This window comes from Phyllobates terribilis, unplaced genomic scaffold (assembly GCF_046119375.1).
Source record: "Phyllobates terribilis strain yellow unplaced genomic scaffold, ASM4611937v1 Scaffold_7__3_contigs__length_470593459, whole genome shotgun sequence".
NCBI lineage: Eukaryota > Metazoa > Chordata > Amphibia > Anura > Dendrobatidae > Phyllobates > Phyllobates terribilis.
Genome location: NW_027362767.1, coordinates 153832693 through 153904781, shown reverse-complemented (window position 1 = coordinate 153904781; position 72089 = coordinate 153832693). Strand labels below are relative to the sequence as shown.

The 72089-nt window shown below is 43.7% G+C and overlaps 1 protein-coding gene across 2 annotated transcripts; it reads left to right on the top strand.

Moving 5' to 3' along the window:
- Positions 1–34566: 34566 nt before the first annotated feature.
- On the top strand, positions 34567–66908 carry INSRR (insulin receptor related receptor). 2 transcript variants are annotated; one of them, XM_073639454.1, is made up of 22 exons: positions 34567–34874; positions 38785–39327; positions 47492–47804; positions 48230–48372; positions 48599–48743; positions 48985–49199; positions 49388–49511; positions 50340–50578; positions 51633–51800; positions 53147–53327; positions 54546–54587; positions 56595–56869; positions 57006–57142; positions 57677–57845; positions 58756–58864; positions 61486–61556; positions 62206–62435; positions 62601–62711; positions 62801–62960; positions 63478–63607; positions 63838–63972; positions 64140–66908. In XM_073639454.1, the coding sequence occupies exons 1-22, from the start codon at positions 34781–34783 to the stop codon at positions 64483–64485; spliced, it is 4080 nt and encodes a 1359-aa protein (XP_073495555.1). In that variant the 5' UTR covers positions 34567–34780; the 3' UTR covers positions 64486–66908. The 2 variants fall into 2 exon arrangements, with proteins under 2 accessions (XP_073495555.1, XP_073495554.1); XM_073639453.1 differs by having other exon boundaries at positions 62783–62960.
- Positions 66909–72089: the final 5181 nt, after the last annotated feature.

Here is a 72089-nt window from a genome sequence, read left to right as displayed (position 1 = left end):
TACAGGACAGTATACACTATGACATACAGTACAGTACAGTATATACATATACAGGACAGTATACACTATGGCATACAGGTACAGTACAGTATATACATATACAGGACAGTATACACTATGACATACAGGTACAGTATTTACATATACAGGACAGTATACACTATGATATACAGGTACAGTACAGTATATACATATACAGGACAGTATACACTATGACATACAGGTACAGTACAGTATATACATATATAGGACAGTATACACTATGACATACAGTACAGTACAGTATATACATATGCAGGACAGTATACACTATGATATACAGGTACAGTACATTATATACATATACAGGACAGTATACACTATGATATACAGGTACAGTACAGTATATACATATACAGGACAGTATACACTATGACATACAGTACAGTACAGTATATACATATATAGGACAGTATACACTATGACATACAGTACAGTACAGTATATACATATACAGGACAGTATACACTATGACATACAGGTACAGTACAGTATATACATATACAGGACAGTATACACTATCACATACAGGTACAGTACAGTATATACATAAACAGGAAAGTATACACTATGACATACAGGTACAGTACAGTATATACATATACAAGACAGGATACACTATGACATACAGGTACAGTACATTATATACATATACAGGACAGTATACACTATGACATGCAGTACAGAATATACATATACAGGACAGTATACACTATGACATACAGTACAGTATATACATATGCAGGACAGTATACACTATGACATACAGTACAGTATATACATATGCAGGACAGTATACACTATGACATACAGTACAGTATATACATATGCAGGACAGTATAAACTATGACATACAGGTACAGTACAGTATATACATATACAGGACAGTATACACTATGATATACAGGTACAGTACATTATATACATATACAGGACAGTATACACTATGACATACAGGTACAGTACAGTATATACATACAGTACAGACCAAAAGTTTGGACACACCTTCTCATTTAAAGATTTTTCTGTATCTTCATGACTTTGAAAATTGTACATTCACACTGAAGGCATCAAAACTATGAATTAACACATGTGGAATTATATACTTAACAAAAAAGTGTGAAACAACTGAAAATATGTCTTATATTCTAGGTTCTTCAAAGTAGCCACCTTTTGCTTTGATGACTGCTTTGCACACTCTTGGCATTCTCTTGATGAGCTTCAAGAGGTAGTCACCGGAAATGGTTTTCACTTCACAGGTGTGTCCTGTCAGGTTTAATAAGTTGGATTTCTTGCCTTATAAATGGCGTTGGGACCATCAGTTGTGTTGTGCAGAAGTCAGGTGGATACACAGCTGATAGTCCTACTAAATAGACTGTTAGAATTTGTATTATGCCAAGAAAAAAGCAGCTAAGTAAAGAAAAATGAGTGGCCATCATTACTTTAAGAAATGAAGGTCAGTCAGTCCGAAAAATTGGGAAAACTTCGAAAGTGTCCCCAAGTGCAGTTGCAAAAACCATCAAGTGCTGCAAAGAAACTGGCTCACATGAGGACCGCTCCAGGAAAGGAAGACCAAGAGTCACCTCTGCTTCTGAGGATAAGTTTATCTGAGTCACCAGCCTCAGAAATCGCAGGTTAACAGCAGCTCAGATTAGAGACCAGGTCAACGCCACACAGAGTTCTATCAGCAGACACATCTCTACAACAACTGTTAAGAGGAGACTTTGTGCAGCAGGCCTTCATGGTAAAATAGCTGCTAGGAAACCACTGCTAAGGACAGGCAACAAGCAGAAGAGACTTGTTTGGGCTAAAGAACACAAGGAATGGACATTAGACCAGTGGAAATCTGTGCTTTGGTCTGATGAGTCCAAATTTGAGATCTTTGGTTCCAACCACCGTGTCTTTGTGCGACGCAGAAAAGGTGAACGGATGGACTCTACATGCCTGGTTCCCACCGTGAAGCATGGAGGAGGAGGTGTGATGGTGTGGGGGGGGCTTTGCTGGTGACACTGTTGGGGATTTATTAAAAATTGAAGGTATACTGAACCAGCATGACTACCACAGCATCTTGCAGCGGCATGCTATTCCATCCGGTTTGCGTTTAGTTGGACCATCATTTATTTTTCAACAGGACAATGACCCCAAACACACCTCCAGGCTGTGTAAGGGCTATTTGACCAAGAAATAGAGTGATAGGGTGCTACGCCAAATGACCTGGCCTCCACAGTCACCAGACCTGAACCCAATCGAGATGGTTTGGGGTGAGCTGGACCGCAGAGTGAAGGCAAAAGGGCCAACAAGTGCTAAGCATCTCTGGGAACTCCTTCAAGATTGTTGGAAGACCATTTCCGGTGACTACCTCTTGAAGCTCATCAAGAGATTGCCAAGAGTGTGCAAAGCAGTCATCAAAGCAAAAGGTGGCTACTTTGAAGAACCTAGAATATAAGACATATTTTCAGTTGTTTCACACTTTTTTGTTAAGTATATAATTCCACATGTGGTAATTCATAGTTTTGATGCCTTCAGTGTGAATGTACAGTTTTCATAGTTATGAAAATACAGAAAAATCTTTAAATGAGAAGGTGTGTCCAAACTTTTGGTCTGTACTGTATATAGGACAGTATAAACTATGATATACAGGTACAGTACATTATATACATATACAGGACAGTATACACTATGACATACAGGTACAGTACAGTATATACATATACAGGACAGTATACACTATGACATACAGGTACAGTACAGTATATACACATACAGGACACTATACACTATGATATACAGGTACAGTACAGTATATACATATATAGGACAGTATAAACTATTATATACAGGTACAGTACATTATATACATATACAGGACAGTATACACTATGATATACAGGTACAGTACAGTATATGCATATACAGGACAGTATACACTATAACATACAGTACAGAATATACATATACAGGAGAGTATACACTATGATATACAGGTACAGTACAGAATATACATATACAGGACAGTATACACTATGACATACAGTACAGTATATACATATACAGGACAGTATACACTATGGCATACAGGTACAGTACAGTATATACATATACAGGAGAGTATACACTATGATATACAGGTACAGTACAGTATATACATATGCAGGACAGTATACACTATGACATACAGGTACAGTACAGTATATACATATATAGGACAGTATAAACTATGATATACAGTACAGTACAGTATATACATATACAGGACAGTATAAACTATGATATACAGTACAGTACATTATATACATATACAGGACATTATACACTATGACATACAGGTACAGTACAGTATATACATATACAGGACAGTGTACACTATGACATACAGGTACAGTACAGTATACACATATACAGGACAGTATACACTATGACATACAGGTACAGTACAGTATATACATATACAGGAGAGTATACACTATGATATACAGGTACAGTACAGTATATACATATACAGGACAGTATACACTATGACATACAGGTACAGTACAGTATATACATATACAGGACAGTGTACACTATGACATACAGGTACAGTACAGTATATACATATACAGGACATTATACACTATGACATACAGGTACAGTACAGTATATACATATACAGGACAGTATACACTATGACATACAGGTACAGTACAGTATATACATATACAGGACATTATACACTATGACATACAGGTACAGTACAATATATACATATACAGGACAGTATACACTATGATATACAGGTACGGTACAGTATATACATATGCAGGACAGTATACACTATGACATACAGGTACGGTACAGTATATACATATGCAGGACAGTATACACTATGATATACAGGTACGGTACAGTATATACATATACAGGACAGTATACACTATGACATACAGTACAGTACAGTATACACATATACAGGACAGTATACACTATGACATACAGGTACAGTACAGTATATACATATACAGGACAGTATACACTATGACATACAGGTACAGTACAGTATATACATATACAGGACAGTATACACTATGGCATACAGGTACAGTACAGTATATACATATACAGGACAGTATACACTATGATATACAGGTACGGTACAGTATATACATATGCAGGACAGTATACACTATGATATACAGGTACGGTACAGTATATACATATACAGGACAGTATACACTATGACATACAGTACAGTACAGTATACACATATACAGGACAGTATACACTATGACATACAGGTACAGTACAGTATATACATATACAGGACAGTATACACTATGACATACAGGTACAGTACAGTATATACATATACAGGACAGTATACACTATGGCATACAGGTACAGTACAGTATATACATATACAGGACAGTATACACTATGACATACAGTACAGTACAGTATATACATATACAGGACAGTATACACTATGACATACAGGTACAGTACAGTATATACATATACAGGACAGTATACACTATGACATACAGTACAGTACAGTATATACATATACAGGACAGTATACACTATGACATACAGGTACAGTACAGTCTATACATATACAGGACAGTATACACTATGACATACAGTACAGCACAGTATATACATATACAGGACAGTATACACTATGACATACAGTACAGTACAGTATATACATATACAGGACAGTATACACTATGACATACAGGTACAGTACAGTATATACATATACAGGACAGTATACACTATAACATACAGTACAGAATATACATATACAGACCCAGAACCAAAATGACTGTGTATTAAATATGAAATTTAAAGTGTCACTAAATTGTGAATCCTCCACCCTCACCCACTAATTTGGTTCCCCTATCTCTTGGTTCCCCAGTCTCCCGAGTGCCAGTAGGGGCAGCACCTAGTGCCTTCTAGCCCCCTCTGGTGGAGAAGTGTGGTGTTGGATGTGGAGGTTAGGCCCTGACCATCACACTGTTCTTACCTCAGAGGAGGAACACCACACCCCATTAGAGAAGTGCAGCATCCCTGTGGCGGTCGAACCCTCAGGGGCGCCACATATACACTATGGCATACAGTACAGTATATACATATACAGGACAGTATACACTATGACATACAGGTACAGTACAGTATATACATATACAGGACAGTATACACTATGACATACAGGTACAGTACAGTATATACATATACAGGACAGTATACACTATGACATACAGGTACAGTACAGTATATACATATACAGGACAGTATACACTATGACATACAGGTACAGTACAGTATATACATATACAGGGCAGTATACACTATGACATACAGGTACAGTACAGTATATACATATACAGGACAGTATACACTATGACATACAGGTACAGTACAGTATACACATATACAGGACAGTATACACTATGACATACAGTACAGTACAGTATACACATATACAGGACAGTATACACTATGACATACAGGTACAGTACAGTATACACATATACAGGACAGTATACACTATGACATACAGGTACAGTACAGTATATACATATACAGGACAGTATACACTATGACATACAGGTACAGGACAGTATATACATATACAGGACAGTATACACTATGGCATACAGGTACAGTACAGTATATACATATATAGGACAGTATACACTATGGCATACAAGTACAGCATATACATATACAGGACAGTATACACTATGACATACAGTACAGTACAGTATATACATATACAGGACAGTATACACTATGGCATACAGGTACAGTACAGTATATACATATACAGGACAGTATACACTATGGCATACAGTACAGTACAGTATATACATATATAGGACAGTATACACTATGACATACAGTACAGTACAGTATATACATATACAGGAAAGTATACACTATGACATACAGGTACAGTACAGTATATACATATACAAGACAGGATACACTATGACATACAGGTACGGTATATACATATACAGGACAGTATACACTATGGCATACAGGTACAGTACAGTATATACATATATAGGACAGTATACACTATGACATACAGGTACGGTATATACATATACAGGACAGTATACACTATGGCATACAGGTACAGTACAATATATACATATACAGGACAGTATACACTATGACATACAGTACAGTACAGTATATACATATACAAGACAGGATACACTATGACATACAGGTACGGTATATATATATACAGGACAGTATACACTATGGCATACAGGTACAGTACAGTATATACATATATAGGACAGTATACACTATGACATACAGTACAGTACAGTATATACATATACAGGACAGTATACACTATGACATACAGTACAGTACAGTATATACATATATAGGACAGTATACACTATGACATACAGTACAGTACAGTATATACATATACAGGAAAGTATACACTATGACATACAGGTACAGTACAGTATATACATATACAAGACAGGATACACTATGACATACAGGTACGGTATATACATATACAGGACAGTATACACTATGGCATACAGGTACAGTACAGTATATACATATATAGGACAGTATACACTATGACATACAGGTACGGTATATACATATACAGGACAGTATACACTATGGCATACAGGTACAGTACAGTATATACATATATAGGACAGTATACACTATGGCATACAGGTACAGTACAATATATACATATACAGGACAGTATACACTATGACATACAGGTACAGTACAGTATATACATATATAGGACAGTATACACTATGACAAACAGTACAGTACAGTATATACATATGCAGGACAGTATACACTATGACATACAGTACAGTATATACATAAACAGGAAAGTATACACTATGACATACAGTACAGTATATACATATACAGTACAGTATACACTATGACATACAGGTACAGTACAGTATATACATGTACAGGGCAGTATACACTATGATATACAGGTACAGTACAATATATACATATACAGGACAGTATACACTATGACATACAGTACAGTATATACATATACAGGACAGTATACACTATGACAAACAGTACAGTACAGTATATACATATACAGGACATTATACACTATGACATACAGGTACAATACAGTATATACATATACAGGACAGTATACACTATGACATACAGTACAGTATATACATATATAGGACAGTATACACTATGACATACAGGTACAGTACAGTATATACATATACAGGACAGTATACACTATGACATACAGTACAGTATATACATATACAGTACAGTATACACTATGACATACAGGTACAGTACAGTATATACATGTACAGGACAGTATACACTATGACATACAGGTACAGTACATTATATACATATACAGGACAGTATATACTATGACATACAGGTACAGTACAGTATATACACATACAGGACAGTATACACTATGATATACAGATACAGTACAGTATATACATATATAGGACAGTATAAACTATGATATACAGGTACAGTACATTATATACATATACAGGACAGTATACACTATGACATACAGTACAGTATATACATATACAGGACAGTATACACTATGACATACAGGTACAGTATATACATTACAGACCAAAAGTTTGGACACACCTTCTCATTTAAAGATTTTTCTGTATTTTCATGACTATGAAAATTGTACATTCACACCGAAGGCATCAAAGCTATGAATTAACACATGTGGAATTATATACTTAACAAAAAAGTGTAAAACAACTGAAAATATGTCTTATATTCTAGGTTCTTCACAGTAGCCACCTTTTGTTTTGATGACTGCTTTGCACACTCTTGGCAATCTCTTGATGAGCTTCAAGAGGTAGTCACCGGAAATGGTGTTCACTTCACAGGTGTGCCCTGTCAGGTTTAATAAGTGGGATTTCTTGCCTTATAAATGGGGTTGGGACCATCAGTTGTGTTGTGCAGCAGTCTGGTGGATACACAGCTGATAGTCCTACTGAATAGACTGTTAGAATTTGTATTATGGCAAGAAAAAAGCAGCTAAATAAAGAAAAAGAAGTGGCCATCATTACTTTAACAAATGAAGGTCAGTCAGTGCGAAAATATGGGAAAACTTTGAAAGTGTCCCCAAGTGCAGTTGCAAAAACCAACAAGTGCTACAAAGAAACTGGCTCACATGAGGACCGCCCCAGGAAAGGAAGACCAAGAGTCACCTCTGCTTCTGAGGATAAGTTTATCTGAGTCACCAGCCTCAGAAATCACAGGTTTACAGCAGCTCAGATTAGAGACCAGGTCAATGCCACACAGAGTTCTAGCAGCAGACACATCTCTTCAACAACTCAAAGGGCTTTCGGTAAACTTAAACAAGAAGGCAGCGAGGAAGCGCTAATATCTTATAGGGAAAAAAACAAAATCTGTAAGAAACAAATAAGAATAGCAAAAGAGGAGACAGAGAGACTAATTGCCAAGGAAAGTAAAACGAATCCCAAACTGTAAAAGGATTAAAACTGATGGAGTTGGCCCATTGAAAAATAACCTGGGTAAAATCCTAGAGGGCGATGAGGGTAAAGCAAACCTACTCAATAGCTTCTTCTCCACTGTTTTCACAAAAGAAAACAATTTATCGGAGGAAATGCAGAGTGATAAAGTAAACCCTCCGCTAAATATCACCCACCTAACCCAGGAGGAAGTTCAGAAACGCCTAAATAATATCAAAATAGACAAGTCACCAGGCCCAGATGACATACACCCCCGGGTACTAAAAGAATTAAGTAATGTGATAGACAGACCGCTGTGTCTTATATTCAAGCACTCTTTATGGACAGGGACTGTCCCACTAGACTGACGCCAAGCAAATGTGGTACCAATATTCAAAAAGGGGTCTAAAAGTGACCCTGGGAACTATAGACCAGTCAGCTTAACGTCTGTTGTGGGTAAATTGTTTGAAGGATTTCTTAGAGATGCTATTGTAGAATATCTTAATGATAATAACTGTCTAACTCCATATCAACATGGATTCATGAGGGATCGCTCCTGATGGCCTTCTACGAGGAGGTGAGCTCACAGCTGGACCGGGGAGAGTCAGTGGATGTTGTATACCTTGACTTCTCCAAAGCGTTTGATACCGTGCCACACAAAAGGTTGGTATATAAAATGAGAATGCTTGGTCTGGGGGATAATGTGTGCAAGTGGGTAAATAGCTGGCTGAGTGATAGAAAGCAGAGGGTGGTTATCAATGGAGTAAGCTCAGGGGGTGTCAGGGTTACTAGCGGGGGGCCTCAAGGGTCTGTCTTGGGCCCTATATTATTTAATATATTTATTAATGATCTAGTGGAAGGGTTGCATAGTAAAATAGCAATATTTGCAGATGATGCTAAACTTTGTAAAGTAGTTAATACAGATGAGGATAGGGCACAGCTACAGGAGGATTTAGATAAATTGGGGAGTTGGGCCAAAAAATGGCAAATGGGGTTCAATGCCGATAAATGTAAGGTCATGCACATGGGAAAGAAAAACAGCAGTCACCCATACATATTAAATGGGAAACCGTTGGGGAAATCTGACATGGAGAAGGACCTGGGCGTCTTGGTTAATAGCAAATTAAATTGGAGTGCCCAGTGTCAGGCAGCAGCTGCGAAGGCAAATAGAGTCATGGCATGCATCAGAAGAGGAATAGGGGCATATGGTGAGAACATTGTTCTTCCTCTGTATAAAGCGCTGGTAAGGCCGCACTTAGAATATTGTGCACAGTTCTGGGCTCCGGTGCTCAGGAAAGACATATTGGAGCTAGAGAGGGTACAAAGGAGGGCGACTAAGGTAATAAAGGGAATGGAGGGACTAGAATACACAGAGAGGTTGTCAAAATTAGGCCTATTTACGTTGGAAAAGAGAAGGCTTAGGGGAGACCTCATAAACATGTATAAATACATCAGGGGACAGTACAGAGATCTCTCCCATGACCTGTTTATACCAAGGATGGTGACAAAGACGAGGGGGCACACTATGCGTCTGGAGTAAAGGAGGTTCCTGCACCAGCATAGAAGGGGATTCTTTACGGTCAGAGCCGTGAGACTCTGGAACTCTCTGGGAGAGGAAGTGGTGATGTCCAACTCACTTAATGAGTTCAAGAGAGGCCTGGACGCCTTTCTTGAGAACAATAAAATTACATCTTATGCTTAATGATAGTTAATTAATCCAGGGATTTAATCTGACTGCCAGATTGGAGTCGGGAAGTGAATTTTCCCTCAATGATGTAAATTGGCCTATACCGCATGGTTTTTTGTTGCCTTCCCCTGGATCAACGCTGCGGAATAGCTGCAGTGCACAAGAAATAGGCTGAACTGGATGGACGCTTGTCTTTTTTCGGCCTTATAAACTATGTAACTATGTAACTGTTAAGAGGAGACTTTGTGCAGCAGGCCTTCATGGTAAAATAGCTGCTAGGAAACCACTGCTAAGGACAGGCAACAAGCAGAAGAGACTTGTTTGGGCTAAAGAACACAAGGAATGGACATTAGACCAGTGGAAATCTGTGCTTTGGTCTGATGAGTCCAAATTTGAGATCTTTGGTTCCAACCACCGTGTCTTTATGCGATGCAGAAAAGGTGAACGGATGGACTCTACATGCCTGGTTCCCACCGTGAAGCATAGAGGAGGAGGTGTGATGGTGTGGGGGTGCTTTGCTGGGGACACTGTTGGGGATTTATTCAAAATTGAAGGCATACTGAACCAGCATGGCTACCACAGCATCTTGCAGCAGCATGCTATTCCATCCGGTTTGTGTTTAGATGGACCATCATTTATTTTTCAACAGGACAATGACCCCAAACACACCTCCAGGCTGTGTAAGGGCTATTTGACCAAGAGGGAGAGTGATGGGGTGCTACGCCAGATGACCTGGCCTCCACAGTCACCAGACCTGAACCCAATCGAGATGGTTTGGGGTGAGCTGGACCGCAGAGTGAAGGCAAAAGGGCCAACAAGTGCTAAGCATCTCTGGGAACTCCTTCAAGATTGTTGGAAGACCATTTCCGGTGACTACCTCTTGAAGCTCATCAAGAGAATGCCAAGAGTGTGCAAAGCAGTCATCAAAGCAAAAGGTGGCTACTGTGAAGAACCTAGAATATAAGACATATTTTCAGTTGTTTCACACTTTTTTGTTAAGTATATAATTCCACATGTGTTAATTCATAGTTTTGATGCCTTCAGTGTGAATGTACAATTTTCATAGTCATGAAAATACAGAATAATCTCTAAATGAGAAGGTGTGTCCAAACTTTTGGTCTGTACTGTACATAGGGCAGTATACACTATGATATACAGGTACAGTACATTATATACATATACAGGACAGTATACACTATGACATACAGTACAGTACAGTATATACATATACAGGACAGTATACACTATGATATACAGGTACAGTACAGTATACACATATACAGGACAGTATACACTATGACATACAGTACAGTATATACATATACAGGACAGTATACACTATGATATACAGGTACAGTACAGTATATACATGTACAGGGCAGTATACACTATGACATACAGTACAGTATATACATATACAGGACAGTATACACTATGATATACAGGTACAGTACAGTATATACATATATAGGACAGTATAAACTATGATATACAGGTACAGTACAGTATATACATATATAGGACAGTATACACTATGACATACAGGTACAGGACAGTATACACTATCACATAGAGGTACAGTACAGTATATACAAAAACAGGACAGTATACACTATGACATACAGTACAGTATATACATATACAGGACAGTATACACTATGACATACAGTACAGTATATACATATACAGGACAGTATACACTATGATATACAGGTACAGTACAGTATATACATGTACAGGGCAGTATACACTATGACATACAGTACAGTACAGTATATACATATACAGGACAGTATACACTATGACATACAGGTACAGTACAGTATATACATATATAGGACAGTATAAACTATGATATACAGGTACAGTACAGTATATACATATACAGGACAGTATACACTATGACATACAGGTACAGTACAGTATATACACATACAGGACAGTATACACTATGATATACAGGTACAGTACAGTATATACATATACAGGACAGTATACACTATGACATACAGTACAGTACAGTATATACATATACAGGACAGTATACACTATGGCATACAGGTAGAGTACAGTATATACATATACAGGACAGTATACACTATGATATACAGGTACAGTACAGTATATACATATACAGGACAGTATACACTATGGCATACAGGTACAGTATACACATATACAGGACAGCATACACTATGACGTACAGGTACAGTATATACATAGGACAGTATACACTATGACATACAGTACAGTACAGTATATACATATACAGGAGAGTATACACTATGACATACAGGTACACTACAGTATATACATATACAGGACAGTGTACACTATGACATACAGGTACAGTATATACATATACAGGACAGTATACACTATGACATACAGGTACAGTACAGTATATACATATACAGGACAGTATATACTATGACATACAGGTACAGTACAGTATATACATATACAGGACAGTATACACTATGGCATACAGTACAGTATATACATATACAGGACAGTATACACTATGACATACAGGTACAGTACAGTATATACATATACAGGACAGTATATACTATGACATACAGGTACAGTACAGTATATACATATACAGGACAGTATACACTATGACATACAGGTACAGTACAGTATATACATATACAGGACATTATACACTATGACATACAGTACAGTACAGTATATACATATGCAGGACAGTATACACTATGACATACAGTACAGTACAGTATATACATATACAGGACAGTATACACTATGACATACAGGTACAGTATATACATATGCAGGACAGTATACACTATGGCATACAGGTAAAGTACAGTATATACATATACAGGACAGTATACACTATGACATACAGGTACAGTATATACACATATGCAGGACAGTATACACTATGACATACAGGTACAGTACAGTATATACATATACAGGACAGTATACACTATGACATACAGGTACAGTACAATATATGCATATACAGGACAGTATACACTATGACATACAGGTACAGTATATACATATACAGGACAGTATACACTATGACATACAGTACAGTACAGTATATACATATACAGGACAGTATACACTATGACATACAGGTACAGTATATACATATACAGGACAGTATACACGATGACATACAGTACAGTACAGTATATACATATACAGGACAGTATACACTATGACATACAGTACAGTACAGTATATACATATATAGGACAGTATACACTATGACATACAGTACAGTATATACATATACAGGACAGTATACACTATGACATACAGGTACAGTACAGTATATACATATACAGGACAGTATACACTATGACATACAGTACAGTACAGTATATACATATATAGGACAGTATACACTATGACATACAGTATAGTACAGTATATACATATGCAGGACAGTATACACTATGACATACAGTACAGTACAGTATATACATAGGACAGTATACACTATGACATACAGTACAGTACAGTATATACATATACAGGAGAGTATACACTATGACATACAGGTACACTACAGTATATACATATACAGGACAGTGTACACTATGACATACAGGTACAGTACAGTATATACATATACAGGACAGTATATACTATGACATACAGGTACAGTACAGTATATACATATACAGGACAGTATACACTATGGCATACAGTACAGTATATACATATACAGGACAGTATACACTATGACATACAGGTACAGTACAGTATATACATATACAGGACAGTATATACTATGACATACAGGTACAGTACAGTATATACATATACAGGACAGTATACACTATGACATACAGGTACAGTACAGTATATACATATACAGGACATTATACACTATGACATACAGTACAGTACAGTATATACATATGCAGGACAGTATACACTATGACATACAGTACAGTACAGTATATACATATACAGGACAGTATACACTATGACATACAGGTACAGTATATACATATGCAGGACAGTATACACTATGACATACAGTACAGTACAGTATATACATATGCAGGACAGTATACACTATGACATACAGTACAGTACAGTATATACATATACAGGACAGTATACACTATGACATACAGGTACAATACAGTATATACATATACAGGACAGTATACACTATGACATACAGGTACAGTATATACATATACAGGACAGTATACACTATGACATACAGTACAGTACAGTATATACATATACAGGACAGTATACACTATGACATACAGGTACAGTACAGTATATACATATACAGGACAGTATACACTATGACATACAGGTACAGTACAATATATGCATATACAGGACAGTATACACTATGACATACAGGTACAGTATATACATATACAGGACAGTATACACTATGACATACAACCAGGCAATGTGAACTGAGGTCTAAGATGGTAGACATGCAAGGAATAGGAGCATGTTCACACTAGCAAAAAAGAAACAAAACCTACAAAAGACAAAAATATATCTCATACCCTACCATCATTATATATAAATGTAAAGCAAAGTTGCATAATAAATATAGGGTACTTAGTGAACTATTTTTGATCAAAAAAAGTATACAAGCCGTCCCACCAGCGGCAAGGTGACCCTAAATTGGGACGGTACCTATACTGCCTATATTAAAAACCTTACTGTATATCAAAGTTGAAGCAATGCATATAAAAGGGTAGACAAATAGGACCGGGTCCCAACTCCAGACCACCCAGGCCCGTGGTAAGCTACATATATACCAGTCAGCTCAACAATGGGGATGCCACACCCTTAAATTGCACAGAATGCAAACAAGACAAAAAACCAGGCAATGTGAACTGAGGTCTAAGATGGTAGACATGCAAGGAATAGGAGCATGTTCACACTAGCAAAAAAGAAACAAAACCTACAAAAGACAAAAATATATCTCATACCCTACCATCATTATATATAAATGTAAAGCAAAGTTGCATAATAAATATAGGGTACTTAGTGAACTATTTTTGATCAAAAAAAGTATACAAGCCGTCCCACCAGCGGCAAGGTGACCCTAAATTGGGACGGTACCTATACTGCCTATATTAAAAACCTTACTGTATATCAAAGTTGAAGCAATGCATATAAAAGGGTAGACAAATAGGACCGGGTCCCAACTCCAGACCACCCAGGCCCGTGGTAAGCTACATATATACCAGTCAGCTCAACAATGGGGATGCCACACCCTTAAATTGCACAGAATGCAAACAAGACAAAAAACCAGGCAATGTGAACTGAGGTCTAAGATGGTAGACATGCAAGGAATAGGAGCATGTTCACACTAGCAAAAAAGAAACAAAACCTACAAAAGACAAAAATATATCTCATACCCTACCATCATTATATATAAATGTAAAGCAAAGTTGCATAATAAATATAGGGTACTTAGTGAACTATTTTTGATCAAAAAAAGTATACAAGCCGTCCCACCAGCGGCAAGGTGACCCTAAATTGGGACGTACATACAGTACAGTACAGTATATACATATACAGGACAGTATACACGATGACATACAGTACAGTACAGTATATACATATGCAGGACAGTATACACTATGACATACAGTACAGTACAGTATATACATATATAGGACAGTATACACTATGACATACAGTACAGTATATACATATACAGGACAGTATACACTATGACATACAGGTACAGTACAGTATATACATATACAGGACAGTATACACTATGACATACAGTACAGTACAGTATATACATATATAGGACAGTATACACTATGACATACAGTATAGTACAGTATATACATATGCAGGACAGTATACACTATGACATACAGTACAGTACAGTATATACATATATAGGACAGTATACACTATGAAATACAGTACAGTGTATACATATACAGGACAGTATACACTATGACATACAGTACAGTAAAGTATATACATATACAGGACAGTATACACTATGACATACAGTACAGTATATACATATATAGGACAGTATACACTATGACATACAGTACAGTACAGTATATACATATGCAGGACAGTATAAACTATGATATACAGGTACAGTACAGTATATACATATACAGGACAGTATACACTATGATATACGGGTACAGTACAATATATACATATATAGGACAGTATACACTATGACATACAGGTACAGTACAGTATATACATATATAGGACAGTATACACTATGATATACAGGTACAGTACAGTATATACATATATAGGACAGTATACACTATGACATACAGTACAGTATATACATATACAGTACAGTATACACTATAACATACAGGTACAGTACATTATATACATATACAGGACAGTATACACTATGATATACAGGTACAGTATATACATATATAGGACAGTATAAACTATGATATACAGGTACAGTACATTATATACATATACAGGACAGTATACACTATGACATACAGGTACAGTACAGTATATACATATACAGGACAGTATACACTATGACATACAGTACAGTACAGTATATACATATACAGGACAGTATACACTATGACATACAGTACAGTACAGTATATACATATACAGGACAGTATACACTATGACATACAGTACAGTACAGTATATACATATACAGGACAGTATACACTATGACATAGAGGTACAGTACAGTATATACATATACAGGACAGTATACACTATGACATACAGGTATAATACAGTATATACATATACAGGACAGTATACACTATGACATACAGGTACAGTACAGTATATACATATATAGGACAGTATACACTATGACATACAGGTACAGTACAGTATATACATATACAGGACAGTATACACTATGACATACAGGTACAGTACAGTATATACATATACAGGACAGTATACACTATGACATACAGTACAGTACAGTATATACATATACAGGACAGTATACACTATGACATACAGTACAGTACAGTTTATACATATACAGGACAGTATACACTATGACATACAGGTACAATACAGTATATACATATACAGGACAGTATACACTATGACATACAGGTACAGTACAGTATATACATATACAGGACAGTATACACTATGACATACAGTACAGTACAGTATATACATATACAGGACAGTATACACTATGACATACAGGTACAGTACAGTATATACATATACAGGACAGTATACACTATGACATACAGTACAGCACAGTATATACATATACAGGACAGTATACACTATGACATACAGGTACAGTACAGTATATACATATACAGGACAGTATACACTATGACATACAGTACAGTACAGTATATACATATACAGGACAGTATACACTATGACATACAGGTACAGTACAGTATATACATATACAGGACAGTATACACTATGGCATACAGGTACAGTACAGTATATACATATACAGGACAGTATACACTATGACATACAGTACAGTACAGTATATACATATACAGGACAGTATACACTATGACATACAGTACAGTACAGTATATACATACACAGGACAGTATACACTATGACATACAGGTACAATACAGTATATACATATACAGGACAGTATACACTTTGACATACAGGTACAGTACAGTATATACATATACAGGACAGTATACACTATGACATACAGTACAGTACAGTATATACATACACAGGACAGTATACACTATGACATACAGGTACAATACAGTATATACATATACAGGACAGTATACACTATGACATACAGGTACAGTACAGTATATACATATACAGGACAGTATACACTATGACATACAGGTACAGTACAGTATATACATATACAGGACAGTATACACTATGACATACAGTACAGTACAGTATATACATACACAGGACAGTATACACTATGACATACAGGTACAGTACAGTATATACATATACAGGACAGTATACACTATGACATACAGGTACAGTACAGTATATACATATACAGGACAGTATACACTATGACATACAGTACAGTACAGTATATACATACACAGGACAGTATACACTATGACATACAGGTACAGTACAGTATATACATATACAGGACAGTATACACTATGACATACAGGTACAGTACAGTATATACATATACAGGACAGTATACACTATGGCATGCAGGTACAGTATACACATATACAGGACAGTATACACTATGACGTACAGGTACAGTATATACATAGGAAAGTATAGACCATGACAAACTGGTACAGTATATACATAGGACAGTATACACTATGACATACAGTACAGTACAGTATATACATATACAGGACAGTATACACTATGACATACAGTACAGTACAGTATATACATATACAGGACAGTATAAACTATTACATACAGTACAGTATATACATAAACAGGACAGTATACACTATGACATACAGGTACAGTACAGTATATACATATACAGGACAGTGTACACTATGACATACAGGTACAGTACAGTATATACATATACAGGACAGTGTACACTATGACATACAGGTACAGTACAGTATATACATGTACAGGGCAGTATACACTATGACATACAGGTACAGTACAGTATACACATATACAGGACAGTATACACTATGACATACAGGTACAGTACAGTATATACATATACAGGACAGTATACACTATGACATACAGGTACAGTATATACACATATGCAGGACAGTATACACTATGACATACAGGTACAGTACAGTACAGTATATACATATACAGGACAGTATACACTATGACATACAGTACAGTACAGTATATACATATACAGGACAGTATACACTATGACATACAGGTATAGTACAGTATATACATGTACAGGACAGTATACACTATGACATACAGGTACAGTACATTATATATATACAGGACAGTATACCCTATGACATACAGGTACAGTATATACACATATGCAGGACATTTTACACTATGACATACAGGTACAGTACATTATATACATATACAGGACAGTATACACTATGACATACAGGTACAGTATATACACATATGCAGGACAGTATACACTATGACATACAGGTACAGTACATTATATACATATATAGGACAGTATACACTATGACATACAGGTACAGTACAGTATATACATATGCAGGACAGTATACACTATGACATACAGGTACAGTATATACACATATGCAGGACAGTATACACTATGACATACAGGTACAGTACAGTATATACATATGCAGGACAGTATACACTATGACATACAGGTACAGTACAGTATACACATATACAGGACAGTATACACTATGATATACAGGTACAGTACATTATATACATATACAGGACAGTATACACTATGACATACAGGTACAGTACAGTATATACATATACAGGACAGTATACACTATGACATACAGGTACAGTATATACACATATGCAGGACAGTATACACTATGACATACAGGTACAGTATATACACATATGCAGGACAGTATACACTATGACATACAGGTACAGTACAGTATATACATATGCAGGACAGTATACACTATGACATACAGGTACAGTACAGTATACACATATACAGGACAGTATACACTATGACATACAGGTACAGTGTATACACATATGCAGGACAGTATACACTATGACATACAGGTACAGTACAGTATATACATATGCAGGACAGTATACACTATGACATACAGGTACAGTATATACACATATGCAGGACAGTATACACTATGACATACAGGTACAGTACAGTATATACATATGCAGGACAGTATACACTATGACATACAGTACAGTACAGTATATACATATACAGGACAGTATACACTATGACATACAGGTACAGTACAGTATATGCATATACAGGACAGTATACACTATGACATACAGGTACAGTACAGTATATGCATATATAGGACAGTATACACTATGACATACAGGTACAGTACAGTATATACATATACAGGACAGTATACACTATGACATACAGTACAGTATATACATATACAGGACAGTATACACTATGACATACAGGTACAGTACAGTATATACATGTACAGGGCAGTATACACTATGACATACAGGTACAGTACATTATATACATATGCAGGACAGTATACACTATGACATACAGGTACAGTACAGTATATACATATACAATACAGTATACACTATGACATACAGTACAGTACAGTATTCGGTGGTTCGGTTGCCACAGAGGTACTGCATCTCACCCAGAGGTGTGGTGTCTCACTCTCAGGTAAGGAAGGAGTACAGCTCGGGACCCTAACTCCTGCATCCAACACATTCCACTTCAGTGGGGGCAGGACGAGATTGCTCCTAAGGGAGAGCACAGTCCCTGGTCCCTAGCTGAAGGGTGGAACTATGTAGAAGGTGTGGGTGGAGGAAGTAGGTTAGGGGAGCACATGAAAAGAAGTAATATAAAAGAGGGAACCATCTTGGGAAGAGAGTTCAGTCAGACAGAACAGTCTACAGTGAGAGGAGTGGAGCAGGGCTCTGCAGGAGCTCTGCTCAGGAGGAGGGCCTGAGGAGAGGCCCAAGACTGAAGGAGAAGGAGAGGAGCAGGAAGGGCTCCAGGAACAAGGAAGGGATCCCAGGGGTACGGGCAGTGCTGGAGGCCACCCGTATGCCCGAATCTACCAGGAGGTGAAGGGGTCAGGCCACACAAAGGGGACCAGTCCCTCAACTAGCAGAGTACTTTATGTCTCAACTAGAAACCGGAGGCTGCAGTATTTCAAGTCCTGCAGCCAACAGTCCATATCACTCTCACCAAGAAGGTAGCCATAGAGGACCCAGGGGACGGAACAGACGTCGCCCGACAAGGCCCGCGGGTACCGGATTGGGACACTAGGTGTGAGGTGCAGGGAGACGGCCAGAGAGAGAGAACACACAGAAGGGGGTCCTGCTAAGTACTCTGGAGATATCTGAGGGTTGACTGAACCCCTCCCTGAGTAAGCGCAGCACGATGAGGGAAGTTACACTGGTAACTGTAACTTGGACTGCAACAACCGTGAGTAAAAACCCTGAAGACTGCACCCCACTGTCTCTGTGATTATTATCTGCGCCATCACCCCTGCACTACAACGCCCAGCATCACCTATAAAATCTACCACATTCCCTGCCCTGGAGCTAAGCTCTACCTGTGGAGAGCTGAACCAACTCTGCTGCATCAACATCAGCTCCAGGGGATCTGCATAGCAGCGGCGGCTCCATATAGCCGCATACCACAGGTGGCGTCAAGAACATTTTATAAAAACTATAAATCCCCTGTAAATATTCCCCTTTTGAATGACCTCCCTGGGTCACGGACCGGGTCACCGCCACTGTGACACCTCCCCAAGCAACGACCGGCCCAGCACCGAGTACCCCACGGCCCAGGGGGCGCGTCATCTTCATATACAGGACAGTATACACTATGACATACAAGTACAGTACAATATACAGTCATGGCCAAAAGTTTTGAGAATGACACCAAAATTATATTTTCCCATGATCTGCTGGCCTCTGGTTTTTATTAGTGTTTGTGTGGTGTTTATATCACATACAGAAATATAATTGCAATCATATTGTGAGTGCCAATAGGTTATATTGACAGTTAGAATGAGTTAATGCAGCAAGTCAATATTTGCAGTGTTGCCCCTTCTTCTTCAAGACCTCTGTAATTCTCCCTGGCATGCTCTCAATCAACTTTTGGACCAAATCCTGACTGATAGCAATCCATTCTTGCATAATCAATGCTTGCATTTTGCCAGAATTTGTTGTTTTTTGTTTGTCCACCCGTCTCTTGATGATTGACCACAAGTTCTCAATGGGATTAAGATCTGGGGCGTTTCCAGGCCATGGACCCAAAATCTCTATGTTTTGTTCCATGAGCCATTTAGTTATCACCTTTGCTTTATGGCAAGGTGCTCCATCATGCTGGAAAAGGCATTGTTGGGCGCCAAAGTGCTCTTGGACAGTTGGGAGAAGTTGCTCTTGGAGGACATTCTGGTACCATTCTTTATTCATGGCTGTGTTTTTAGGCAAGACTGTGAGTGAGCCGATTCCCTTGGCTGAGAAGCAACCCCACACATGAATGGTTTCAGGATGCTTTACAGTTGGCATGAGACAAGACTGGTGGTAGCGCTCACCTCTTCTTCTCTGAATAAGCTGTTTTCCAGATGTCCCATACAATCGAAAAGGGGATTCATCAGAGAAAATGACTTTGCCCCAGTCCTCAGCAGTCCACTCCCTGTACCTTTTGCAGAATATCAGTCGGTCCCTGATGTTTTTTCTGGAGAGAAGTGGCTTCTTTGCTGCCCTCCTTGAAACCAGCCCTTGCTCAAAGAGTCTCCGCCTCACAGTGCGTGCAGAAGCACTCACACCAGCCTGCTGCCATTCCTGAGCAAGCTCGGCACTGCTGGTAGTCCGATCCCGCAGCTGAAACTGTTTTAAGATACGGTCCTGGCGCTTGCTGGTCTTTCTTGGGCGCCCTGGAGCCTTTTTGACAACAATGGAAGCTCTCTCCTTGAAGTTCTTGATGATGCGATAGATTGTTGACTGAGGTGCAAATGTAGCACCCTGAGGATTCGGCTGCTACAGGGGTATTACACCTCAAGCCAGAGGTGTGGTATTCCACTCCCGGGTAAGGATGGAGTGTGGAACTGAGCTCAGTAGGCTGCATGCACTACATACATCCCATTTCCGGGGGACAGACCAATGGTACTCCCACTAGAGAAATGTGCAGGTACGACAGCGTCTGTCCCTGGCTGGAGTGGGAGGGGGGTGGAACATCCCAGTAGTGTAGGGGCAGATAGGGGGAGCAGTCTGGGTAATGCTAGGAGCTCATTGGGTGCTGGTCACCTGAGCTCACACATAGAGGGAGCATATAAAGTGGGAACCATCTTAGAACAGGGTCTTTTGTAGAGGTTTGGTCAGACAAGCAGAGCAGCTCAGCCAGCTCCAAGGCCAAGAGAGTGAGAGAGAGGAGAAAAGAAGGACCCAGAGGGGGAGAAGAGGGAACTCCAAGAACCCAAAATTAGACCAGAGGGTGAAGAGTTGGCACAAGGGTACCGGATCCCAAGCTGGTGGAGGGCACTAATCCTTAGCCAGAGACCGGAGGTCGTGGGCAGGATCTGCCACGACCACCCACTAAATCCACCCGGAAGGCAAACCAAGAATAGGGTCAGGGAACCCAGAGACAAGGGTTTTACCAATAAGAGGCCCGAGGGAGCCGGACTTAGGTGGATCCCTGGTGGGGAAGGCCAGAGAGAAGGACAAGTCAGAAAGGGAGCTCAGGAACACGCTCCAGAATCACCTGGGGGTTGGCCGAGTCCAGGACCTGGTGGACGCAGCGCGGCTCGGGTGGTCACTCAAGGCCGGAGTGACCAACACAAAAGCAGTAAGTAAAAACCCTGAACTGCACAGCCCGACTCTGAGTGTCATTACCATCCTCACTGCACCTCCACAACCACCATCCTCTGCAACTGACCCCTGAGGCTATACCCCTCCCATTGGGGGTTATACTACCTGAGCTGCACACACACCACCAGCCTCAGCGGACCCTGCTGCAGCGGCGGCCGTAGTGACCACAAATCAACGGGTGGCGTAGTCGACACTAAAGAACATCCAGTAACATCTGTAGGACTGCCACACACTGAGCTTGACACCCTGGGCACGGACCGGGTCACCGCCACTCGGAGACTACAACCCCCATCTGATCCGGCTCCGGGTATCCCCCAAACAACACTGGCCCAGGGGGCGCGTCAACTTTGGCGTAGTCGGCAGGATTACGTGCCCGCAACAACCGGGTACTGCGTGCCTGAAGAAAAGTTCACCGTTACCTCAAAAAAGAAGTCTCCCGCCGGTTCCGGAGGGTCCCCGCCAACGGACCCCATCACAGGTCGTTTCCCGCCGGTTGTCCGCCATTTGCAGCTTTTTCCCGCCATTTCCAAAGATTTCCCGCCTTGGAAGAGCGGACGCCATTATGGGCGTGCCAGAGGGTGGCAAGAGGTCACCTCCCATCGTGGGCCAGGTCGAAGAATGGCGCCAAAAGCGGAAACCGCGCCCACCAACAGAGACTGTGATGCTGGAAGTGTCCATCAGCGTGAGAGAACTGCCCCTGGAACTGACAATCACAAAGTTGCCCCGGGACCACCCTCAATGTGGGCGGAGACAGAACAAGAGAGCAAAGATGGGTGTCGCCTGGAGCAGTCTGGAGAGAGCGCACCCGGAGACAAGAAGTCTGGAGAGGAGTCCAGAGAGAGCCTACCCGGAGATGGAGGGAGAGTCAGGCAGCACCGACCCAGTGGTCAGGAGCCTGCTACAAGCCACAACCCCACTAGGCCTAGTGGAGGTCCTGGCACAGCTCCCCCGAGACCGGGAGTGTGCACAGACTGCGCTGGAGGGCCTCGCACGGAGGATGGCCCGGGTGCAGCGAGAGACGTTGGCGGAGTGGAGCCGAGAGATGGCCCAGCGGACCGAAACCCGTCAGCGGAGCACGCCACCCGAGACGAGGAGACAGACCGCCTCTGAGGATGGTGCAGGAGGACTCAAGGCCGGAGACGGCGCCGAGAAGGGAGCTGAACGAATGGAGGCAGGTAAAGGGGACGTCTCTACCCCGAGCCGGGAAACCGCGTGCCTGCCCCAGCTCCCCGTCGCAGAGCCCGAAATTCCCCCTGCTGTGCCCGTCGCTGCATCGTCACCGCCGCAGACTAGGCCTCAACCGGAAACCGCGGCCGCGACCCCTGTGACGTCACGCGCTTCGACCCTGAGCGCGGCAAAGCAGGAAATACCATCGGCCTGGTCGCAAGGCCTAGTACACCCGGGCGCCGCCATTCCAACAGCGCCCCCTACCTCCGCGGAGCCACCAGCCTGGTCGCAGGGCCGAGTAACCACGGGCGCCGCCGTTCTTACGGTGCCCTTTTCCTTTAGCGTGCCCCAAGCCTGGTCGCAAGGCCTGGTCAACCCGGGCGCCGCTACCACCACAGCGCCCATAACACCTAAAGTACCGCACCTGGGTGAGGACCTGTTCGCCCAGCATACGTGCCCGGATGGGCAGCCCTTCATATGGCCCCAGGAGTACTACCAACTGGAACTCCAAAGGGCGAGGCCCCTGTGTGAGCCCCTGATTCCGGCTCCGAAGCCCGTCAGGAGGACCCAGCCCCCGCTAGAGGAGGCACAGTTTGAGTGGGACCCCACCGGAGGAGACCTCATGGGGTTCACTCAGGAGACTCGGGCGGCCGCAGCGGAGCGTGCAGAGTGCTGCCGCCAGCAGCTCGAGGTCTTCGAGAAGGAGCGGAGAGAGAGGTGGGTCCGGGAACAGCAAGCACAGATAAGGAGCGCGGAGCAGAAGAGCCGGACCAGGAGAGATCCCCGTGCAGCTCATGGTCCCCGTACCACCGGGACTGTGATTAAATTCAACCTGCAGCATGGGTGGGGCTTCATAAGAGACCATCATACCCCCGGCGACGTCTTTGTCACCCGCAGAGACGTAGAAAGCCATCTGCCGGAGGGACACAGAGGTCGTGACCTGTATGTAGGGGACGAGGTCACCTTCACCCAGCACAAGGGTGCCAAAGGACCCTACGCCCTCCATGTACATCGCCTGACGGAGGAGGAGCTGCGGTGTGAGGAGGAGCAGGAGGACCCGGACGGGTCTGAATCCAAAGAAGGAGCAGGAGGACGCCGTCGTTAAAGTACGGTAAAGAGACTGTAAATAGTTACCCATCGGGGTACAGTGAACTGTTGCTGCTTTAAATATGTCCCCGTTGGGACAAGAGTGAACTGTTAACCCGTGTGTCCCTATTCCCATTACCTGGCCGAGGACTGAGAGCGGCCATATTCTCCCTGTATATAGTTGCGCTTTCTAAGGCGCCCTCTACAGGTTTTATAGGAAAACCGTGTTTCTAAAGGAGACTGTCGCACTTTTCCCGGTCACAAGTTGCACCGTGGCCGGAGGAGCAAGAGTGTTTACAAGGATGTTATTTATGAAAAGTTTTATATGAAAAGTTTTATTGCTGATAATATATGTGATGTTTTATATGTTTATGTTTATGAAAAAAAAAAAATTGTATGTTTTGGATGTTTTTTATATCTTACAGCCCGAGGACGTGCTGTGATTTACCAGGGGGGAATGTAGCACCCTGAGGATTCGGCTGCTACAGGGGTATTACACCTCAAGCCAGAGGTGTGGTATTCCACTCCCGGGTAAGGATGGAGTGTGGAACTGAGCTCAGTAGGCTGCATGCACTACATACATCCCATTTCCGGGGGACAGACCAATGGTACTCCCACTAGAGAAATGTGCAGGTACGACAGCGTCTGTCCCTGGCTGGAGTGGGAGGGGGGTGGAACATCCCAGTAGTGTAGGGGCAGATAGGGGGAGCAGTCTGGGTAATGCTAGGAGCTCATTGGGTGCTGGTCACCTGAGCTCACACATAGAGGGAGCATATAAGGTGGGAACCATCTTAGAACAGGGTCTTTTGTAGAGGTTTGGTCAGACAAGCAGAGCAGCTCAGCCAGCTCCAAGGCCAAGAGAGTGAGAGAGAGGAGAAAAGAAGGACCCAGAGGGGGAGAAGAGGGAACTCCAAGAACCCAAAATTAGACCAGAGGGTGAAGAGTTGGCACAAGGGTACCGGATCCCAAGCTGGTGGAGGGCACTAATCCTTAGCCAGAGACCGGAGGTCGTGGGCAGGATCTGCCACGACCACCCACTAAATCCACCCGGAAGGCAAACCAAGAATAGGGTCAGGGAACCCAGAGACAAGGGTTTTACCAACAAGAGGCCCGAGGGAGCCGGACTTAGGTGGATCCCTGGTGGGGAAGGCCAGAGAGAAGGACAAGTCAGAAAGGGAGCTCAGGAACACGCTCCAGAATCACCTGGGGGTTGGCCGAGTCCAGGACCTGGTGGACGCAGCGCGGCTCGGGTGGTCACTCAAGGCCGGAGTGACCAACACAAAAGCAGTAAGTAAAAACCCTGAACTGCACAGCCCGACTCTGAGTATCATTACCATCCTCACTGCACCTCCACAACCACCATCCTCTGCAACTGACCCCCTGAGGCTATACCCCTCCCGTTGGGGGTTATACTACCTGAGCTGCACACACACCACCAGCCTCAGCGGACCCTGCTGCAGCGGCGGCCGTAGTGACCGCAAATCAACGGGTGGCGTAGTCGACACTAAAGAACATCCAGTAACATCTGTAGGACTGCCACACACTGAGCTTGACACCCTGGGCACGGACCGGGTCACCGCCACTCGGAGACTACAACCCCCATCTGATCCGGCTCCGGGTATCCCCCAAACAACACTGGCCCAGGGGGCGCGTCACAATCTTTGTAGCTGTGATACTCTTCCCTGTTAGGCCATTTTTGTGCAGTGCAATGATGGCTGCACGTGTTTCTTTAGAGATAACCATGGTTAACTGAAGAGAAACAATGATACCAAGAACCAGCCTCCTTTTAAAGTGTCCAGTGATGTCATTCTTACTTAATCATGACTGATTGATCGCCAGCCCTGTCCTCATCAACACCCACACCTGTGTTAATGGATCAATCACTAAAACGATGTTAGCTGCTCCTTTTAAGGTAGGACTGCAATTGACGCGCCCCCTGGGCCAGTGCTGTAGGGGATACCCGGAGCCGGATCTCGATGGGGGTAGTAGTCCTTGTGGCGGTGACCCGGTCCGTGCCCAGGGTGTCAAACTAAGTGGCAGTCTAAGGCAGCAGATGTTAACTTGATTGTCGACTACGCCACCCGTTGAGTGCGGCTTTGAAGCCGCCGCTGCAGAGCAGTCCACTGAGGCCGGTGGTATATGTGCAGCAGTGATGGTATAACCCCCAATGGGAGGGGTATGGCCTCAGGGCAGCAGGTGTAGATGATGGGGGTTGTGATGATGCAGAAAGAAGATTCAGAGTCAGGAGATGCAGTTCAGGGTTTTTACTTACTGGTGTTCTCTTGGTCACTCTGGCCTTGAGTGACCACCCGAGCCGTGCTGCGTTCACCAGGTCCTGGACTCGGCCAACCCCCAGGCAATTCCGGAGCGTGGTCCTGAGCTCCTTTCTGACTCTCCCTTCCTCTGGCCGTTCCCACCAGGGATCCACTTTTGGCCGGCTCCCTCGGGTCTCTTGGTGGTCAAGCCTCCTCTGGGCTCCCTGACCCTATGCTCGGTGTGCCTTTCTAGTGGATTTGGTGAGGGTCGTGGCAGATCCTGACCACGACCTCCGGTTCCTGGCTAAGGTTGGTTTTGGCCTCTGCCAGCTTGGGATCCGGTACCCTTGTCCGCCAACCCTTCACCCTTTTGTCTTTATTCTGGGATCTTGGGGTTCCCTTCTTGTCTCCTCTCTGGGTCCTTCTTTTCTCCTCTCTCCCTCTGCAGGCTCTGCTCTGGAGCTGGGCCCAGCTGGAGCCACAGCTCCCTGTCAGCCCTCCTGGCTGAGCTCCTCTGCTCTGCTCCTCAGGCTAAACTCTGACTGAACTCTGTTCTAAGATGGTGCCCACCTTATATACTCCCTCTATGTGTGAGCTCAGGTGACCAGCACCCAATGAGCTCCTATCTTTACCCAGACTACTCCCCCTATCTGCCCCTACACTACTGGGATGTTCCACCCCCCTCCCACTCCAGCCAGGGACAGACGCTGTCGTACCTGCACATATACTGGTGGGAGTACCGTAGTTCTGTCCCCCGGAAATGGGATGTATGTAGTGCATGCAGCCTACTAGCTCAGTTCCACACTCCATCCTTACCCGGGAGTGGAATACCACACCTCTGGCTTGAGGTGTAATACCCCTGTAGCAGCCGAATCCTCAGGGTGCTACATTCCCCCCTGGTAAATCACAGCACGTCCTCGGGCTGTAAAAGAATAAACATCCAAAAACATACAATTTTTTTTTTCAAAACATCATAAACATATAAAACATTATAAACATTATCCTTCAATCATCCCTTTATGGGAGGTACTTCTTACTTATAATGTTACCAGCATCAAATGTTACGGACACATCATATAATAATATTAACTCTTTCAGCATAATAAAACTTTTCCTATAAAACATTTTTGACCTCTGGCCACTTGTGCAAATTGTGACCAGGTAAGTGCCACAGTCTCTGGTAGAAAAAACAGTTTCCTATAAAACCGGTAGGGGGCACTTTTAGGAAGCGCAACTATTTACAAGGGATATGGCCGCTCTCAGTCCTCGGCCAGTGGGGAAAAGGGGATGGCTGCTCACAGTCCTCAGCCTGTGGGGAGATGGGACACACTGGAACAGTTCACTGGTCCCAACGGGGACTATAATGGTAACAGTTATTGTACCTTCACGGGTAACTATTTACAGTGCTCCTACTGTACATCAGTGGTGACGTCCTCCTGCTCCTTCCTCCGTGTACCCTTCAGACCCGTCCGGGTCCTCTTGCTCCTCCTGACACCTCAGCTCTTTCTCTGTCAGTCGGTGTACATGAAGGGCATAGGGTCCTTTGGCACATTGGTGCCGGGTGAAGGTGACCTCATCACCCAGGTAAAGGTCACGACCTCTGTGTCCCTCCGGTAGGTGGGACTCGACATCTCTTCTGGTCACGAAGACGTCGCCGGGGGTGTGATGATCTCTGATGAAGCCCCAACCGTGCTGCAGTTGGAATTTGATTACAGTCCCGGTGGCACGGGGACCGTGGGCTGCACGGGGGTTCCTTCGGGTCCGGCTCTTTTGTTCTGCACTCTTTACTTGCAGCCGCTCCTCGCGGACCCGTCTCTTTCTCCGTTCTCGCTCAAAGACTTCCAACTGCTGGCGGCAGCACTCCGCACACTCAGTTGCAGCCGCCCGGGTCTCTTGAGTGAACCCGATGAGGTCTCCTCCTGCGGGGTCCCACTCAAACTGCGCCTCCTCTAACGAGAGCGGGGTCATCTTGACGGGCGCCGGAGCCGGGATCAGGGGCTCATCCAGAGGTCTTTCTTTCCGGAGTCGGGGATGGTGGAACTCCGGTGGCCACACAAAGGGCTGCCCATCCGGGCATGTGTGCTGGGCAAATAGGTCTTCACCCAGGTGTGGCGCTGTGGACGTTGAGGGCGCTGTTGTGGTGGCGGCGCCCGGGTTCACCAGGCCTTGCGACCAGGCTTGGGGCACCCTGAATGTAAAGGGCACCGTGAAGACGGCGGCGCCCGGGGTTACTTGGCCCAGCGACCAGGCCGGTGGCTCAGTGGAGGTAGAGGGCGCTGTTGGTACTGCGGCGCCCGGGGGTACTCGGCCTTGCGACCAGGCCGGTGGCATCTCCTGCTTGGCCGCGCTCAGGATTGAGGCGCGTGACGTCACAGGGGGCGTGGTCGCGGCTCCTGCTTGGGGCCTAGTCTGGAGCGGTAGCGGTGCGGCAACGGGCACGATCAGTGGGACTTCGGGCTCTGCGACGGGGAGCGGGGGTAGGCTTACGGTGGCTGGGTTTGGGGTAGTGACGTCCCCTTTACTTGCCTCCGTCTCTTCAGCTCCCTCTGCGGCGTCGTCTCCGGCCTCCGTCCCTTCTGCATCCTCTTCAGGGGCAGGCGTGCTCCTCGTTGCGGGTGGTGTGCTCCGCTGGCGGGTTCCAGCCTGCTGGGCCATCTCCCTGCTCCATTCCGTCAGTGTTTCTCGCTGCACCTGGGCCATCCTCCGTGCGAGGCCCTCCAGCGCGGTCTGTGCACGCTCCCGGTCTCGGGGGAGCTGTGCCAGGATCTCCACCAGGTCTTGTGGGGTGGTGGCTTGCATCAGGCTCCTGACCACAGGGTCGGTGCTGCCCGCCTCTCCCTCCATCTCCGGGTACGGCTCCTCCAGACTCCTCCAAGCTGCTCCCATCTTCTCTCTTTTGTTCTGTATACGCCCATACTGAGGGCGGTCCTGGGGCAACTTGGTGATTGTCAGTTCCAGGGGCAGACCCCCCACGCTGATGGACATCTCAATCATTGCAGTCTCTGCTGGTGGGGGCGGTCTTCGTTTTTGGCGCCATTCTTGGTCCTGGCCCACGATGGGAGGTCGTCTCTTACCACCCTCTGGCACGCCCATAATGGCGTCCGCTCTGCCAGGGCGGGAAACTGTCCAAGATGGCGGGAATCGCCTCCCAGTGGCAGGAAACTCTGTGGATGGCGGGAAAAAGCTGCAGATGGCGGGCAACTGGCGGGAACCGATCCGAGATGGCGTCCGATGGCGGGGACCCTCCGGAACCGGCGGGAGACTTCTTTTTGAGGTAAATGTGAACTTTTCTTCAGGCACGCAGCACCCGGTGGTTGCGGGCACGTTATCCTGCCGACTACGCCAAAAGTTGACGCGCCCCCTGGGCCAGTGCTGTAGGGGATACCCGGAGCCGGATCTCGATGGGGGTAGTAGTCCTTGTGGCGGTGACCCGGTCCGTGCCCAGGGTGTCAAACTAAGTGGCAGTCTAAGGCAGCAGATGTTAACTTGATTGTCGACTACGCCACCCGTTGAGTGCGGCTTTGAAGCCGCCGCTGCAGAGCAGTCCACTGAGGCCGGTGGTATATGTGCAGCAGTGATGGTATAACCCCCAACGGGAGGGGTATGGCCTCAGGGCAGCAGGTGTAGATGATGGGGGTTGTGATGATGCAGAAAGAAGATTCAGAGTCAGGAGATGCAGTTCAGGGTTTTTACTTACTGGTGTTCTCTTGGTCACTCTGGCCTTGAGTGACCATCCGAGCCGTGCTGCGTTCACCAGGTCCTGGATTCGGCCAACCCCCAGGCAACTCCGGAGCGTGGTCCTGAGCTCCTTTCTGACTCTCCCTTCCTCTGGCCGTTCCCACCAGGGATCCACTTTTGGCCGGCTCCCTCGGGTCTCTTGGTGGTCAAGCCTCCTCTGGGCTCCCTGACCCTATGCTCGGTGTGCCTTTCTAGTGGATTTGGTGAGGGTCGTGGCAGATCCTGACCACGACCTCCGGTTCCTGGCTAAGGTTGGTTTTGGCCTCTGCCAGCTTGGGATCCGGTACCCTTGTCCGCCAACCCTTCACCCTTTTGTCTTTATTCTGGGATCTTGGGGTTCCCTTCTTGTCTCCTCTCTGGGTCCTTCTTTTCTCCTCTCTCCCTCTGCAGGCTCTGCTCTGGAGCTGGGCCCAGCTGGAGCCACAGCTCCCTGTCAGCCCTCCTGGCTGAGCTCCTCTGCTCTGCTCCTCAGGCTAAACTCTGACTGAACTCTGTTCTAAGATGGTGCCCACCTTATATACTCCCTCTATGTGTGAGCTCAGGTGACCAGCACCCAATGAGCTCCTATCTTTACCCAGACTACTCCCCCTATCTGCCCCTACACTACTGGGATGTTCCACCCCCCTCCCACTCCAGCCAGGGACAGACACTGTCGTACCTGCACATATACTGGTGGGAGTACCGTAGTTCTGTCCCCCGGAAATTGGATGTATGTAGTGCATGCAGCCTACTAGCTCAGTTCCACACTCCATCCTTACCCGGGAGTGGAATACCACACCTCTGGCTTGAGGTGTAATACCCCTGTAGCAGCCGAATCCTCAGGGTGCTACACAATGATGTTGAAATGTGTTTTGGGGGTTAAAGTTCATTTTCTGGGCAAATATTGACTTTGCAGGTACAGTAATTGCTGTTAAGCTGATCACTCTTTGACATTCAGGAGTATATGCAAATTGCCATTACAAAAAAATGAAGCAGTAAACTTTGGAAAAATTACTATTTGTCTCATTCTCAATACTTTTGGCCATGACTGTACACATATACAGGACAGTATACACTATGACATACAGTACAGTATATACATATATATACAGTAGAGCTGTCTATGGTCTTTCTTGGGACTCTGCGGTGATGGAGGAGTTAATCTCGGCTCGTTTCCTGACTCTCATTTGTTGCAGTCACAGTTTTCAGGGTAAATATTTAGTGCTGGACAACCCAAAACAAAGGAAAGAAAAATGTCACCAAAATATTCCAGCAGGTGGAAAGCACAACGACGTCTTCCAAGAAACTTCTTCTAGATCTGTCCACCTGATTGGCCTCTACGAACACCACACACTTTTTTCCCCCATTTTTGGGGGTAGAACTTTCATAAAATGGGATGATTTTCAAGTTGTTTTTTTTGGTCCACACATTTTTTTACATGCGCTTTATTTTTTTTTCCTATGGAAACATTTTTTTGAAAAAATGCCATCTCTTTTTTGATTACAAAAAAAATTGCAAATATTCCAGAGGAAATCCAACATTTTTTCTAATGAAAAATTGAGTATAACACCATTGTCAGGCTGTGTTCACACGATGCACTTACGATGCTGATTTAACTACAATTTTCCAAAATTGCAGTAAAAACGAAGAGATGTCACTGCATTTTTGGAAAATCACAGATGGGGAATGCATTGTGTGAACACGTCCTATGAGCTACTGCATAGCGTGTGATCGCATTGCATTTTTTTGCCGCGATTTTCTGAAATAGTTGTAGAGACACATTGATTTTTCAGTGATTTTGGAAAATTGAGGCAAAAAAAGCAGCACAAATGCGTAGTGTGAACATGACTTAAAGCTGCAGTTTTTGGTCCAGTGTCACGATTTAGTAAGCCCTGCGATGTCCGAACCCAAACTCCACAGCCTCGTATACTTCTATAAGACTATATTCACATGCTGCATTTTTTCACCTATAGAAAGCAATAAAAAAGTGAAAAATTGTTGTAAAAAAAGGAATTTTTGTGGCGTTTTTGGTGTAGACTGTGCTCAAGTCTGGATAAAACAAATAATAATAATAAAAAAAATGAAAATTAAAAAACGTAACACTAGAAAAATGTAATTATTATCCCCAAGCAAACATTTGGCAGCAGCTTTTTTTTTTTCTAATTTCTGCTGCATTTTTAGAACTTTTATTTTTGCATTAAGATTTTTTTTTTTTTTTTTAATTGTCAGATTTTAAAAAATCATAGTAAAAACACTGCAGTGATTTCAGAAAACTGCTAAAAAAAAGTGTTTGATTAGGAGCACATTGCTGGTTTATTCTAGGAAAAGGGCCGATGTGTAATACCACATATGACCTGTGGATGCGAGTGGCGCTATTTCACATTAAAGTGGAACTCCACTAGAGACACAGAATTTTCCATACGATTTCTATTTGACGCCGGAGGTGACAGCGGCAGATCTCCGTCATCCCTAGTCTCATAATCGGAGCAGGGGTTAACCCCTTCATGCTCCCTTCTCTGTGCAGCAGGTAGAGGTGGAGCTGGGAGCCTGCAGTGTACAGTAAGGGGTGTGGGTGAGGCCATGGCGGCCAATGACCTGTGGAGTGGGCCTGGCATTGTGGCACGCTCAGGCTACACCTGCTGTCATACAACGAGGCGACGCTTCACTAAGTCACACCCCTCCAGTACACAGGTGCTCACACTGCACAGCTCAGCACCAGCATCCACTACTCCCCCCATCATCCCCTCATGGCATGAAGCGCCCCCGCACAGACGTCTGACGTCTTTTGGTTTTTACAAATTTTTCCTTATTTTATTTTTTTAAAATTTTTTATATTTTACCAGATTTTTTTAAAAATTGAGAAGATGGAGAGGGCGCCCCGCGGTGTGTGTGTCATAGCCCTCAGGATGGCGCTGCTCGCCGGCCTCGTGTTTGTCGCAGGCGTGGAGACCACAGACTGTAAGTCTCAGTTTTTCAGTATTTTATTTGCTGTATATGTGTTTCTACATCATGTCCCCCTTGTTCAGACTATGAGGGTCTTCAGGGGCTTTTCCCCACTTTAACTTTTAAATCCCAAATTAATAGGGGATTTTGGGGAATTCCTGCGATGGCCGCCCCTTCCAGTAGGGGTATTATCAATATGGAGGACAAGCATTGAGAAATTATGTAGCACTTGCCTATGACAATCCATTAAAGGGATGTCCAGTTTTTTTTTTTTTTTTTTTTACAGGAACAGCGCCACCCTTGTCCATGGACTGTATCTGGTATTACAGCTCAGCCCCATTTAGTATTGAAATGAACTGCAATTCCAGATACAACCTGTGGAGAAGAGTGGCGCTGTTTTGGGAAATGAAAAAAATCAATAGCCCTTTAATTCTAATCAAGGCCATCTCCTTTAATGTTACCACAGTCAGTTTTTTTTTCTGCAACTGTCGTCACCTGACTATCCAAAATATCCCGTTTTTTCTTTTGATGAATGGAGGAAAATCAATGATAAATCTTCCCCTTTAATACTGAGGCTTTCCTTTATTCTACACGCCCCATAAAACTACTTCTTAAATTTAAAGGGGTTGTCCTGCTCTGTTAGGTTTTTTTTTTTTTATAGATACCCCCAATGTCTTCTTAACACAGTGGTGCAGATGTATGAAACTGTCCTTGTTTTCCATAGCAACCAATCACAGCACAGCTTTCATTTTTCAAGAGCACAATATAAGATGAAAGCTGCGCTATGATTGGTTGCCAGTAAAAACAGCAGTTTTCTTTTAGCATGGCTCATAAATCTGCCCTAGTATGGGTCATAAACGCCACAGAGTGGGGCCCTAGAGGGGTTACATTTTAAGGCCGGTTTCACACTGTCAACATGGACGGGCCATTGGTCTCCGGACGGGCCATTGGTCTCCGGACGGGCCATTGGTCTCCGGACCAGAACTCCACAGCCCCAAATATACCTCCAAGGCTGTTGAGTTGGGGTCAGGAGGCCCATTGCCGGCCCGGATATTGCGGTCCATATTTGGACTGTGAACGTCTTAAGTATGAAACCGGCCTAATCGAGACTTCCACAAAATATAGAGTCAAGTCCGTTAGTTGAACAGATTGGGGGCTGTTTAGAATTGTGGTCTCCACCAAAGAAATCCTAATCTAAGGATATGCCTGAACATCCATTAATAGAATGGCAGAATTATCCTAAACTTCAGTGTTTCACCCCCAGCCCTATAGTTTATCATTAGATCATTACTACAACATGCCCCCTCATTAAAGGAGTTGTCTCAGCATGACCATGCCTTTATTTTTACATTTAAAGCTGGCCGATCAATCGATCGATTGGGATTAGTCAGCTGTGTCCAGCCATACACTTCTTCTACAGTGGCCTCTGCAGGAGAAATGAAGTATTACATGGTACTCATTACAATTAATGTAATACATGGGTGGACTTGATCCTTCAGTGCAAAATCAGCCCTGGATAATAGAAGGGGGTCCTTGTTATTGTTTAGTAGGTAGATTTTGCTTTGAGGGGTACTTTTTTTTCTATATTTAAATGGACATTCTCTTTGCAATTGCACAAAAAGACCCAGACTGATAGGAAATAATGTGATATTTTTCCGACACTTAAATTTTATTGTTTGTGTCTGTAATTTACAATGCCGTCAGTCAGCCCCCCAAAAATAAAAAAATTGCTACATAAGAAGTGATCAGTCAACATAATGTACGCGCATATGTTTACTGTACATACGGAGTGCGCCGCTCCGGAGACCGTGCCAAAAAGATGTTATTTTTGTTGCTTCAATATTTTGCCCAAAACAGCAGGTGGCTATGTTTGCTGGTGAAGAAGCCGCGCAACCGGCATTTCCAGGAGTCGGTTATGCCATCATTAACCCCTGATCTGCCAGAGGAATGCTAGGGGCAGAGATGCTTTAGAAGGAATGTGGAAATGCTGCGATTAATTCAGTCTATAAACACGAAACTTCTTCACTCCATGTTAATACGAGCTCAGACAAATAATTACTTATGGCTCGACTTGCCCTTTAGTTGATTTTTTTTTTTTTTTTTTTTTTTTTTAATACGAGTCCCAACAAGGTCCCGTTGGGGTCCGAGAGCTTGACAGTCACCAATTTTGGGTGTCTGAGCTCACAGATGCCACCATTGTGGCCCTCTGATAAAGCCAGTAATGGGACCCAGGAACCATAATTGTCTTAGTGGATGGATTCCATTGATCACTTTTTTGACTAATTAATAGTGTATTCTCTACCATCACCATATGGGCACTCTACCAATTTTACAGTGCAATGGGTGTCCTGGGTACCACATTGCATAAAAAACAGTAAAAAGGGGTAGAGTATTAAATCAGAGCTGTGGCCCCTTTGTTCCTAGGATCGGTGAGAACCCAGAGGTCGGTTCCCCACTGACCAGAAAGTAATGCAATTGCAATAACGTTACAAGATGGAAATGCCTCTTTAAAGGGGACCTGTCGCCGGGTCAAAGTGGTCCGTTTTTGCTCTTATTGTTTTTCCATTGATCCTCTGAGTATTCCCTTTTTTGGTGGTACTTATGAGGTCTTTGAGCAGAGCAGCCTAAATACACGCCCCAGAGGAGCCTATGAACAACACCCACATAATAAAGACAAAAGAACTAGGTAAAGTCCAAAATCTCTGGAACCGTATGGTGGATTAAAAAAAGACAAAAACAGAATACTCAGGGGAGCAAAGGGAATAAAATAGGACCAGAAACTGTCCAGGAATCCAGCTCCAGCAGGTTTAGAGGGATCATCTTCAGCTGGACCCATTAATCCTGTAGAAGAATCTGTTATGCAGTAGGGGAGTTGTCTCTCTAGAGGGCCAAAGGACCAACTCTGAGCTGAAGGTACACTAGATATCTATCTACCGTAAATGTACTTGAAAATTAAAATGAACAAGGTCTTGGAGCTTCGTACTATAATCTGTTATTGTCTTACACAGATTTTTTTGAAGTTTTTGGGTTTACTCTCAGAAGGATAGGAGGAATTAAACTTTTGTCCTTCAGTCCCGTAGTGTCTTTAGTCCTCACATATGAGTGATAATCGCCACTCATCCCTCACATAGCAATTCTGTCATTGTGAATTAACATTAGGAGTTTGTTTTGATTTCCAAAAATTGGAAAATTAGTCAAGGCCAGCTCTGTTGGGTCAGAATTTCCATTTCCAAAACAGGAGGTTACAATAAATGTTTAAAATTTTAGACTGTGGTCCACACTGGACATAGTGGTGGAAGGAGATGACTTTCACTGTCCCAAATGAAGGTCAAATCCTTTGTTTTTGTGATCAAAATTATTTTTTGTATGTCTGGGGCTTGTTGGAGATCATCCAACTTCTATACCAAGGTGGACACTCGTGTCTCAAAAGCTTCTGCAATGGTGGTTACTTCTTCTACCCTATTGAGTGACCTATCCACTGTTGCAGGAGATGTGCCAGATGTTTTATGGGAATTCTTAGAGAAAAGCAAACATGGCTCACCTGCCATGATGACAGGTATTTCATCAATCTAATCACCGTGCCCCCGACTGACGTCCATCTGCGCGTCCTACTCGTTACAATGAGATAACACTTGTGTTTCCATAAACAAGGCTTCATTATCTGCTGTCCAACGGAAAGTTCCTACATAGGAGTCCTTAAAGAAAAAAAAATACACATGGGGGATGTCTCCATAATATGGCATCTGAAGGTGCATGCTATTTTTGGTGGCAAATTTATTAGGTACACAGTAAATATCTTCATATGAAATCTTTGGCTTTAGGGGGTAGAGTAAGCCCCGCAGACTTTAGCAGATGACTTGTTCTGAGTCCATACGGCAAACTCCATATCTCCAACTTGTAATCAATTTTTCCTGTTGTCTTCCAGTTTGTGGCAGCATGGACATCCGGAGTGATGTGAGCCAACTCCATAGGTTGGAGAACTGTACCGTCATCCAAGGCAACCTACAGATCCTGCTCATGTTTGGAACCAAGCCAGAGGATTTCCGAGGCCTGAGTTTCCCTCGTTTGACCATGATCACTGAATATCTTCTCCTGTTTCGTGTCTATGGCTTAGAAAGTCTTCATGAACTTTTCCCCAACCTCTCGGTGATCCGTGGTACCGATCTGTTCTTCCACTACTCCCTGGTTATCTTTGAGATGCCTCATTTACGTGACGTAGGACTTCTCAGTCTCACCAACATATTACGGGGAGCGGTCCGCATTGAGCGGAATCAGGAGCTTTGTCACGTCTCCACTATAGACTGGTCCCTCATGTCAAACACGGTGGACAGCCACTATATGGTCGGGAACAAGCCAATAGAGGAATGTGCAGATGTCTGTCCTGGCTTATCACAGTCTTCATGTGTGAAGACCGTGATAAGTGGCGTGCAGGAACCTCGGTGCTGGACGTCTCGTCACTGCCAGAAAGGTAAGAATCCACTTGTTTCACGCATTAATTTTCCTGAATTATTTCTCCAAATTCTGAATTTAAAGAGCACTCCATTTGAGAGATAACAAGAAGGACCTGGTTCCAAGTAAGATAAGCAGCAGTACTCAATGTCAGGTAGCAGCCGCAAAAGCAAATAGGATTTTAGGATCTCTAAATCCTGTGTAAGATTAGTCTTAGATACAGTGAGAAAGTAGACAGGATCACACATTATAAGCTTAGATATATCGGCTCCAACAGGACAACAAATACTCTGGCTCAGCAAACAGGATTACACAAGAGAGGCTTAGATATACCGACTCAGCAGAAGGCAACATGACCAGCAGACAATATCCTAGGTGAAAGGCTTGGATACACTCACTTAGCAGAAGGCATTTTGCACATGCTAGGTCTAGATACTCCAGCTCAGTAGGCCACATTTTTCAAACAATAGACTTAAGCATGGATACACTAGCTCAGCTGTAGACATTTTGAACATAAGCTTAGATACGCCAGCTCAGCAGAAGGCATTTTTCACACGATGGGCTGAGATATGCCGGCTCAGCAGAAGGCATTTTTCACAAGATGGGTTTAGATACGCCAGCTCGGCAGAAGGCATTTTTCACAAGATGGGCTTAGATACGCCAGCTCGGCAGAAGGCATTTTTCACAAGATGGGCTTAGATACGCCAGCTCGGCAGAAGGCATTTTTCACAAGATGGGCTTAGATACGCCAGCTCGGCAGAAGGCATTTTTTACACGATAGGCTTAGATACGCCAGCTCAGCAGAAGGCATTTTTCACACGATGGGTTTAGATACGCCAGCTCGGCAGAAGGCATTTTTCACAAGATGGGTTTAGATACGCCAGCTCGGCAGAAGGCATTTTTCACACGATAGGCTTAGATACGCCAGCTCGGCAGAAGGCATTTTTCACACGATGGGTTTAGATACGCCAGCTCGGCAGAAGGCATTTTTCACAAGATGGGCTTAGATACGCCAGCTCGGCAGAAGGCATTTTTCACAAGATGGGCTCAGGTACGCCAGCTCGGCAGAAGGTATTTTTCACACGATGGGCTTAGATATACCGACTGAGCAGGCACAATTTCAGAAACTAGTGCATAAGGTACACTGGCTTTGGATATAAGCTCACACCTGAGTGGCTTAGATACAGTATCACATCTGATTAGATACACATTGTTTCAGCTGCACACTATCTGGTGGGGAAAAGGTTAATGAGCGCCTTCATAGCTGTGGGGAGGGCAGGATTGAACTTTGGTGTAACCTGAGCTGGATCTTGCCCTATGGGCACAGGTAATGCTCCCCGTACACGTGCTGCGGGTAGTCTCCTGTGTTTACTGTAAGCAATGGCTGACGTCCTTCCATATGCACAGGCTGCCACGAAAGTAACATATTCTCTAGCTAATTGACTTGGACGAGGAAAACATGGCAGCTTTTTTCAGGAAAACTGCAGCACCTCTGTCGTCAGGTTATGTGTGGTATTATTTTACTATAAGCTTCAAACTGACATAGCAGCCAATCAGAGCCCAGCTTTCATTTTCTGAACTGCGCTGGAAAAATGAAAGATGTGCTCTGATTGGTTGCTGAGGGAAACTAAGCCCGTTTTACTGTTGTGGTAATTGAGACCTAAATTGTCCGTCTTGGTCGCTCATTGGAACCAATCAGAGCTCAGCTTTCATTTTTCCAGAGCAGTTCAAGATCTGAAATCTGTGCTGTGACTGGTTGCTGTGTACGGCAAAGACTGTCTTACTTTTAGGCTTTTTTTTTTTTTTTTTTACAAACAGTCGCGATTTTTGGGTTCCCTTTCATGTCGGATGACGTTCGGCTTCATTCTTGAAAACAGGGTCACACGTTCCCATAGTTTTTTTTTTTTTCTTTTTTATAAAAAAAGCGGCCATGTTTTTCTAATCCTAGAAAAAGCCCCTTTAAAACCTTGACAATTATATATAAAAGCTGCAGTTTAAAGCATGGTGGCATAAAATAATGGTGCAGATGTGATTTTGAGAATAATAACTAGTGATGAGCGAGCACTAAAATGCTCGGGTGCTCGAAGCTTGGGTCGAGCACATTGGAATACTCGGGTGCTCGACCCGAGCAACGAGCCCAATGTAAGTCTATGGGAAACTCAAGCATTTTTCTGGCGGCTCCCACCGGCGGTCTGCAGAAGGTCAAAAATTGCCCAAATCGATGGGAACGGTGCTCAATTAAACGTCAGGCAGGCATAATATATAGGCAGACAGGCAGGCTGGGTATATAGGAGGGTGCATGAAAAACATAGCAGGGCACTTGGAACACACTAGTGCCCTCCGATTTTCATGCACCCGTCTCTTTAAAAAAGCCGGCCGGCAACTCATCAGCGGCATACACCGGTACCCGACAATTTAGAGCAGAAAGAATAGAGCATCACACATAGATTAGATAGATAGAAACATGTCAGTCACATATATATGAAGTACAGTGACAGTGTTGGTTACTGTACTTGTCATTTAGTGTTAAAATAAAGGATTTATTAAAAAAAAAATTGGTGTGGGGTTCCCCGTAATTTTAGGCTCTAGCGGAGGTTAAGCAGACGGCTGGGGCAGATGTTTGAAGCCTGGGAAGGGGGTAATACCCACGGAGCTTCCCAGGCTACTAATATCAGCCCCCAGCTGAATACCTAGCCTTTACTAGCTATTAAAATGGGGGACCCAAAAAAAATGACGTGGGGTCCCCCCTATTTTAATAGCTAGCAAAGGCTAGGCAGACAGCTGGGGGCTGACATTAATAGCCCAGGAAGGGTGCCATGAATATTGGCCCCCTCCCAGGCTAGAAACACCAGCCGTCAGCTGTCCCAGAAATGGCGCATCCATAGGATGCGCCAATTCTGGCACTTAGCCTCGCTCTTCCCACTGCCCTGTAGCGGTGGCAGTGGGGTAATAGGGCTGGGGTTGATGTCAGCTTATAATGCCAGCTGACATCAAGCCCAGGTTAGTAATGGAGAGGCGTCTATAAGACACCCCCATTACTAACCCCATAGTCAAAGTTAAAAAAACACAAACACCCAGAATAAAGTCCTTTAATTGAAATAAACACACAATTCTTTATTGTTCTAAATTAAACCCTACTTACCATCACGCCCATTCCAGCTGAAGCCAATGTCTTCTGCAATAAAAGTAAAATAATAAACCAACCTCATCCTTACCTTTCCATGGTTCCCAGGACGGCTCCAGCTCTGCTACATTCACATCACAGGCTGGACCGCAGCAGAAAGCTGCCATCCAGCCTGTCATCCCGCAGACACTGAGAAGCGCAGGCTTGCTTGCACTCCTCAGTGTCTGGCTGTGACGGCATAAAGATGAGCCGAGGTCATGTCCAATGAACTCAGCTCACCTCATGCACGTCACTGACAGCGTGGGAGAATTCTCCTTCTATTTTTGGGTCCCCCATTTTAATAGCTAGTAAAGGCTATGTATTCAGCTGGGGGCTGATATTAGTAGCCTGGGAAGCTCCGTGGGTATTACCCCCCTTCCCAGGCTTCAAACATCAGCCCAAGCCGTCTGCTTAACCTCCGCTAGAGCCTAAAATTACGGGGAACCCTACGCCAATTTTTTTTTTAATAAATCCTTAATTTTAACACTAAATGACAAGTACAGTAACCAACACTGTCACTGTACTTCGTATATATGTGGCTGACATGTTTCTATCTATATAATCTATGTGTGAAGCTCTATTCTGTCTGTTATAAATTGTCGGGTACCGCTGCTGAATTGCCGGCGGCTTTTTTAAAGAGACGGTGCATGAAAACACTATTATTTTTTTTGATAAATCCTTTACGCTAAATGACAAGTACAGTAAGCAGCACTTTCACTGTACTTCGTATATATGTGGCTGACATGTTTCTATCTATCTAATCTATGTGTGATGCTCTATTCTTTCTGTTCTAAATTGTCGGGTACCGGTGTACGCCGCTGCTGAATTGCCGGCTTTTCATGTTTCACTGTTGGCACTGTTCCCATCGATTTGGGCAATCACTGTAATGCCACAACCACCATGGCTGTGACATTACAGTGAGTGGCAGACAATCCCTGCATGATTGGTGCTCTAAATAGCGCCAGACATGCAGGACGGGGACCCGAGCTCCCGCCTGAGCATCGCGCAAGTACTCGGCGAGCTCCGAGCATCTCGAGTACTGAGATGCTCGGGCGAGTACCGAGCAGTGGCGAGCATGCTCGCTCATCACTAATATTAACCAATTAGAACTTCTTTTTTTTTTTTACAAAGATATTTTCTTATCACTTTTGTTTTCTTGTGCCGGAGACGTCTATAAAAACAGAGGATACTGCCTTGCGTATAGCGTTCCTGTTCTGACCTTCTCTGAAGCCCACTACATTCCTGAAATGCTCTGTGCTGCTGAGTTACCCTGCATTTTCCAGTCTCCTCTCCCCTGCCATGCCTCTAGACTCTTCTCCTGAAATACACTGTGCTGCTGGTATACTCCACTTTATTCTACGTTGCTCCACACTCATCCCTGCCATTGCTGAAATACTCTGCCCTGCTGAAGTACACCCAGCATTAATCTCCGTTCTCCTTCTCACAAGATACCAGCCATATCCTAACCTCCTCTGGTATAGCACACTCCTCTGCTGAAATACTCTGTGCTGTTAAGGGACCCTGCTTCTTTCCCTTATCTCCATTTGCCTCCTCCCTCCATCACAAAGGCCCTTTCCTTGACTCCCATCATAATATGAGTTGGCAGGTCGCTGCCTTCCACAAAGTCTTCACATTCCCCCTCCTGAAATAATCTGTCCTGCTGTGAGCTCCTCCCATACTCTGCCTCTAGTTTCCATTCATCTCCTGACATCATGTCAATCAATGCCAGAATCCTTACTAATTGTACACATGACTCGCTCTTCCAGCCCACCCTATGTGCACCCTCCTTTCCTTAAATACTCTGTGCTGCTGGTTAACATTCCCTCCCCTTCTAAGTATTATGTCACCTGTGCATTCAGGTTGAATTCCCAGAAACGTGCAGGTCACTCTCAATGTCTCCGGGAAAGTTTTCCCTCCCTGCGGCCGGGAGCTGCTTGGGGTTTTTGAATGTTCGGCACGTAATAATGGTGGCTGGGAGCATTCCTCCTATGGCTGACCTTCACTACTCAGCCTAGCAATAAGGTGAATTAAAGTTTAATCCCGGCAGCCATAGAAGGTCACCCTGCGCTGTATGTATGTGCTGGGGGTTATGTCCGGTCTGGAGCTGTCCTTATCATATTGGCATGGTCCTACATTGCTGGGACTTTTCTGATCTGCGTGGCCCGAAATTGGGAAGACGCCAAAAGGGCTGCCGGAATTGGTAACTGTGCAGCCTTTCATTCCTCAATCTTCTGTTCTCCCATACACAGTACACACAGACATGAGGGATTCCTCCTCCCCTCTCTCTATGTGACACATGTTTAGAAGCTGCAGCATGGTGGACATTATACAGGAGGACTGAGCAGTGTTGCTGTGAATCCTGGTCTGGGGAAAGATACAATATTATAAAGCAGCAGCATTGAGGACATTATACAGCAGTACTGTGCATTATATCTGTGAATACAGCTCTAGGTGAAGATAAAATATTATCAAGCAGCAGCATGGAGGACTTTATACAGCAGTAATGAGCAGTATAGCTGTGATTCCAGCTCTAGGTGAAGATAAAGTACTAGAAAGCAGCAGCATGGAGGACTTCATACAGCAGTATAACTTTGATTCTAACTCTAGGTGAAGATAAAATATTAGTAAGCAGCAAGGAGTACATTATACAGCAGTACTGAGCGGTATAGCTGTGAATCCAGCTGTGGGGAAAGATAAAATATTGTAAAGCTGTTGCATGAAAGACATTATACAGCAGTATTGAACGGTATAGCTGTAAATCCATCTCTTGTTCGAGATAAGCATTTACTAGAAAACCATAGCATCTGTCTGTATTTTTGCCTCTCTGCTCCCCCCCCCCCCCCCCCTTAATCTCTCCTTTCCATAGACTTTAATCGGCAGCTGTAATCTGATCATTCAGTGAGCTGGAAGTCCGTCTTTCCCTCTTTACCAACACTGAATTTAATACTATTTCCGAATGAATGAGGAGTTCAGGAGGGAGGAGAAGTGGCTCATAAGGGGAGATAAAAACAGCATCAGACAGAAAGATGTTCTGCTTGACGAGCTATTTTTCAAGCACGGTAGAAATTCATTTATTTAAGCAGTTTTCCATTGTATAATGGAAGGCATTGCTATCAATAGGGTGCGTGCCACTTTAAGATTCCTCACAGAAAAAGTAGAGCAAAGGTACCCAGATGCGTGGCGTGGTCCCGTGCTGGCACGGTATTAGTTATTACAGGATTGTGTACCCAGCAAAGTTTTAAACCACAACAAGATCTTGTGCAATTGTCCTTCGTTTTTGGATACAAATGCAACAAGTTTTTTTTGGCAGACGTCATCCTGTACAAAGACTGTTTTATTGCATGTTTGGCTTATAAACAGCGTTAGGGACAGCCAGTACCTGGGGGCAGAATCAGGAGCCGCTGCCACCTGTGCCCGGTCTTCCGTGTGAATCTTTCTCTTGGTATCCAGATCACCAGCTCCGTCAAGGAAACCGAGGAATGTGCTAATTTCCTCCCGTCTTGCTGCACAGCTCGTTTTCGTTTGCTCACCTTGAGTCAATGTTTAAACGCCTAAATCTAATTCTTTCAAGATGAAATAAATTAGGTTTGTTCTGGCAACCGCCATTTTAAAGGGGACCTGTCACTGGCTCAAAATTGGGCAGGTTTTACTCCTTATTTTATTCCCGCTGCTTCCCTGAATATATCGCTTTGTTTTTTTTAAAAATCCGCTTTACTGTTCCAGAGATTCTCACAAGGTAATAATGCAGACCAGCCAAAAGCCACGCCCCCCCCGGAGGCTCTGGTGAGCCACGCCCCCCCCGGAGGCTCTGGTGAGCCACGCCCCCCCCGGAGGCTCTGGTGAGCCACGCCCCCCCCCGGAGGCTCTGGTGAGCCACGCCCCCCCCGGAGGCTCTGGTGAGCCACGCCCCCCCCCGGAGGCTCTGGTGAGCCACGCCCCCCCCCGGAGGCTCTGGTGAGCCACGCCCCCCCCGGAGGCTCTGGTGAGCCACGCCCCCCCCGGAGGCTCTGGTGAGCCACGCCCCCCCCGGAGGCTCTGGTGAGCCACGCCCCCTTGAAAAGACCTTAAAAATCAATGCTAAATAAACGTCACATAGCTCTGGAACTCTATGGGGGATTTTAAGAAAATTAAAAAACGGAGTATTCATGGGAACAGAGGGACTAAAACAAGAGCAAAAACTGGGCACTTTTGACTTGGTGACAGGTCCCCATCAATATTTTATCCTTATGGAGAGACATTTTTTTTTCTAACGGGCATTGGTTAAATGAATCATTAGAGGAATTGACCTAAAGACACAAACTGGTGGAGAGCGGACAAACTAGCCGTAGATGGTGCCCCTTATAATTGTGATGTAAAATTGTAAATCAGAGATTGAGGATGGGTCTGGTTGAAAAGTGATTGATTGGTCTTGTCTGGACTCTAATGTCCATATTCCATCCATACATAAAAGACATAACTAGTTTATAATGCTGTTTCCACCAACTCCGTGCCGCCAGCTGTAGTCTCATCCCATTTTATTTTTATTGGCCATGCCCATTGTCCGCCTACCCAAGATCTCAGTCCCCACTTCTCCAAGACTCTTCCATTGGAGCTTTTTTGCTGTTGTTGTAGTTTTGGAAGGACGCAGGAGATTTGAATAGTCTTCTGAAAGTCAAGGAGGTCTTCCTTTTTTCCCCAGGACCTCCAAAACGCTTCAACACAAAACAATGACCTTCGCCACATTAAAGGGGTTGTCAAATAAAGGAAAATGCCCAATTTAAAAAAAAATCCCAAACATACTCTTTTCTCCCGCAGTCACTTAAGGGCTTCAGACTTCACAGCTCCGTCAGACGAGGTTCCAACTAACGAAACTGATTTTTTTTCTATTTTTTTTCCCCATTTACAGAGAATTTTTAAAAAGAGTCATCCAATAGTGGACAACTCTTTTAAGGCCTTGTCCACACTACTGATCCATTTCGTACATGTAGATGAATCTGATCTGTCCCTTTTTTTTTATTAATCATCCTCACTTTGTTTTCAGTGTGTAACTGTGACGCAGACATGTCCTGTACAAGCAGCGGAGATTGCTGTCACCCTGAGTGCCTGGGCGGCTGCACTTCCCCTGGAGACCGTGGGGCCTGTGTGGCATGTCGTAATTTCTTCTTCAATGACAAGTGCTTGCCATCCTGCCCGGCTAACACCTACGAGTATGAGGGCTGGAGATGCCTAACCGCAGAGTATTGTGCTAGTCTGGTCAAAGTCTCCGAGAACCCAAGAGAGTCTTCTAAGTTTGTCATCTACAAGAATCGCTGTCTGTCAGAGTGTCCATCGGGATACACCAGGAATGAGAGCAGGTTTGAGTTTGTCTAAATAGCTGTAATGAAAAACGCTACCCTCCTAACTTTAGAGCCCACCACTGCCCCCGTTTTAGTCAATATGCTCCTTCACAGTGTTATGACCTTCCCCCACAGATCCAATAGTTCCAGATCTACAATTATGAAGTCCAGGAAAGTTTTGAAGTAAAATTATTTGAGGCTACCCAGGGATTTTAACACACAAGTTAATTTTTTTTTTTTTTTAATAATACCTCTTCTTTATGGGCTGTGTCAATCCAAGTCATTAAGGCTGAACTGCAATATCGGGGACAGCCCAATGACAAAAATGGCCCTGATTTAGGAAAACCGATCCAGATCCATTTAAATGTTGCAAGAAGAACCGTCGATGAGTTCAAGGAACGCAAAAGTATTCCATGTTTTATTCCTAATTCTTTCTATCACAGTATTATCTGCCACAAGTGTGAAGGCCATTGTCCAAAGGTCTGCAAGGTTGGAACCAAATCCATCGACTCCATACAGACAGCAAAAGAGTTGACTGGGTGCACGTTCATCGAAGGAAACCTGATCTTCAACATCCGCCGGGGAAGTGCGTTTCTGGTGCTTTTAATAAATATTTTGGTCTAGATTTAATGGGGTTCGGTGTTCAATCTGTCACAATCCCAGTCTTCGGGAGGCCAATGACTTTGTCTTTGGGAATGTGGCAGTGACCTCATATCTTTATCTATGGTTGTCTTTATTCCTGGATAGGTCCAGGACTTAGTTGGGTCTTTAATGTTCCACTCCTAAAGTTTCTGTTGACTTTTTTTATCTAGATAACCTGGCTTTGGAGCTCCAGAGAAGTTTGGGTCTTATTGAGACCATTACCGGCTTCCTAAAAATTAAGCATTCCTTCGCTCTAGTGTCTTTGTCCTTTTTCAAAAACCTGAAGTTGATCAGAGGAGACGCCATGGTGGATGGGTAAGAGACTGCATAGAAAGTCCATGTGGAAACATCTGTGAGATAAGGTTTTGGTAGACCAATCTCATCAAAATGATAGGTAATAGGTACATTTTTTGGGTGGCATGGTCTGATTTGAGTCGGGTTTCCTGGTCTCCATCTGATATTTGTCCCTCAGAAATATGAAATTAATTTCAGGTGAAACGTCAGGCGATGATCTTGGTTCCATCTCTACAAATTTATTGTTTTTCATGTCTTCCAGGAACTATACATTGTACGTCTTGGACAATCAGAACTTACAACAACTGTGGGATCAAAACCATGAAAGCCTTTCTATTCCCATTGGAAAATTATACTTTGCTTTCAACCCCAAACTTTGCTTGTCAGAAATCTACCACACGGAGGACTTAAGCGGGACGAAGGGTAGACAGAACAAGGCTGACATCAACCCTCGCACTAATGGAGATCGGGCCTCGTGTGAGATATTTCTGCGTTTTTATTTTAGAAAGAAAATCTGTTTTAAAACGATTCCTGTCAATTAATACGATATTGCGAGGTGTAACACGATCCATTTATGGGGCCTTTTCATGGGTCACCTTCATTTAGCCCAATATATCCCCTCTCTGGTTGCATTCACTTTGACAAAAATTGTATTTTCTTCACAGGCAAAACCGAAACTCTAAGATTTGTAACCAATATGACTGAATCCGACCGGATCTTCTTGAAATGGCAGCGATACAAGCCGGACAATACAGATATCTTGAGCTTTGTTGTCCACTATAAAGAATCGTAAGTGAAAATATATAATGGAACCTATACTTAAGATAGAATATAAATACCATAATTACCAATTCTCCCAGAACATGTGGGAGTCCACCAAGAAAAGGGTAGACCTCCCAAACTTCTGGAAGACTTCTGGAACCACATAAGCCTCCTGAAATGCCTCAGAAGGTTTCCTATGCATGACACTGGGATGCTTTGACTTCTGATGGAGCACCAGTGTCCAGATGCATATTTAGGGAATGGGCAGCCTTTCATTTGAATTCTTTAAATTCTACATTTAGTTTATGGGACAGAAAGTAGTTGTCTAAGCCACGTTGGCTCTTATTGGGCCAATTTCTGGGCCGACCATTGGCTTCCCATCCAGGCGCCAACTATATGGAGGCATGAGTTATTGGATGTCTGTCTGCTGGTTGACTTTGAGGATCACTTAAGCTGCCCAAATACTTTCAATAGCTGTCACGTATTCAGCTGAATGACTTTTCTCCTATATCCCCACCATACAAACATGCACTTGCTTTGGAAGAACATGCCTGTTTTTCAGTAGGAAGAGGGATGTACACTTATCTGCCCTCTAGGAACAAAAGAATCAGATGATGAAAAATGATTTTGGCCTGATTTTTGATGTCATCTTTTACACAGAAAACCAATCCTGCCGAGATTGTCAGGTTTGGATGACTCTGCTCTGATTTGCATGGTCAACCACGTATGTCACCATTTTCTTACATTTCACGATGAGACACCATTATATCTATTTTCTCTATAAAGAGTTTTGCAAGCGTCATCATCTTATGTTGTCGTGTCTTCAAAAATCTTCCACTTTGCTCCGCTCTTCAGACCTTTCCAGAACATATCGGAGTACCTTGGACAAGATGCTTGTGGGGCCAACAGCTGGAACGTTGTCGATGTTGAGCTGCCTTTGAACACCGAACAAGAACCGAGTATCACTTTGCTTAACCTCAAACCTTGGACGCAGTATGCGATATACGTCCGGGCCATCACTCTGACTACAGCGGAGGAAGGGGAGAGCTTTGGAGCGCAGAGTGACGTGGTTTACATTCGGACTAAACCAGCAGGTAGGATCACTTCAATGTGGGAAAAATTAAATTCGAACTCAATGCTGTTGATCCAGAGTAAGCATTGTTCTCTTACATTGATTCCACCCTTCCATGTGTGCCATGAGCTTCATACATCTGCCCTTATACATAGGATTAATTGATTTTTTTTTTTTTATCAGACCCAAAAGATATATCAAGATTTGGAGGCAATGTCCCATGGGGAAAAATATACAAATTTAGTTTTCTTCCTTCTTGTTGAGGAATTATATCGGCCAAAACAGACTCCTCCAAAAGGAACAGAATGCTATCTGTAGACAGCCGCTTCTAGCTTCTCACCTCTCATCAGCACAATGCAGGGTACTGGTTGCTTGACTTAGTCTCCATTCACCTGCTGAGTGTCTTCAATTAAAGCCAGTCCCACCTTTAGTGAGCTTGGTCGAAGGCCAAATTCACAAATCCGTGAGTCACTGTCTGAATATAGGCTCTCGCGGGTCTCCTGACCCAAATTTGACTGTCATGTGTTATCTCATCCAGCTAACCTTTTACTGATCATGTTTTTGATGTATTTTTTTAATTTTTGTATTTTGCCCTTATCACAATCTCTATTAAAAATAAAAAATAAACACCAAGCTATTTTCACACTGGCCCCTGGGGCTCCTGTTTCAGGAAACAGCACATGCACATTAGTAGCAATGAACAGACTTGGTCCCTATCTTTTCTATTGAAGCATCTAATGAGTATGTGCAAAGATCATTGTGAAAGGAGGCAGAGTTGTAACATCGCCTATGGTAATTGGTGGATCATGTATGGTCATTCATTGTACTCATGCTGAAAACTCTTCATAAAAGTACAGGATGAATGATTCCAAAATAGCCCTTGTGACCAGTGAGAAAACTGCAGGATTCGATATTTATTTATTTATTTATTTGACTACTAAAATGGGTGGGTGCAAGGTTAAATTGGACAGCTCTACAATGCCTCAATCTTTTAAAGAAAGCTTATTTTTCCGGTGAAAGGGATAGGCTGCAATTATTCAGCTTCTTAGTGCATGTTATCCTTCTCTTGTCTGCAGCACCCACTGTTCCTCAAGACGTTATGATCATGTCCAACTCTTCATCACATCTAATTGTTCGATGGAAGCCTCCGACACAACGCAATGGGAACATCAGTTACTACCTGGTGCTTTGGCAACAGATGGTAGAAAATCAGGAGCTGTACAGCAACGATTACTGTACGAAAGGTTAGTATGCAACCTGTTGACAATCCAGAGGAATATCTCAAGTTTTTTGTATAGCTAGAGATAAGTGATGAAAATTCACGAAACTCATGCACTGAAAAGCCTCCAACTGTCCTGATAACATGAATTTAATGCTGTATCCAACCCCTCTTAAGCTCTTTAACGTAAACACTGTCATAGTATTGTCAAAGGGACCTTTGTTATGGGTGGTAGCCATTCTTCCCTCTATCTGTAATGTTTACTCCAGTGTTTTTATAGCTTTTTTTCCTTTTCCATATTGCTGAGATGTGATGTCCTCTCGCTATCCAGATTCACCCTAAAATGGTTGCTGCATTCCCTGCCTCTGCTTTTATATAATAGTCCCTCTTGATTGACATTGCTGTACCATGTGATGTAATAGCTACATGGTGAACCCTGCATGGACGAGCCTGAGGTTTGGCTGATGCAATTTATTGCTTTGTGTAAAATAGTTGAGGGCGTTTTTTTGACTATTTGTGCAAATTGTTCGAATTTGCTGGTTCCAGAGAATTTTGTAGAATTTGTCATACATTAAGTTTGTATCGAATCAACTCGCTCATCTTTAAATATTGTTCTATTCAGTTCTTCTTTTTTTTTTTTTTTTTTTTTTTTTTTATCCATCTGTACATTTCAGGACATAATGGGTTTAGGCTGTGTTCACAAATGTGTTAGAGGCTTTGTTCAAGAGCCAAAAAAGTAAGACGAAATGGTGCACCATCATGGGAACCGTACTGTTCCATTGTGTGTCACAGATTTCCATCATTTGAGCACTGCTGTTAATTTAGTTATGACACCTGCAGAAAGATACGGACACAGAAATGTTTGTGGAGCCAATTTTCGGCACAGCCATCCTGTAAGTGTCTGTGCTACTGTGGTCACATGTTGCCGAGTGTTTGTTTTGTCTGCACTTTATGACTTCCAGGATTGTGGTTTCATAAAACAACCATATAAAAAAAAAAAAAACAGCCTGGCATAAACTTCTTCTGTAGCCGTTGGAACGGAAAACTCTGCTTGTTTCCAAAATAAGGTCATCATCAACAAACCTGGTTAGATACATGGTCTACACTTTCCACTGAAGAGAATGTATGACATTGTTGAGCGGATGAACGTGTTTATTGTCATAGTTGTTCCAGGAGACACCAACAGAGTGTTCGACTGTGCCAAGCGCACGCCAGGCATTATGCCAACTCAGTCATGGCATGATTGCATAATTATATGGACTCCTGAAAGTCAATAAAAACGATCTAGGCAGATGCCTACTTAGCCTTCACATTTGAGTATATCTAATTTCCCCTGACGAAAGTCCTCCAAAACCCATTATTTTTCTGCAGGTCTGAAGCTTCCCACCAGCAGTGCTGATACCAGGTTTGATAACGATGAAGACGACAGTTTAGACGCCGAAGATAAGTGCTGCCCCTGTCAAAAAAATGGTGGCCATCCCCTGGACATGCATGAGGAGTCCTTTCAGAAGAAGTTTGAGAACTTTTTGAGGCACACCATCTTCATACCAAAGTAAGAGCTACTTTTTATTGTCCTGGTGTCAACTAACCAAGCCAGGTCAGAGAGAGCTGTTTCTTGGGGTGAAAAAACATTTTTCAAAAAGTTGCAAATGTAGCAATCACAAGGAACGTTGCATACTATAGTGTCCAATTTTCTACCGCCTTTAAATATTCTGAAAAACCCAGGTAATCAAATTTAATATAAAGGCCCCATGCACATAAGACAACAATGATCCAAAGAACAATTATTTAAAAGGCCTACGAACAATCGTTTGTCACAAGGGAAAAAAAAAATCTTGGGCCGCATCAGACATGTCAGATTTTTTTCATCTGATGATCTAGCCAGTGTTTATCATTGGCCAAAATAATCCAACATATCTGATAGATGCTTTGAACAGTCGTGATAATCAGTCCTTCCTTTAGTTGGGCATTGATTTGAAATGACCCATAGTTTGTTCCGCTGAACCGGTAAACGATTGTTCGATATGGTTAGAATCTGCCATTACGGGCAACTTTTATCTTTCGTATATTTAGTATGTCCGCCTTGAGATAACTTGTCCTTGTCCTTCTGACAAGGGTCTCCTGCAGGGATCCTCAATTGACAATTGCTGGAGAGCAAGAGACTTTCAGAAGTCTTTTCACACATATATGATGGGAATATTCTTGATCATCAAGTCCCTGGTCAGCGGATAGATGAAAGAACAAGAAACCAAAATGGGGAAGTCAAACTAATCCCTAATTTATCAAGCAATTGTCACCAGTATTCTTTTGTAAAAGTGCCTGAAATGTGCGTAAAAATATTGCAACTTCTTGAAAAAATGGGCAGAACGTCATGAGGAGATTACGTGGCCAAGCGCGATCGGCAAATTCAGCAGAATTTACACTAAAAAAGTGTCAGCAGAAAGATGAGCCAAATTCATTAAAAGGTGCATCTTACTCCCCCACAATCTTCATCACGACTGAGTATAAAACTCCAGTATTGATGAATTGGGGCCATAGTGTTGGACTGGTTATTTTAGAAGATCATTTGGGTTCACCACTGAGAAGAGTCCTTGTCAAAATCTGTAATCAACCTTTACTCAATGCCTTTTAATCTGGCTTTTGATTGGTCCATGGAACCACTTGAAATATTGCTATTTATGTATATACATCGATATCTCTTGCCATGTCTCCAAACTTCTGAACGGCACAAGATGGTCCACTTGTAATACATGGCTTTATTTATTTGTAGGCCTCCATGGAAAGTGACTTTAATCAACAAGAATAATCAGAGGTGAGCTAGATCGCCCATTCCTTAATGTTAACCCCTTTAGTCGTGACAAGTTCAGTCTATGCAGACTTTACTAGAATGGATTATGTGAGGGTCCACCTATGTTTAGGGATCATACATGTTCCTGGTTCTGCCCAGAAATTCTAGAAAATCACCCAAGTTCACCGACTACAACCATTTTTGTAAAACCAAAAATACAGAGGAACTGTATCAGTCAAGATCATTGATAGTTTTAGATCTGCTGGTCTGCAACTTGGCCACTTCTGAAATGGTTATCACCCTTAATCTGGCTGGAATGCTCCCACTCTACACTTCTGCTTCTTAATTTGCTGGCTTCAGGTGCAAGTAGGTGGCTTTGCATGGCTCCGTACAATACTTGATTCCAACCTTGAACTTTTAAGTCTCCATACATCAGCCTCCACTAGGATAAAAATTACTCCCATAGATCATTTTCGATTGATAATAACCTAGAGATGAGTGGTCTGACAAGACACACGTTAACAGTGACTCTTGGTTGACACTAGGTTCGAAGCCGGGAGCAAGATGGCCGTTCTCTCCCTCTTCGACAAAGAGAAGCCACCTATCCCAAATCCTTATTGTGGCATTCTGATGGGTGAAGGGTTTGTTGGGAGCCTTTTGAAGAGGGCTTGTGATAGACTGCATCTACGATCACTTTTCTTGTGTGGCACTTGAGTAAAAGTCTCAAATCTCAAGCTTTCAAAAAAAAAAAAAATCCAATAAATGACTCGTCTTTTAGAAATGTCATACATCGGACATATAAGAAACCTGGGAGCTGAGTAAATGGGTTGAAGGAGCTTGGTTGTATCCTTGAATTCCTGCTTGGTGAATAGCCAGCTATTTTAGTATAGAAAAACGTGGAAATTTTGAGAAATGAAAGGCTATGGACTAGTGATGAGCGAGCACTAAAATGCTCGTTACTTGAACCGAGCAATTCCTAATGCTCAGATGCACGTTTTGAGTAATGAGTATAATGGGAGTCAATGGGAAAGCTAAGCATTTTTCCGGCAGACCCTACAAAGAGGTCTGGGGGGGCAGTGAAAAATGTTCAAATGGATGGAAGAAGAGCATGGGGAAGACCCCTGGAAGCATCTCTGACTCCCAGATCGCTGCTGAGAACAATGGTGTCACACTTTTACTCCACTTTAAGGACGGACAATAAAACATTCAAAATCGAAGAGAAATTGGAATTTACAGGAAAAAAAATGTTAAGAAACTTTCTTTCCTGTATAATTACTACTCTCTCCCTCCAATCACAACTGTCCCTGAGCTGTGCAATGGCGTCAGGCGCTGCCGGGCTCGGCACACTATCAGTTTATAACCTCTGATGAGGTAATGCGGCCAGCCAATCACAGCAATGCCACTACCAAGATGGCTACGGCATTACAGTGACTGGCAAACAATCCCCACATGCTTATTGGCTGTGTAACAGGCACCAAACATGTGGGGCGGCGATCTGAGTATTAAATCTGAGTATCAGTGAGTGCCAAGAACATCCGAGCACCCAGACACTCGAATGATTTCCGAGTATCTCTGAGCACGTTGGCTCATCACTAATATGGACACCTAAAGTGGTCACATTAAGGCATAGCTGTAAAATTCTCGACTAGGGGAACCTAATGTTCCCTGAGAGAATGCATTATGCAATTGGTGATTTTTGGACTGCAATTTCCAGAAGGTTTCAATTTTGGAATCCAAAAAATAAATTATTTCTCCATTATGGGTATTTGAGATGGATTCCTACTGTGACCAAACCCAGAAGGCAGAGACTTGAGGTGCCAGTTGTGGTAATGCCTGCTTCTAACCTGCTGTGCTTTGTTCCGACATTTTCCTTTTTTTCCTTTTTTTTATTTTTATTTTATTTTATAGATTGCTTGTCTTTGCTGGGAATTGTTTTTGCTTGACTACCTTGATTTCTGAAATGTCGACTTTCTTTTTGGCCGTGATGGCTTATGGACTGCTCCCGTTTTTTAACTTTTGGAATCTTCTCAGATCTCGAATTAAAAAAAGGGATGTGTCTGGGATAATTAGAGAAGTTCAAGGCAACATATCCATAGTAGAGGGGACATCGAGTCACACCATCAATAACACTGCTGTGGAGTCCAAGCCTTTTACCTACAAGGACAAGATCTACCGGGACAGAATGGTTATATCCAACCTGAGACATTTCACAGAGTACAGGATTGACATCCATGCATGTAACCACGCTGCCGATATTGTCGGATGTAGCGCGGCAACCTTTGTATTTGCCAGAACTATGCCGAACCGTAAGTTCTTCCACTGAACACAATGTTCACAAAACAAGTGCATGGGTTAGATCCTAAATCATGGGTGGTAGTTGTGCCCAGTGCTAAGGGTGCCACCTGACTATTAATGATATATTTATTTTTTCTTTCCTTTTAGCACACGCCGATAATATAGCTGGTAACATTACCTGGATGTCCACTGGACAGAATGCCATCCTCATGAAATGGGAAGAGCCAGAGAATCCCAATGGTTTAATCTTAAAGTATGAGATCAAGTACAAGCGGGAACATGAGGTAAGAGTCTACAACTGGAAGAGGACCGGTCTTTTCCATATCTTCCAAAGAGATATAAATTGGGTGTAACATTTGGAAGGGGCTAGAGATGAGTGGATCAATTTGCGAGACTCCAGTCCAACGTTCAGGTCAGCATTACCTGGCAGCTAGCCTGGAGGCCCGCAAATCTCTAACCTTCCTGCATTCCCAGTGCCGCATTTGGTGCAATGTCATGTGAGTGTCGTGATGTACAGATGACGTCATGCCAGCCCGGGATGATCAAAAGCCGTACCATGGATGCTGGAAGATAAGAGGTTCACAGGCCTCCTGTCTAGCTGCCGGGTACCACTAACCTGGATGCTGGACCAGAATCTCGTGAATCGATCTCCTCATCTCTAGCCCCTTTCAAATGTTGCACCCTATTAAGAAGGCCAAGGACTCGAAGACTAGCAAAAAAAATGAAAACATCAAAAGTATAAAACTGGAAAAATCGACTCCAACTAAAATTGGTTAATCAGACATATCTTCAGGTTTTGATGTCCACATCTCTTGCAGGAAGGACCCTCGACAGTGGTGTGCGTCTCCCGTCAGAGATTCCAAAAATACACAGGCGTCCACCTCACTCTTGTGCAACACGGGAACTATTCTGCCCGCATCAGAGCCACGTCTTTGGCAGGCAATGGATCGTGGACGGAGCCCATTGTTTTCTTTGTGCCTGGCCCAAGTGAGTTGACTTTGATATCTATAGAAAATTGCACTGAAAATAGTTTTAGTTAATGTTTGGAAAAGTTTTTGATAAAGTTAACAGTATTCAGTCAAGGTCATAAAGGAAAATGTGGGTTGATCTGTAGACTAAAATTGGAATATGACGAAAATCTGAAGGAAATACAAATGTTCCTCACTACACAGAGATCTTTTCAGATCTCCGCCCGTATGGTCAAAACGCCACTCACCCATGGCTGTGTGGACCGAAGAACCCTAAGGGAGCAAATTCTTTTCACGAGTTGATCGATATATAGGTAGAATATTTTAGTCTGCATCCACCCTATTTGGTAGCTATTGAGGAAGCCTGTCAGATGGTTTATATCTACTAAAGCTCCGAATAGGTGGCTTTTCAAACCTATCTGTGCGGCTGCAAATCGATTTTGATAAAATTTAAGTTTGTTCCATTCTGTAGATGAACTGCCAAGTTCCTGACTTAAAACCCTGCCTAACCTTGCCCACTTGGCCCTGATAGACGCCTGCACCATTGTGTTGTCTGTGAGACTGTGCATGCACGCTGGGTTTAGGGTTGAGAGCTGGCACACTTGCCAGGACTGCAAACCACCCTCGAAGCACTTGCCGACTGAATGACAAAATGGTACAAACTTGATTTTCTCTACACTTGCTAGATGGGACCCGTTATAGAGATAGGTGTCAGTTCCAGAGGTGAGACCCTCATCTGTCCTATGAGTATGCAATAAATATCTTCCATGAGACACTCCTTTTAAAGTCTCCTATCTCAAGCTGAAGATATGAACCATATGATGTACTCCATTTCATAGCGGCTTTAATTGGTCAGGACACATGCTACAAAATTCTAAAAATCATCTGGGATTAACCTTTTAATGTGTGGAATGATTTGCTTACTGCAGAAGAGACACAGTCTGACAACTTTTACCTGCTCCTCAAAGTGATGCCAATATTACTGTTGCTGATCATTGCCTGCTTGGCCCTGTTCATCTTCTTCTACAATAGGAAAGGGTAGGTTGACAGTTGCGTTATTACTTTTCATTGATTTATCTGGGTATTTTTTTTTCCTGTAATTTCATCACACTCTTTAATTACAGCATTGACCAAACTCAACGAGACACCCAGCAGGCCTCATTTGTAAATCTTCAACCTATTTGTTGAAGCTGGTAAAGAAGTCCCACCAAGAAGTGTCAAGTTTCAGATCTTCATGAGTTTCTAAGTCTATATTCACACACTGATTTTTTTTTTTTTTTTGGAGCGTGTCCCCAAAATTCTCTTCCAAAAACTCATGGAAAGCTCTTTCAATCTCTATAGGAAATCCAATTTTCTCTTCATATGAGTTTTTTTTGTTGTTTTTGTTTTTTTTAGCTTTTTTTTCTTACGAGGCTTTCAGAAACTCCCTGTAGGAAAGAATGCATATCACTTCTATGAAATGGCTCTAGATTAAATTTGCTGCAAATTTGCTCCTAAATGAGCTGCAAAAAAAACGCTTCAGGGGAAAAAAAATCTTTCAGAACTCTACAATATTGCTTCAGGAAAAGAAAACCTCTCCAAAAACACAACATCTCAACATGTCAAAAAAATAACACCAAAAGAAACATGTAGAATCCAGAAACCACCATAAATTGAGGCCCTACAGCTTTGTCTGAATTTGATTTTCAAAAAAATTGGCCAAAGGCAATGAGTAGAGCTTCAAAAAGTCTTCAGTCATATTGGTCCTGCCAATGAGTGTCATATTTCAGATCTCCATGGGTTTCTAACACTTTAAGAAACATGAAGAATCAAGGAACCACCACAAATTTAAAATCAGAGCCACATTTGAAATTCATTGGCCACTAAATTTTTGGCAATGAATTTTGAGCAAAACCCAAGGATTCTGATTTGTGGTGTTTCCTTGATTCTATGTGTTTCTTTTAGTTTTAATAGAAACCCATGACAACCTGAAATTTGACGCTTATTGGTGGGACCAATAGAATGTTTCCTAGATGTTCCTATGATAGACATCAGTCTTGCTTGAGACTATTTTGGAGTTCTGCTTATCGCTTTTGTAAAAATTTAAGCCAAAATGTTACAAAAAAAGACAATTGTCCAAAGGTGATGAGTAGAACTTTAAAAAAAAAAAAAAAGTCTCATGGTAGACTGATATCTATAGGAGCAACATCTCAAGAAACTTGCTCAAGAATTTTTGAAGTTCTACTTGTTGCCTGTAGCCAATTGTCTTTTTAGATTTTTGTTTTTACATTTTTGACAAAAGCAATGAGTAGAACTTCAAATAATCTCAAACAAGACTGATATGTATTGAAAGAACATCTCTACAAATTTCAGTGATATATTGGTCCCACCAATTAGTGTCTAGTTTCACATCTTCATGGATTTCTAAAACTATATAGTGTGTAGAGACCAAGAATCACTAAAAATTCAAGTCCTAGAGCCTTGCTCGAAATTCATTTATCAAAAATTGTCTTAACTTTTTGCCTCCTTGTGAGCAATTGTCAAAAGGCAATGAGAAAAACTTCAAAAAGTATCCAAGTAGATTGATATCTAATGGAAGAACAACTCAAGAAACCAGTCTAGGTTACGACTTTTTGAAGTTCTTCTCATCGCCTTTGGCCAATTGTCTTTTTAACTTTTTGGTTTCTACATCTTCTTGCCTCTCATGAACAATTTTTGACAAAAGCAATGAACAAAACTTCAAAAAGTCTCAAAGACTGATGGAACATCTCCAGAAACTTCAGTCATATATTGGTCCCACCAAAAAAGTGTCAACTTTCAGTTCTCCATGGGTTTCTAAAACTACAAAATTTGTGGAAGCAAGAATGAAAATTCATTGTCAAAAATTGTTCACGAGAGGCAAAACGTTGTACAATCGAAAAAGTTTCAAAGGAAACTGATATCTATTGGAGGAATATCTAAAGAAACTTTTGTAACTTTGTTTTCTTTGACGGAAAAAGTTACAAAAGGAGTACGTGACTGTACGGACTGGTTCTGACTTCCACCTCTAATCGTTCTTCACAAACAATAAACAGGGAATGTTTATTCTTGAGATCGGTTTAGTTTCTCTGAAAATACCAGCGAGTCGTCTGCCAGAGGGAGAAAAAAAGGGATAGAAAGTCTATTTTTTTTTTTTTTTTTTTTTTTTTATTTGCTTTTAGTAAAAACTAGTAGAAACCTGCTGTAACCGGTGACTCTTTTCTAATTTCTGCAGAAACTGTTGATCACAGGTCTGCATTGTGGATATTAGACACAGTAAATATATTTCATCATGCCATAAATCAAAGTAGGGGGAGTCGCGGAAAGTTTTTTTTTTTTTTTTTTATCTCCAAGATATCGGATCTACATGTAACTATTAAAACAAGCCCACGTTTCTTTTTCTACGGGACCTGTAGAAGCGTCATAAAGATGCAAAACTGCCGTCGTCCACCTGTCTCTCCCCGCATGTCTCCCCTGCTTTTATGAAACACCGTTGTACCTGATGTCCAATTCTACATGAAATAAAGGACCCCATACTTATGACAATTGGGTCTCTTGGTCATTTTAGTTGGAAAAAAATGAGTTGCATTTTGGATTGTAAGCAAAAGCTACACACAAAGGGTGGGTTGATGTAATTTGGGTCTTTTTGCCTTAATTTTTAGAAAGAATGACGGCTACCCCAGTGGAGCGCTGTACGCCTCTGTTAATCCGGAGTATTTCAGTGCTTCAGAAAGTGAGTACACACCTAGCAATTTTTTTTCCTTTTGAGAGACACTGTAGATATCCTAAATTGAAATTGTCAGTAATTTGAATATTCATAATGGTTCAAAAACGTTCCCTGGACTAAAGGTGGCCATACACATTCGACTAAAGTCATTGCCAAGTTCAGCTGGTGGCTGGTCAATGTTCATTTGGCAGCTATCGTAGTATATAAAGTATTGGACATGTTTGATTTTAAACATGGCTAATCCTTTGTTCTCAAGAAAGATAAGCCACACCAGAGACAGTGGCTTATTCCCCACTTAAAAGACATATATGCTCAGCAAAAATGAGGTTAGAAATTATAGTTGTTGCTCAATAAACTTGTGGCCAACAGCTAAGCTATTGAATGTGGATGGTTGCGAAGACTTCTTTATGAACCTGGAGAATCATAACCACACAGCATCAAAGATCATAGTGAAGTCCTTTTATGTAGAAGAACTAACAATCTTCGGGTTTCAGTAGAGCTAAGGAGAGCCCTTTAGGCATCCAGTAGACCAGATCTGTAGAGAAAGTCAAAGTCCTCACCAGAGTCTTCATGAAGGCCGAGCTTTCATCGCACTCATACTATCATGTCATTGCAAATTGATGTGGACATCAAAACTAATATTGCAATATTACAGTGTACATTCCCGATGAGTGGGAGTTTCCAAGAGAGAAAATTACCATAATCAAAGAACTGGGCCAAGGCTCATTTGGCATGGTGTATGAAGGAGAAGCCAAAGACATTGCAAAGGGAGAACCTATGACCAGAGTGGCATTGAAGACCGTCAATGAGTTGGCCACCATGAGAGAGAGGATCGATTTCTTGAATGAAGCATCTGTTATGAAAGCGTTCATCTGTCATCATGTGGTGAGTGATGTTCCGTAGCAGGGGCATTCATAATACGATTGTCTCTGGTTCTTGCATTGAATTTTTCCAAACATTTAATACAAGGTCTGTCTTCCACTCAGTTTTTTAATGACATGTTAACAACCCTTTTAAAAGTATTTTCTATAAACCTATTCTAATTGACAGGTTCGTCTACTAGGGGTTGTATCACAAGGACAACCAGCGTTGGTTATCATGGAGCTCATGACTAGAGGAGATCTAAAAAGTTATCTACGTTCTCTTAGAGCAGATGATGAGGTAGAGAAGCCCCTCTTTGCGCCCTTCTTTCCACTGTCGCATCCCCACTTGCCTCTCAAAAATAATCCCAGTATTTTTCTGCCTTACAGAATAATGTTAATGCCACTCCTCCATCATTAAAGGAAATGATTCAGATGGCAGGTGAAATTGCTGATGGTATGGCATATTTGAATGCCAAAAAATTTGTACATCGAGATTTGGCAGCCCGTAATTGCATGGTCTCGGAGGATCTTACTGTAAAAATTGGAGGTATGTTATTGATTTTATAAAGAAAGCCTAAAGGAAAGACCGTTTTTGAACTAGTTATACCCCTACTATTGTGCTGATGGCCATACAAAGTCAATAAAAGGGGAATCCTTACCGAAGCAGAGAGATGTATGTAGAGATGGAAGTAGAGCTTAAAGATGGAACTACAAAACCAGGCTTAGAATGGGACCACCTTTATCGTACAAAGTTTTACTAATGACTGTTTGCTCTGTAGAGAACAATCTGGCTTCATTTCTTGCCAGCCTACAGCATGGAGGTGTGGACCAAACTGAGCTGGGTCTCCTCTATCCAAGGGGACCATATCCAATGGCTGACTGTTTTAGCACAATGATTTTTGTAGATCCAAGCTGTTATATGGATAGTTTTGCCTGTACTCACTCCTTTTATAGTCTTCAGGCTCTTAACTCCTCACTGGGTCAGTGGGTAAGTTACCCCTCTCTTGATTAGTGGTGACTCTTCCCAGGTCTTTGTTAGTCATAATATTTTTCTTTCAATCCAGATTTTGGCATGACCAGAGATATTTATGAAACTGACTACTACCGGAAAGGTGGAAAGTCGCTTCTTCCTGTCCGATGGATGTCACCAGAGTCTCTTAAGGATGGAATCTTTACCCCGTACTCAGACGTCTGGTATGTGCCTTTTGACTTATGAGCTGTGTCCAATTTTTCTAATAATTCCTATTATTTTTTAAAAAAAATTCACATGGAATAAATAAAACAGTCTTTATCATTTTCTAACAAATGAATTCTTAAAAATGCTGACCATTATTTCAAGGTCCATAATGGTTGAATTTATTAGTCCAAGATTCCCATCTCATTCTGAGAAGAGGCAGACCTCACTGATCTTTTTTCTTCCACAGGTCTTTTGGGGTGGTCCTTTGGGAAATTGCCACCTTAGCAGAGCAGCCGTATCAAGGCATGGCCAATGAGCAGGTCCTTCACTATGTCATGGACAATGGGATCTTGGAGAAACCTGAGAATTGTCCTGATAGATTGTAAGTGTTCTTGGGATCTACTCTTCGCAAAGCTAGACTCTACTTGGCCAAAAGTGTCCTGTTCCTAATTTTTAAAAATTTAATATTTTTGTGGTAGACCGTTAAAGCCAACAATTCTTTTTCTGTGGTCAATTTTTTGTCTCGTTTAATATTTGCTTTCATTCCAGGCATGATTTGATGCGTTGGTGCTGGCAAAAGAATCCCAAAAACCGGCCATCGTTCATTCAGATTTTGGAGAGTATTAAAGACGAGTTACAGCCCAGCTTCCGGCAGCTCTCCTTTTTCTATAACACCCACCAAGAACGTAAGGAATCCAATGAAGTGTCTGACCAAGAGCAGGAACAGACACAGAAAACCCTTTTAGAAAACACTCCCCCATCGGCCTCTTCATTTGCCAACTTTGCTTCTTTGTACAAAGTAGAGAAGGACCATGCGTTAAATGCCATAAACGCCAAAAAAAGTCCTTGTGCCAAAAAGAACATTTATCACATGAATGGGAATGCAAAGCACTGAAAGTCTCAAAGTTTTGAGGGTCATTACAAAATCCCCATGTGAGACTCTAACCTCAGTAATGAAATAAAATGCCCGGACTGATGTGCAATAATCTCAGCGGTCTTTTAACTGTCAACAATCTGGTAAAGAAATGGAATTCAACTACTCAAATTACACCCATTTTTAATCATTGGAAGAGTCCCCTTGTGATCCTGAGGGCTGAGCAGAGTATTTACCAGGTGTTAGTAGCAGCCAACTCCACTATTATAGACTTATTGGTGTGATCTCGTGGACTTTGGTTGATCGGAAGATGCTTTTTATGTAAAATAGACCTTGTATATTTTTATTATGAAGTTCTAGATGATAAAGAATCGACGACTGGCCCACCTGGTCCCGAATCTGGTCTGATCCCCAACCCCCACCGCAGCTCAGTGTTTTCTGAACGTATCTCAGGGATGTCCCATGTTTTATTTATGTCCTATTTTTGTATTATCTGGTTTGAGGTTTTTGTGTGATGATTATGCAGTCACTTTAGCGCATGGTTTTTACAAATTCATTTGGAAAGGATGTGAAAGACCAAGGAAATGGCCACCTTCTTGAAATGGCACTTTAGGCAACTTGACGTCCTAACGAGTATTTGTTGGATGATTTTACAGAAATGTTATTTTAAGGTTAGACTAGTGCTGAAAATCTAAAGATTCGTTAACCTAAGGGCTTTTCTGATGTCCTAATCAGCTAATCTGGAGTCAAATTTATCCCAAATGTGAAGCTTTATATGGTGGCACACCGAGAGCCTATGGCTTCATAGTATGAGGCTGCATTGGTATTCTTCAGGCTTCATACACACTGCTCCACCATGTACATATCTCATGTAAGTGGTAATTATGGGTTTCTGAGATTAGGATAAATTGACGAAGATTACTTCTAAGGACCATCAAGAGACCCTAATGAGACCCTCGTGATTTTTTTTTTTTTTGTTTAATCTTTCCACTTATGTTTTTTAATAGTTTAAGAACTAATAGGGCTTCCTTCAAACTCGAAAATTTGCCAGTTGTTTTTATTGAGGAGCCTTCAACGGATACCAGAAGATGGGGGCTCCTGAAACCATTCTATCCTGCTGCAGTCTCTAACTGGAAACTTTTTTCTGTGCACTTTAATCGTACTACAAGCCAGTAAAATAGAAATGATATGCCCCAAAGAGGCTCCACATAGAGCAATTTCAAGACTATTGTTGATTTGTATTACTATTTCACTCTTTGTATTCTTTCTTTTCGCCTCTAATACAATGCGGAGACCTAAACGAGTCATGCTACTCTGTCTAATACAAGGGGCAATCTAGCATTGGCCACTTCTATCCTAACACTTTGGATGAGCAATATGCCAAATGACTGAAATATATCAGTATATCTAAGCCTGCGCCTCAGTCGGCAGAGCATGACCGGGGTCTCTCTCTGCATCATTTCCCCCTCAAGCCTTACATTAGGCAGCACATGGTGATGCTGTGACCCAAGTCTGATAAGAGTAGAGATGGGATAATCGATTTGCAATACTCTGTGACCGCTGGACTGTAGGCCTGCGAATCTCCTTACTTCCCGGCTTCTTTTTTGGTTAGTTGGGCTGATGCAACATCATCATTATGGTGTGACACACACACAATGTAGCACCAGCCCGGCTAATAAAAAGAAGAGGCTGGAATGTTGGGAGGTAAAAAGATTTGTAGGCCGGCTGTCCAGAGGTCACAGATTACTGACCTGGTCGATGGATCGGAGTCCTACTAATCGATTCTCCCATCTCTACTCAAGAGTAATGTTTTGAAGAAACCCATTTTGGCCTAGCGCAGGGCCTGAAGGGATGATTCATGACTAATGCCACATTCACACAACAGTATGTCATGGTTTCAGCATGGACCATGATTCATGGACTGTCCACAGGTCTCCTGACAGCCTCGTATATGGCTGAGGCTGTTAAGTTCTGGTCAGGAGACCTTAAGACAGACCATGCTCGGACCGTGACACACTGGTGTATGAATGTGGCATTAGGGAGAATCCCAGTCAAGCTCTGCCACCTTAGGCCCAGGCCTAGATATAAAGTTTATCCGTTTGGCCTGGAGGTTTCTTTTAATCACACATTTTAACACAGAAATGCTTGAAATATCAGTTTGACCCTGTCCTTCCTAGTTGATCATAGCGAGGACCCCTAGGCCCCCCCACTGTTCATACAAGCTGAAGGGGGTCTGATATAAAAGTGATGCAGGGGAACATAATGAGTTTAGCACTAGCTGTGAACCCTTCTGATTCTACATAGTCCTGCTCTCCACCCAGTGTAGCTAATTGCCCTGCATGTGTAACACTATCGCGTCTGTCATGTAAATCTCCAGAATTTGTTCTTTCCAGAGCTGTTTTTTTAACATTTTGTTTTATTAAAACAATTTATGATCCGTTTCAGATTTGATTTGTCTCCTATGTAAATTATGCGGTTGGACACTTTAACACTTTATAGTTAGCTTCTTCTACACTTTGGCCCCAATTCCACTTTCTTTTGGAGTCTTTCATGATGTCGAACAGCAGCGATAGGAGCTAGCTCTGGTCTATACTGATAGGAGATGCTGGCTGTATAACACAGCCAGCAAAAACCGTGTGAGGAGTAAGCTCAGCTCCATACACCCACACTACGAATGTAATGTAATGTTGGGAATTGAGCAAGGAGGCTGTCCAAAAAAAACAACTTTATGTGACACCCCAGGGGTCTGGTTGCCACAGTGATAGAGATATTACGTCTGAGAGCAGGTGGGAGGTCTCTTGGTGAGGGATCCTGTGCATGCCACACCTCCTGCCCAGTCTTGGGAGGGGAAGGACTTCCCCTATATAAACCCGGGGCTGAGGCAGGGTTAGTGAGAAAGAAGACAGAACAAGAGTAGAGAAGAGAAGCAGCATAGCAAGAAACATCAGGAGCTCTGTGGGGAGCAGTGTTACAACGAGTCAGGGGCTGGCAGCTGCAGAGCTCGCCCTGACTGAGAAGATTTTTTACCGGACCCGGAGTCCGAGGCTGTGGGGACTAACTCCTACCCAGCAGCAGAAACCGTCCGGCAGAGGATTTCAGGTCCTCTGGCCCAGAAGCCCGAAGGCACGGTCACACGCGTGGGACCAGCACCGCCATCGTGGAGCGGAAGCCATTAGAAGGCCCCGAGTCACCGGCCATACGGGTGAGCACCACACGGTACACTCAGGGACGTGGGCTACTTATTCCCGCCTCTAGCAAGGTAGCCAGAAGAGTACAGTTAGTTGGGAAGGCCTACAACTCCGCCTGGCCAGGGGAGATCCCATCTGCTCAAGGACTGACCAGGCCCCTATCACTAGCAAGTACTCCGGGAGGGTCTATCTTTGTCACCAGTAAAGACCCTGAACTACACCGCACCGTCTCTGAGTGGTTCCTGCTACCCCCATCATCCACGTCGGCTGCCCTGAGGCCATACCCCTCCCGTTGGGGGTTATACCATCCACGCTGCACCATCCTTCCACCGGCCTCAGCGGTCTGCCCTGCAGCGGCAGCTCCATAGCTGCATTCAACGGGTGGCGTAGTCACCAACCATCTACTGCTAGTACATCGCCGCTCAGTTTGACTCCCTGGGCACGGACCGGGTCGCCGCCACGAGACTACAACCCTCAAGAGATCCGGCTCCGGGTAAGCTCCCGCGTGCGCAACGCAGCGCGACACAGGCCCAGGGGCGCGTCATTTAGATATCCTTAAATTCTCATATATAACTTACTAATCTACAAAAAATGCTCCAGATATTGGTGCCGGTCCGGCAGCTTTACTTCTGGCTTGTGTTTGACACAGGAGAGGGTGTCCTTTCTCAGTCTTTGATCAGTGATGCATATGATGGGAGCTGGCTGCTTATTTCTATGGCTAAGCCAGTCCCCTTCTGTCCATAAATCGGCTGAGACAAGGAAAGGGGACGGCTTAGCTATTGAGATGAATAGTCAGCCAGCCCCTTTCAGACACCACACTGTTCACAACATAACAACACAAGTCCAACATCGCAGTGACCAGGCCTGAAAGGGCTTTAATCACTAGGCAATTTTACCAGTTCGTCCATCATGACAGCACGACAGGAGGTAGTTCCTTTGACCTTCTAGGGACAGGAAACACATGAGAGGTTAAGAGCCCTCCCCCCCACCTCACCTTCAGCACAGAAGGTTCAAGATGGAGACAATCAGGTCCAGCATCCCTTTAATACAAAAGGATTCGGTAATGTGCAGTCTAGATCTCAGGGATGCTTATTAACACGTTCCTATCCATCCGACCCATCATCAATATTTGAGGTTTTCCCTAGAGCGAAGGGACAGAGTATATGACGCACCCCCTGGGCCATATTCTTTAGGGGAATACCCGGAGCCGGATCAGATGGGGGTTGTAGTCTCCGAGTGGCTGTGACCCGGTCCGTGCCCAGGGTGTCAAGCTCAGAGTATGTGGCAGTCCTACAGATGTTATAAAGTTCTTTATGTCGACTACGCCACCCGTTGTATTGCGGTCACTACGGCCGCCGCTGCAGCAGGGTCCGCTGAGGCTGATGGTGTTGGTGCAGCTTTTGATAGTATAACCCCCAACGGGTGGGGTATAGCCTCAGGGGGTCAGGTGCAGAGGATGGGGGTTGTGGTGGTGCAGCATAGATGGTAATTAAAGACAGAGTCGGGTTGTGCAGTTTAGGGTATTTACTTACTGCTGATGTTCCGGTCACTCCAGCTTCAAGTGACCACCCGAGCCGTGCTGCGTCCACCAGGTCCTGGATTCAACCAACCCCCAAGCAAGTCCGGAGCGTGACCCTGAGCCCTCCTTCCTGTCCTTTCTTCTGGCCGTCCCCACCAGGGATCCACCTAGGTCCAGCTCCCTCGGGCCTTCTGTTGGGAGACCCTTGGCCTTGGGTTCCCTGACCCTACACGTGGTTTGCCTTCAGGGTGGATGTGGTGGGTGGCCGTGGCAGATCCTGCCCACGGCCTCCGGTCTCTGGCTAGGGTGTGCTTTAGCCCCCACCAGTTTGGGATCCGGTACCCAGTTGCCAACTCTTCACCCGGTGATGGACTTTGGGTTCTCAGAGTCCTTTTCTTTCACCCCCTCTGGGTCTTTCTTCCTTTCTCCTCTCTCTCTCTCTGGGCCTTGGGCTGCTCTGCTCCTCTGCTCTCTTCCTCTGGCTTCACACAGACTGACTGACTGTGGCAGACTGACCCTGATCTTAGATGGTGCCCACCTTAAATACTCCCTCTATGTGTGAGCTCAGGTGACCAGCACCCAATGAGCTCCTATCTTTACCCAGGCTGCTCCCCCTATCTGCCCCTACACTACTGGGATGTACCACCCCCCTCCCAATCCAGCCAGGAACAGACTCGGTCGTACCTGCACATTTCTAAGTGGGAGTACCGTTGGTCTGTTCCTCGGAAATGGGATGTGTGTAGTGCATGCAGCTCTCTGGCTCAGTTTCACACTCCATCCTTACCCGGGAGTGGAATACCACACCTCTGGGTTGAGGTGCAGTACCCCTGTAGCAGCCGAATCCTCAGGGTGCTACATTCCCCCCTGGTAAATCACAGCACGTCCTCGGGCTGTAAGAGATAAACATCCACAAACATACATTTTTTTTTTCATATAAACAACATAATAAAAACATATAAAATATCATATATATATCAGCATCATCATAAAACTTTTCATATTAATAACATTCTCGTCGCCTCTGGCTCCTCCTCCGGTCACTGTGCAACGTGTGACCGGGTAAAGTGCGACAGTCTTTGGAACTCGTGGCTTTCCTATAAAACCAGTAGGGGGCGCTTTAGGACGCGCAACTATTTACAAGGGATATGGCCGCTCTCAGTCCTCGGCCAGGTATTAGGGAGGAATGACCGCTCTCAGTCCTCGGTCAGTGGGATTTAAGGGATAAACGGGTAAACAGTTCACACTTGCTGGTCCCAACGGGGACTATATTATCAGCAACAGTTTCTTTGGTACCCCTACGGGTAACTATATACAGCTTCTACTCTGCCGTACTCAACGACGACGTCCTCCTGCTCTTTCTTTGTGGTTACCTTTAGCTTCAGACCCGTCCGGGTCCTCTTGTTCTTCCTCCTCACACCGCAGCTCTTCCTCCGTCAGGCGATGCACATGGAGGGCGTAGGGTCCTTTGGCACACTTGTGCCGGGTAAAGGTGACCTCGTCCCCGATGTAAAGGTCACGACCTCTGTGTCCCTCCGGTAGGTGGGACTCAACGTCTCTCCTGGTCACGAAGACGTCGCCTGGGGTGCGGTGGTCTCGGATGAAACCCCACCCATGCTGCATGTTAAACTTGATCACAGTCCCGGTGGAAGGGGGACCATGAGCTGCACGGGGACTCCTCCTGGCCCGGCTCTTCTGCTCCGCGCTCCTTATCTGGGCTTGTTGTTCCCGGACCCGCCTCTCTCTCCGCTCCCTCTCAAAGACCTCGAGCTGCTGCCGGCAGCACTCTGCACGCTCCGCTGCAGCTGCCCGGGTCTCCTGAGTGAACCCCATGAGATCTTCTCCGGTGGGGTCCCACTCAAACTGTGCCTCCTCTAGCGGGGGCGAGGTCCTTTTTACGGGCTTTGGAGCCGGGATCAGGGGTTCATCTAGGAGTCTCTCTTTCCGGAGTCGGGGATGGTGAAACTCCGGTGGCCATATAAAGGGCTGCCCATCCGGGCACGTATGTTGGGCAAACAGATCTTCTCCCAGATGCGGCACTCTTGGTTTTATGGGCGCGGTGGTGGTGGCACCCGGGTTGCCCAGGCCTTGCGGCCAGGCCTGGGGCACCTGGAAAGTGAAGGGCACCGTAAGGACGGCGGCGCCCTGGGCTACTTGGCCCTGCGACCAGGCCGGTGGCTCCGCGGAGGTAGGGGGCGCTGTTGGTATTGCGGCGCCCGGGGGTACTAGGCCTTGCGACCAGGCTGGTGGTACTTCCTGCTTGGTCACGCTCGGGGTCGAGGCGTGTGACGTCACAGGGGTCGCGGCTGCGGCTTCCGGTTGAGGCCTAGTCTGTGGCGGTGACGTTGCGGTTACGGGCACGGCAGGGGGTACTTCGGGCTCTGCGACGGGGAGCTGGGGCAGGTACGCGGTTTCCCGGTTTGGGGTAGAGACGTCCCCTTTACCTGCCTCCTTTCGTTCGGCTCCCTTCTCGGCGCCGTCTCCGGCCTTGAGTCCTCCTGCGCCATCCTCAGAGGCGGTCTGTCTCCTCGTCTCGGCTGGCGTGCTCCGCTGACGAGTCTCGGTCCGCTGGGCCATCTCTCGGCTCCACTGCGCCAACGTCTCTCGTTGCACCCGGGCCATCCTCCTTGCGAGGCCCTCCAGAGCGGTCTGCGCACACTCCCGGTCTCGGGGGAGCTGTGCTAGGACCTCCACTAGGCCTAGTGGGGTCGTTGCTTCTAGCAGGCTCCTGACCAACGGGTCGGTGCTGCTCTGCTCTCCTTCTGCTGTTCCCGGCAGGCTCCTGGCCAGCGGGCCGGTGCTGCTCTGCTCTTCTCCCATCTCCGGGTAAGCTTCTTCTGGACTCAGCTCTAGGCTTCTTGTCTCTGGGTGCGCTCTCTCCAGACTGCTCCAGGCGACACCCATCTTTGCTCTCTTCTTCT

Excerpts from the sequence above, each read along its gene's own strand:
- INSRR (XM_073639453.1), top strand. The coding sequence starts at position 34,781 with ATGGAGAGGGCGCCCCGCGGTGTGTGTGTCATAGCCCTCAGGATGGCG. Across the intron at positions 49,512-50,339 it reads GTTGTCCACTATAAAGAATC|ACCTTTCCAGAACATATCGG; the intron begins GTAAGTGAAAAT and ends TCCGCTCTTCAG. Across the intron at positions 57,143-57,676 it reads AGTACAAGCGGGAACATGAG|GAAGGACCCTCGACAGTGGT; the intron begins GTAAGAGTCTAC and ends CATCTCTTGCAG.